The following is a 72,089-nucleotide window of genomic DNA, read 5'->3' as shown; positions in this document are numbered from 1 at the left end:
CGACTTTTCAAGAAAGGCAGCACTGTTTTAGCTTGACAACACTCTATATTTCTCCAATGGCTTTTATACAGTATGCCTATGGGTTATAGAATGATCTCAACCACACCGCTTAACCAAGTTAACAGTAAATGTGTTCCATACATGGCAATACCGAATGGGAAACTTGTGAGTGTGAGTGTGAGTGTGTGTGTGTGTGTGTGTGCGTGTGCGTGCGTGCGTGCGTGTGTGCAATGCTTTCTGCCCAGTTACAGATTTCCCCTCGCCCAAGCAAACCTCTTAACCAAGTTAAGTAGCCTAAATATGTTGTGGCCATATTGCATGGGAAACTTATGAATGGAGAAGTGAGGGTCTCAGTTAAGGGCTGGCGTGCGTGCGTGTGCGCCTGCCGTACATCTTGAAATCATTGCAAGAGCGTACACTCTGGAGCAACAGTTATTTTACCTATTTAACCATTTCTACTGTAACTCTGACTTTCAACCTCTAATCAGTGGTCCCCCTCCTCACTTTGGGTATAGGGACCCCTAGGGGTCCTTGAGGGGCCCCCCAGCAAATTGATGAATTGTTAAACTTCATTATTATTCATTGGCAAGAAAGTTAACACTAGAGAATCAAGAATTACTACTTTTGTCATAGTTGCATAGTCTCTATGCAATTACAGATAGTCATATTCATATATGACTATTCACAGTCATATAACCATATTTGACACACACGAAAACATTCTCATATTGGGTCAAAGACAGAAAATCTCATCAAATGAAAATATGAAATATGAAAAGGTTTGAGAATCCCTGCTCTCTCTCCCTCACGCCGTCACTCAGCATCTCCCATCACGTTGCTCGGCAGCAGCAGCAGCTGTTGGAGAATGCAGCAGCGGCTGAGCAGCTTATTTGGGGCAAAATAAACCGCTCCCCGCTGTGTGCGCAACAATGGTGGTCATTCAGGGCCGGTGTTGACCCGGGACTGAGCTATGCAAAGCCCCCCTTACCTTCTGATAAGCCAGCTGGAGATAGTTGTAGGGGATCCGCCTGTGGAAGTCCTGCACCACATCCTCGCTGACTTTGTGCATGGACTGCGTCCCGAGTTTCTCCTCGATGCATGCGTTCATGCAGGCGGCGCGGCGGAGCACCGCGTCGAAGAAGCGCAGGTCAGAGACAGCCTGCGCCCCAGGCCCGGGCGCATCAAACGGGTGCTGGTCCTGGCAGCGCAGGCGGCAGCGCACTCTGCTGCGCCGGACTTCTGCGTAGCTGCTGAGCGCTCCCTCCATGAAGCGCACCACACCGTCGTAGTCACTGTCGGTAAACGCCTGGACGGCATTGTCATATAGCAGGTCGTAAGGTTGCAGGAAGGCGGCTGAGGAGGACAACAGCACGGTGAGCAGGACTACTGACAAGACACCGGCTGGCGAAGAGTCCATCCTCGACTCGTCCTCGGTCCCGAGCTGTCTTGAGCGACTGGCGGAGAGACCCGACCTATGGTCCCGAGTCCTGACACAGACGCAGACAGAGCGGCTGTCAGTCACAACACAGACAAATGCAGCGTGGTCTATAGTCCATTGAAAAACTCTGAGGCAGAGATGTTCAGGACGGACTGGACTAGGGCGGAAAATGGGTTTCTTCAGTCAGGACACACATTTTGTAATGACCCCTCTCCGGGCTCCGCTAACTCCTCCCCTCCAAGAATGAATGGCCAATAATACAATCACAGCAGCCTATTAGGCGAGAGCAGAGGCTCCCACTTTTGAGGTCCAGGCCCCCCCAGGCCAGGGGTCCCTGAGGGAATTCCAGGAAGGGGGGTGGGGGGGGGGGGGGGGGGGGGTCCCCGAGTAATAGTTTAATTTCACTGTTATTTCACCATTAGCCTATTTTACTCACAGGAAGGTACAATGCAGTGTGTATGTATAAGGACAATAGTTTGGCTATAGGTTTAACTCTCCCCAATGTTGGTATCACTTCACCTAGAAGACAGTTGAGTGATCAGTCATATCTAATAGGGGGGGGGGGGGGGGCGTGTAGTAGTTTCAAGTAAACACCAGTATCACGAATATAATTAGTTTTAGAATGACTAGAATTCATTAATTCCGTCATAAACTGATTTAGATAAACACCACATGAGAATGAACTTGGTAATGAGGATAAATTGTGCGTGGTAGATACATTGTAGCCTAATTCATTGTAAATGTAAGACTGAATCATTTTCTTAAAAATCGAATTATTAGACTTGTTTCAAGAATATAATATTTCAAACAAACTATATGTTTCCCCCAACAAATTAATCTGTGTATGTGATGGCAAGGTTTACGTTCTATGTAGAAATGCCTTTGACTTCAGCCCGGCACGAACTGGTTCAGATTAGAAATTATGTCAATCCAAGATTTGCGCCTTTGAAGCACTTAAATGAACATTTCAACATTTATTTTTTCAATGTATTGCTGAGCCCTCATCACTCCAGGCCAAGCATCTTATCTCTAGATGTGTATGTCTGTTTGACAGCTGCAACACAGCCTCTACTGAGAGGATTAGAGAAGTGTGGCAGGGGGAACTTGGTATTGATTTATCTGACATTATATGGGAAAGGAGTCTGTCGGTGGTACAACTCTGCTCAGTTAATAGCAGACACCAGCTGATCCAATTTAAAGTCGCTCACCGTCTTCACTACTCCAAGCATAAATTGCACACGATCTTCCCTTCTGTCTTGCCACTGTGTGACAGATGTCAGGTGTCAGAGGGCACACTCTCATGCCTTCTGGTTCTGCCCTTCATTAACAGGATTCTGGGCCAAAATATTTGACTGGTGCTCTAAGGCCTACAAAATAACCCTACAGCCGGAGGCAAAACTTGCCATCTTCTGAGTCCTCACTGAACTTCCCTACAGCTGTGCAACAATCTCTGACACTGGGGACAACTGTCGCCAAAAGACTCCTCTTCACCTTATTTTCAGGTGTGGCTGATGGACATGATCTCTGTCATACAGTTGGAGAGACTCAGCTCCCTGAGAACCAACTCACTTAAAAGGTTCTCAACTACCGTATCTGAGACCCGTTTTTGGCCTCCTTTAACAAGGTCAAGAATGACAAGTGACTGAGGCTAGGGGTGACGGATGGCTCGCTCGGCTGGTATCTCATGGACCCCTTACATGGGATGCCATCCCATACCCATGATCTCTTATGAACACATAAGCACCTTATGCAGCTGGTAGCACTGCACATGTATGTTTGTTTGTTTGTTTGTTTGTTTGTTTGTTTGTCTTTTCCTTTCTTGACTGAGCCTGTTTGTCTTGTATATTGTTCTATAAAAATGATTTTGACTTCTCATCTTTTCTAGAAGTTTCTTTACTACTACTAGAGGGTTGTTTGTGTTCCTTCTCCTCTGTGCATGATGGAAGCAAGTCAGCAGCAGTGAGGCAGCTTCCACTTACTGGACAGTGTCTCCCTCTACAGGTTCTCCAGGCTACTTACTGTTCCTCCATGACTCTACTTTAGTGTTGCTTGAGTGACATCACTTATGATGACAGTCTATGATTGCTTGAGTGACATCACTGATGCCATCTCATTGAGTGCTGATGATGTCACAATGGCTCTGTGAGTGTGAAGGCCTAATCGCTGTACTAGAATTTAATGTACTATCGCTGTACTAGAATTTCATGTGCTTGGCACATAAATTTCTAGGGTGGAAACTAAAGAGAATGGGCCAGTGGGCGCACTTCTTTTGGGGTTTGACCAAACTCCAACTCATATGTTTAGTGGCCGTTCACACTATACACCGAAGCAACACCAAAGCCACGCTCAAGCCGCCTCGCAGTTTCATTTCAACATCCTTGTTAACAGGTGAGACCGTTCACACCAGCCCCACGCCATGCCGAAGCAGCGCTGGAGTGATCGTTCAGGATTCAGTCCTATTTTCCAGGCGTGAAGCTTGAAGCTGCAGGCATGAAGTCAATGGGAGTTGTGGGTGGGTTCAATGCGCGCCGAGGAGGCGCTGAGAGGAAAAGAGAAGGCTTCTTGTGTGAACGGTTTGGCGTCAGTTCAGCCTGTGCCTGCCTCAAGCTTGAGTTCTGCTTATGTTCGGCATTCTGTGTGAACAAGGGCTTAGCTTCTCATGCAGTTCTCCTTCTTCTGTGGTGTTTTATGGCAGTTGGCATCATGTTGCATTCCTCCTTCTGGATTTATCCATCCACTGTTTCCCTACATTCTGTCCGTGTGTCACTCCTGCTTTGAACCTTGTCTATGTGAACAATTGTGATGTCATCAGTGATGTCACTTGAGCAATGGTGACGTCATCAGTGATCATGTAACCATCTTTGATTTATGACCTCATCCCTGTCTGTCATAACATCAGTGATTTTATGACATCATTGGTGATATATGACATCACCAGTAGTGACCTGGCCACCAGGCCGAGACATCTAGAACTGTATGACATCATTATCATCAGGCTTTGTCCGAGGGCCGAGGGGAGGCCCGTAGTGTCAGACTTTGAAATCTCCTGGTTTAATAAATAAAAAAAGCATCAAGACAGTCGTATAGGATCATCACCAGTTGGAGAAATCTAGATTACAATTGGACTTGAAATAAGCTACATTTGTGTGATTTTCTAAAACATTTTGGTAAATTTAGGCATTGCCTAAAACAAACTAAAATATACTTGTAAACATTATTTTATCCAGGCAGCAGTTTTTAAAAGCCTCTGAAATCCACCAGTAGAGGGCAGTCAGTGCTGCAATTTTGTTTATGGCATCTTAGGGGGGAATTCATTTGTCACATTATGCAACACAGTTAATATACACAATACACGTCATTAATGCTATTATGGAGCTTAATACAATATATTGGCACCTTCTGAAGTGAAGTGAATATGAATGTGTGTTTTTAAGCATTGCAGCCGCTTCAATAACTGACTTGGTGTCTGTCCATCCATTATGGCATGGACCGTCTGTCTGTATGTCTGTATGTCTGACAGATATGTGGATATGACTGATGTCATACTGTACTTACCGTATAGAGATAAGTCACTCTGTTGGTTGGTTGGTTGGTTGGTTGGTTGGTTGGTTGGTCAGTCCAACAAAAAATGTTGGTCCACAAAATCAATGTCAATGGAGTGGATGACATCACAATGGAGTGGATGACATCACAATGGAGTGGATGACGTCACACTCTGATTCACATCGTATCATATGGTCACACAGCTATTGCAAATCCATGCTCTTTATTCTTGGGCACTTATAACCCTGGCCTATTTGATTAAAGTGACCCACTCCGTGTGTGTGTGTGTGTGTGTGTGTGTGTGTGTGTGTGTGTGTGTGTGTGTGTCTCGCTCTCTCTATCTCGATCTCACTCTCTCTCTCTCTATCTCTCTGTATTTTGAATGCATTCAGTGTGAAATCTTGCTTGCCAGTCGCTCCGAGCATGTCAAAATCTATTATGCCAGACACATCAGAATGGCTTGGCATTCACATAGTGTCCTGCACACTTGGTAAAGAATGTCCTAAATGTAGCCCTGCCCCCTTCTATCATATCATTCTTTCATTCATATCATAGGAGTGGTGGTGCATGGTTTGTGCATGTGAATTACACCCGCACCTGCTTTGAGACCAGAAGCGGTCAATCTGAGTGGTGTAAAAATATAATTGAGACTGCACATTTTTTAGATGTCAGATTGCCTTATGATGAAATGAATGAAAAATTTCGATATGATCCAAATGAATGACCAAAATGTGGAAGTTCTCCATATCAGTGTTTTTAGAGAAAGTCCCAGCTCAGTCACACATTTTGCTCAGTCACTGAGCAAAATGTGTTTTCAGTTCACATGCCACATACCGGTGGTCACTACGTATCCTTTTGCCCATGTTTTGCTTTCCCTTGTGGACTGAGGTTACAGGAATAAGGGTCTGGAGCTGGAGGGAGGTGTGCTGGTCTGGGAAGGGTGCCATGGGAGACATTTGGGTTACCATCCGCTTGACAACAACACTGTTTCCCACCATGGCTGCTGATTGTTGTGTTTCTACACTGAGGTCATACTCCTAACAGTTTGGCATTGTCCAGTTACAGACCGACTGGAGCTCTATAGTTTAGCTTTTACTTTGAAACTCATATTTACCACTACGTCACTGATTTGCTGCAGTGAAAGAAGACGGATGTACGTTTTTTTATGCCTTCCTAAGAAAATTGCTTCCCATCACAACTCAACCCTGTGGAATCTCTCTCCCTCTCTCTCTCTCTCTCTCTCTCTCTCCCTCTCTCTCTCTCGGCAATCAAGTCCATCAAAACACTGATAACATGGGTTTAGGCATTGGGTAGGGGGTCTTAGAGTTAGGCATAGGGGGAGGGTTAGGGTTAGGCATTGGGTAGGGGCTCTTAGGTTAGTGTTTGGATATGGTGGGTTGCTTAGGGTTAGGGGCTCCAGGGGAAGGCTGGGGGTCTCCCCAGGAGTCTCTGACCCTTAGGGGGTGTGCGACCCTTGGAGGGGGAGACCCAAGCCCCAAGAGCAAGCCCCTAACCCAAAACCAGGGAGAGAGAGAGTATTTTCCTCCTTAGGAAGACCAGCTCCAGTCCCACGGAATAACTTGACCTTTGCCTGACCCCAACAGGTGCAGAGTGCTTTTTAACGGTCCGCCCGTGACGCATTCCATAAGGTACCGGGGTGCGTTACCTCCAACGCACAAGGTACCGGGTTGTGTTACCTCCAACGCACAAGGTACCGGGGTGTGTTACCTCCAACGCACAAGGTACCGGGGTGTGTTACCTCCAACGCACAAGGTACCGGGGTGTGTTACCTCCAACGCACAAGGTGTGTGACAAAGCAGGGATATGGTACAAGTTGGGAGTGAGAACGAGTTTGAAGAAGCAACCTGAGGACTGGAGTGAGGAAATGGGTTGTATTACATGGGAACTACATTATTGAATGCATGGTCAGGGACCACCTGCCATGACTTCATGGACCACCAGGGGGCTGCGGACCACCTGTTGAAAACCCCTGCTCTAAAGGATTCAGTCTGGTTTCTAATTGGATAAAATGCCATTTATCTACCAACCTTAGTAGTTTGTTTGATGTTTGATTTTTGTAAGCATTGGTATTGCTTATTTCAAATGGTAGACATTCCGTTCTGGCACAAAAGACTAAAATTGCATGTTCCTTGCAGTGTGATAGATACTCCTAGTTGAAACCGTGAAGTAACTCTCGGGCCCAGAGAAAACACAAGGGGATTTACAGAAATTCTCACTCCCTTTCTGATAAACTCTCCTCTGAGGCCAACCCACCAGCTGCAATAACAGGAGCTACTTGCCAGTGAATATTTAGACTGATATAGATATGATATGAAAGGAAGGAAATGCGTTCATTCTCAGGAAAGTCCTGATTACTGTAGTATTGTAGTTCATACCGTATGTAGGAATGTGATCCGGTTTGCCATGGAAAATGACTATTGTGCACTGTCGTTTCCATGATCAGAGTTTTCATGTCTGCCTTATGAGGGAAGGAGTGGTTTCAGTTTCATTATAAGTCCATCCATAAGTAACACAATGACAGATTATTGTGTGATTATTTTGGTCATCATGGTATCATACACTTTATGTAATAAAACACCTGGGACAAAACCTCATCAAATGGGGGTCTGTGGCCTAATTTGTGTCAGTTTAGAGGGTCCTTGACATGAAAAAGTTTGAGAACCACTGCTTTAGAGACATTAGAGTGAATGTATAATAACTTTCTTCTACAAAAAGACAGAGTGTAAATGGCAGAGAATACAAGGAAATGATGTGTGTGTGTGTGTGTGTGTGTGTGTGTGTGTGTGTGTGTGTGTGTGTGTGTGTGTGTGTGTGTGTGTGTGTGTGTGTGTGTGCGCGGATGTGTTTAAAGGAGGAAATATGGAGCTTGATCTCTCTGAATGCGTTCATGACCAAAAATGGCCATGCTGGTATTGTCCAATCACATGAAGCGTTAGAAGAAATACAAAAAACTACAAGGCACTCTCTTTAAAAAAAGAGGTTAAAATGCCTTTATTTGCATGGCAATGTCATATTGGATTTTAAAAACCAACTTCGACGTGTTTCAGCATCAAGCCTTCGTCAGGGAGTCAAAGAATGTCACATGAAGAGTTTGACATGTCATTCTCATCATCGTCCTAAAACATGACATCAGCAAAAGCATAAACTTGATGTGAAAAAGAAATATATGAACATATTTGGAGGTTGTGTATTATTGAACAGTTAAATCACACAGTCCCCATCCCAAATCAGGTGCTGGGTTGTGTGTAGTCCAATGTGAGAGCAAACATACAGTTGATCCTGTCTATCAATTGATACTTATTTATGTATCAGCCATATCAATAAAGGCTTTTGGTATTTTCTTTCTTTCTTTCTTTCTTTCTTTCTTTCTTTCTTTCTTTCTTTCTTTCTTTCTTTCTTTTTTTCTTTCTTTCTTTCTTTCTTTCTTTCTTTCTTTCTTTCTTTCTTTCTTTCTTTCTTTCTTTCTTTCTTTCACTCTTTATTTCTCTTCAACACACCTTATGTGTTGTTGTTTTTTAATACAAGATGAAGGCAGCTTTTACATGACAGCCCATGTCTGGGCTGTCTGCTTGCCAACTGTATGCAGACTAATTGATTGAAAAGAGATCCAGATCTTTCTTTTGATCAGACAGAGACTGGTGGGCCTGCGGGCTGAGTGGTGTCGGAGTCAGAGCTTCTTTACCTTGACTCTTGTGCAGTATTTCCAGATCACTGAGAAAACACAGAAGTGTGATGTACATGTAAGGTAAATATTTGAGGATAACAGAAGGATTTAACCACAACTGAAGTTATTAACCCTGTATCATGGCGTGGCTTTACAAGATAACAGGCAAGATATCACACCATTCATTTTAGATCCTCAGTCATCCTGATAACAACAGTCCTTCAGTGAGATTTAGGTGACGTGAAGCGCTGAGGTTCTGGCTGCACAACACATCACTGCTCTACAGTGAAAACCTTAAAAGGTTACCGTAATTTGAAATTACCTTTAAAAAGTCAACATGGCAGAACTTTAGAAAAACACATATTTTACAATTGCCAATTATGATTTTTTTTTTTTTTATATATACAGTATATTTATTTTTGGTTTCAGATGGTCATCTGCAGCCCTGACTGATACCACCATAAAACACACTAGAATAAATCTTCAGTACTGGAGTTACAAGACTTCTCCATGTCAGCAATCAGCATGCAGTGATGTTTTCTATTATCCCAAAACAAAGTTTACTTTTCAATCAATCAATTCTTGACTTCGCAGACATTTCCCCTTATGGTTTTTATGACTTGCATTTTTTATTTTACGACAGAAACATCAGTCATACAATTAGACTTGCTATTTTTCTACTTTAGGTTGAGATCAGCTCTTCGGTCATAGACTACAAGGTTCCCTGGGGAACAGACTTAGCTAATGACGCCATAGTGTCTTTGATAGAGAAAGCACCACAAAATAGTCTCTTTCTGTGATCACAGCAGGCTCATATGGCACATCCCTCTGCAAAAATATCTGGGTTTGGGATCTGGGAGAATAATTTGCCCCAGTGTGGAAGGGTCATGGACTGGAATGTTGTATGGGATAATAGTCTTTGGCACATCTAAAAACCAAAATTGTCAGTTAATTCATTATAAAATCTGTCACAGAGCATATTTGACTCCACGTAAAAGACACTTGATGGGTTTGGCTTCCCACCCATACTGTACTTTTTGTGGTCATTGGACTTGGGCACTCTGATGCATGTCTTATGGGAGTGTTCAGATGTGCAAAGGCTCTGAGTTAAGGTCATGAATAAGGTGTCTGAACTTGGTTGGGAAATGCTTCCTTTAGACCAGGGGGTTCCCACCTTTTTTCTTGCTTGTGACCCCACTTTGGCATCACACTCTAGTGACAAGTGCAGAATATTTACAGGTGAGCTTGTATTTACAACCCTGCAAATGAATGCTGAACAAACAATGACTGAAATTAAACAATGATTAATGAAAATTGAAAAAGAGCTAAGTAGGCTACAAATATGACTTATGGTTAAGACAGACCCCACTAATAGGCCTACAGCTCAGTTCGACAATTATGTATATTTACATTTTGTCATTTAGCTGACGTTTTTGTGAAAACATAGGATACGTTCACTTGTTTTAAATTGTGGTGGTGTTTTTATTACAACAATAATTATTTGTATTGATCAATTACTAGAAATTTCAGGCAACCCCATTTGAATTCCATGACCCGATTTGGGGTCTCTACCCCAAGGTTGGTAAAGCCTGCTTTAGACACACACACACACACACACACACACACACACACACACACACACACACACACACACACACACACACACACACACACACACACACACACACACACACACACACACACACACACACACACACACACACACACAGTGTATATATATAGTAGGGCAGGCTATATTAGCTATGTTAAAAAACAAACAAAAATAAACATTTACTAAAAAAAATCTAAAGTCTTCTGAACACGGATGAAACTAAACAAAAATAAATGTATTTTACTTTTCAAAATGTATATACAAAGTATCTTTCAAACTGCCTACAAGGCACTGCAAAAATACATTACAAGCAACTTTATAAATTACAAAACTGAAAATATAAAAAAGTCACGATTAAAACAAACATATGCTGCAACAATTTCTCATTCCAACGGCGTAGTATATCCCCGCACTGTTACGCACATTGTATTGTGCGTTGGAGGTAACACGCCCCGGTACCTTGTGCGTATTATGGAACGCACCACGGGGCAGACCGTTAAACAGGCACTGTGCACCTGTTGGGGTCAGGCAAAGGTCAAGTTATGCCATGGGGTCCCACCGGTTGGTTTTGGCATTGGGGTCTTAGATTCAGGCATAGGGGGGAGGGGGCTAGGGTCAGGCACTGGTAGCCACTTGGTTTGGGTTAGGGTTCGTGGTGGGGGGGGGGGGGTGGGGGGCTTAGGGTTAGGCTCTCCAGATAGGGGGAGGCCACCAAAGCATTTCCTGGGAGACCCTATAACCCATAACCAGGGAGAGAGAGGGTTCTTTTCCTCCTTGGAAGACCAGCTCCAGCTCCACAGCGTAACTTGACCTTTGCTTGACCCCAACAGGTGCCGAGTGCCTGTTTAACGGTCCGCACAAGGTACCAGAGCCCGTTACCTCCAACGCACAAGGTATCTGACAGAGCGGTGATATACAGTACTATGGTGTCGGAGTGAGAACGAGCTGGACATTTTCACATTTTCACGGTCGGTGTGAAAATGTACCTACTTAACATGTAAAGGGAATGCTTTGTAGAGTAAAATACTGTGCACTGTCTAACTTCATGAATACATTGTCAACTGTTAATAAAAAATGGTATCATCACATGTTGAAATGGTTACTATGAGGCCATATTGCATCACACATTAATGTGATTGAGCTCTTTGGAATCACAGTCTCAGCTCTGTAGCCATACCCAAATTATACAATTCCACACAGTGTGCAGAAATATGGAAACAAAAAAGGCAAGAATAACATATTTTCACTGCATGCAGAACAATGCCTTTAGGACCCTGGAGCCCATATACCCTATGTAGCTGACATATGTCAGACATGGCTGTAAAGCTAAGACTCATGTGGTTTTAATGAGCCCAATTTCATTCAGATATCTTGATGTGAGAGGTCAAGGGACCCAATTGAGTAGTCATGCGCATTTACATTTGTCAAAAACTTTGCTGATTTTGGAGCTATGTTACACCCGCTTCCCAGCAAACTAGCATAACATGGCTGGTACCTACGGATTCGTCTGGATGTCTAGTATTTTTTGGGTGGGCTGAGATGATTTTTGAGTGGGCTCAGGCCCCCCCAAAAAGGGTCTAAATCCGCCTATGGCAATTGCAAAGAGTGAGTCACAAAGTCTATTGTCTAGAGTGTGAACTGGACAAGTGCAGGAACTTCTTGGCAGGAACAATCTAATTGCTTAAATTGGTACTGTACTGTTGTGATTGATGGCACCCATAACCCCATAATAAACTTTCCAGTAGCAGACGAACTCCATAAACAAGCTCATAAATAAGATTTAAAGACAGTCCAAGACAGATTTGGCAGGGTCTGTCCTCTCCTAGAAAATTCAGGAATTTTTCATTGTGTAACCTACAATAAATTATACCCATGCTGGTGGCTGTGACTTGATGCCACAGTCCTATGGGAAGTTGTTTTCTTTTTCAGTGTAACACCAACACCACCTCGGTCTAACAGTTCGGCTCTGGAGCACACCTCTCCACCCCCCCATCCCATTAGACGTAGTTGCTCCCATGGTTGGGGGAGGTGTGCATGTTGTGCTGGCTCTTGGATGAGCCGGATTTGGAGCATCTCCGACAGCTCAGGAAACACCCCCCGGCCAGAGTGAGGATGGCCCCCGCCCAGCTCACAAACACTGCACTGCCAAACTCATGCCTGCAAGAGGACACAGCTCAACTTCAGTCCAGGTCAACAGTGACAGTAGGCATCATATCCATTCAAATGTGTGTATGGCTTCTACACCGAGTAATCACTGTACCTGTTCATTTTAGTGGATCCAAAGAAGGACTCAACAATCACTCTGACATACCAGGAGGTTACCGTGAGGGTCAGTAAGCCTTAAGGAAGAAAACATTATATTGTTGAGAATTTAATGTCCAGGATTTTCCAGGACAACACATGAAGCATGAATTCCGAACAGCAGACGACAATTTGTGGGAACAAGTTGAATATTTGAAGAATCACAATTTGGGCATGCCATTTTCACCTGTCACGTGAAAAGATTAGCTAACGTTTAGGCATGACACACCTTTAGTTAAGGTTATACATACACTCCCTTAACCCTAACCTGTCAGGTGAAAATATTAGCTAATGTTTATTAAATGGAAATCATTTGAATGGATCCCCTTTAATAGAATTCTGACTTTTTTCATTTGGAAACAGTCATCAGTTTTACCAAGATGGGCCTATGGAATTATTTGGAATATTGTTTTATCATTTTGGAAATAAATAAATCATCTTTCCAAGTACCCCCTGCAAGCTGCTCAAGTGCCCCTATAGGGGTACATGTACCCCTGGTTGGGAATCACTGGTATATGGCACTGGCACCTGTAAGCAGCCTGGCAGGTTTGCGTTGGACTCACCTGAAATGACGAGCATGACTCCTGCAGCCAAAACCACTGTGCTCTTGCTCTCATTTCCATCCAGGAAGCGGGTGCACTTCATACCCACTGTGGAGACGATCAGAGCCACACTGGACAGGAAGATGGCCACCAGCATCACCGCCCGTGTGGCCTGGATCTCAACTAGAGAGGAAAGGAGAGGGGGGCAGAGGAGAGGAGAGGAGAGGAGAGAGGAGGAGGGGAGAGGAGAGGAGAGGGGAGAGGAGAGGAGAGAGGAGAATGGAGGAGAGAGGAAAGGAGAGAAGAGAGAAGAACAGAGAGGAGAGGAGAGGAGAGCAGAGCAGAGGAGAGGAGAGAGCAGAAGTTAGAACAGACGAGAGGAAAGGAGAGAGGAGAGACTGTTAGCTCATCCTCATTCATACCATTGGATTCATACACAAGCAACATGTTGGCTGTTAAGAGGACTGTTTCTATCTCTAATAATAATAATAATACTTTCCCCCCGAGTATGCTCCTATCTTTTTATCTATTGTATAAAGCACTTTGAATCGCCTGCTCTGTGCGATATACAAATAAACTTTCCTTGCCTTACTAAAAAATAATAGGCTATAGGGAGAATGTTAAAGGCAAGGTGAGCAGCCATATGAGCAGCAAAATACATATCTACTATAGTATTATAACAACAACAACAACAACAACAACAACACCAATAATAATAATAATAATAATAATGGTAATAATAATAATAATAATAATAATAATAATAATAATAATAATAATAATAATGCATCGTTAAAGGAATATTAAAGGAATGACACCATCAGTGGTTAAAAAAGTAAAGTTCAGGTCAACTACTGAACTTTAGGATGTCTCACTGAACTGGGTTATTATAGGGATTTCATTTCAATTAATTAATTCAATGAATTTGCATACTTTGTGCACAAACAAGAAGCCCCTATATGCAGCAGATAGACATGTTGCAGGCCATGGTGAAGCTTACTTGGCAGTTCTAAGAGGGAGTCGTACAGTCGGCAGGTCACTATCCCGCCGCTGCGCTCGCTGCAGCTCATCCACAGCCCGGTGGTAGAGGTCCGGTACTGGTCCTCGCTGGCATCCACTTTCCACTCCACCATGTAGGTAGCTGCTATAGTGGCGGCGAGACCGACCAGTGCGAGCGCAAAGCCGAGAAGCTGCAGTCCAGAGCTCGCCATGGTGTCCAGGTACAACGGGGTGGATCGAAAGAATGAAAATGCCGAGAATATTGGATAAAAAAGGGGAAAAAAGCAGCAACTTGTAGATACAGCAATTAGAGTTCGTTAAAGTCAATATTCGCTGATTTTTAAAACGTTTATCCTCTGTGTAAGCCTACAGTATCTCTTCGCTGTTCGCAGACCATTATCCATTGCGCTCTGATGCGCTCCAGCGCCTATTTAAAGTCAGAAGATGCATGACTCACGGGGGGGTGTGTGTCTCTACTCTCCGCTCGTCCACCTGACGGGGGTTGAGTTGAGTTGTGATCGGAAGCGATTTTCTTAGGAAGGAGCATTAAAAAAGAAGCCTACACCCGTCTTAAAAAAAGGGACAATCCCATTGGCCAAGGGCCAGCGTGCACTCCACTTAACCTTAACTTAACCCGGGCTGAGGTAGTGGTAGTCATACCACCTCCCCGTTAGGGGGAATCGAACCCGGGTCTCAACGTCCTCTGGCCCCACAAACTAAAGTCGAACACGCTAACCAGTCGGCCAATGAGACAATCCCAACCCGTCTTCTCGGCGAATCAGTGACATAGGTAGTAGGCTATATGATTTTTAAATTAAAAGCTGGATAAAATAGGCCTACTGCTCCAGCCAGTGATCATGGCAAACTATAGCAGCCTATTGGGTCTAAACAAAATTGAACTTATTCCCATATTCTTTCGGTGTAGGCTATTTCTTACTGTGTGCTAATGGTTCTGACATCCACAGAGACCCCCAGTGGTGCTTTTGGGGTCTCCAGGAAAATCAGGAAGAGTTCAACTTTGCACTCCAGTAGAAGTTAGATGAAATGATGGTGGATCTAAAATGACAGCTCATTGGGTGTGTGTGTGTGTGTGTGTGTGTGTGTGTGTGTGTGTGTGTGTGTGTGTGTGTGTGTGTGTGTGTGTGTGTGTGTGTGTGTGTGTGTGTGTGTGTGTGTGTGTGTGTCTGGGGGGGGGGGGGGGGCATGTGTGTTTAATAGGTGTCTATTTGGGCCAATCAAGTAACAACAGCCACTGATGGAAACACACAAGCAGGATTTCCTCTCCACGTTGCTAATTTGACCCACTTCCACAACAATGAAGCAATACCATACTGTAATCTATATTACAACAATTGACTGGACAATATCATATTCCCCTTGAAATAATGTTGAAATTTACCACATTATCAGCATCTGAAAAAGATACCATGTCCACTAGAGTTTGTCTATGTTGTTTACAGTAAGCCCCATTTACTGTTACAGCTTGGTAGCTACATGTAGCCCTGTTGTTGCATAGTGGAGGTTAATGGTTAATGCAGAGTGGAAAGAAACAGCAAACAACAACAATGGCAAAAAATAGAGAGAAAAACAAAGATAACGATTGATGAAGTTTTCCTTCCTTCCAAACAAAAGCTAATGTGCTCAATTGTCATTCCATTCCTCAACAATAAACAGTATGAAGCTCTTGTTTATGGGATCAAATTGTCTTCATTTCACGCAGACAATGATCAGATTGTTTGACCATATTTGGTGAAGGGGATGCCAATTTGTAAACACTGTACATCTGCCTGTTCCTCAAATGAGCCTTAATCAAAACATGTTGCTTTGTGAGAGCAGCCATTTTGCATCATTCACCAGTGTCATTCAGGTGGGGACACAGAATCGAGTCATAAGGTGCATTTCATCCCACACAACTATTTGGGTCTTTTTCCCCCTGTCCCATTGCTCAATAGTTGTCTTAAAAGTCTGCCTGAGTCGAATGGTAGTTATAGATAACTCTTTGTGTTTGTTTCAAGCTATTTCAATCCATCCAATTGACAGCTGTGTGGCAAGCCCCCTCCATCTGGTGTCTAACTTGGGTAAAAAGAAACGTCGTATGATATTATTATTTGGCCGAGGGCTGATTGGAAATAGGAGTTTATCACACACTCAATAGCCTGGGTAAACCCAGCCCCCACGTGACCTGCTCTCAGAGTTGAGCAGGGTAAGCCTGAGAGCAGGTGACTGGGGGCTGGGTTTACCCAGGCTACACACTCAATGCCAGAGGAATGTGTACTGTAGCTAAAGCTCAAGAGAAAAACTTCAGCTCCCATTCCGGCAAGCAGTGCAGTTAAAAAGAAAGCCCCCTGTCCTCCCACAAGGAGAGCAGGATGTTTGTAAGTCAGCATAAATCTTGTGGCCTTCTGAAAGTCCACTCCCTCATGTGTAATGACTGATTCATATCTTGTGAAAGTGTGAGCAACAACAGTTATGGTACAAGCCTGCTTCTATGAGAGTGATGATGGTGCTGTTATGATCTGTGATTGTATAACACATACAGTAAGCTATGTGCTGATCAGCACAGGTAACAGGTGCTGGTTTGTTAGAGAAAATGCAGTAACTTAACGACACATTATGTCATTGTATTGTGAACTGGTCGTATCACACAGGCCTTCTACTTAATTACACTATAATTCCACAAAGAATTTCACGATTCAATAATTTATTGCCATTTGGGTTGCTAGGAATCTGTCTTATTGTGCACTGGGCTAGTGATGCACTGGGCTAGTGATTCGCTACACATTCTCACTCCCAACCCATCAAAAACTGAGATTTGGTCAGGACCCCTTGCCCTCACTCTATAACGGGTGGGGTACCCGTTTATAACGGGTGGGGTATCCCTTTATAATGGGTGGGGGGTGGGGTACCCCTTTCTCTTTTTTCACCACCGTGACCACCGAATCTGCCCCGTAGAGAGTTGCAGGAGCCTCGGCCTGGTTCGGTCAGGTAACATGTCACAGGAGCCATGGCTCGACTCGCCGGTTAAGTTTAGGCAAGTAAAACAACTTGGTTGGGTTTAGGCAAGTAAAACAACCTGGTTGGGTTTGGGTCGGGGGTTCACAATGGTTACAACGAGGTTAAAAACTGGACATGTCAGTGCTCGACAGGCAACAGCTCTCTCGTGACGAGAAAGTTGGAAGTGAACGTTACAGGTCGGCCACTCCCTAGGGAAACTTTGACCTCCTTAACTTCAGACTGTTCTTAGGTTCAAGGTCACTGGCGGCCTCCAGCGGTCGCCTCTCCCACAACGTCGATGTCTGACAGGAGGGGGCTACCTTTCTCTTCGGCAACGGTTCCTGACCGAACGTCAGTATTTGACAGGTTGGGAGTGACAACGGGTTGACCTTTTTATATCAAGGATCCCTAATTTAGAACACATGTGAGCATCACGTGTTTTGCAAATTAGCAACCAGGATTAAATTAGACCCTCATACTTCCTCTTTAATTGCCAAAAAGCAATAATGTTTCTCAGTGTCATCAGAAAAGAAAGGTCATTAAAAAAATGGGAAGAGGTCACAGGCAGTGCGATACTGCACAAAGTGTCTAACAGTAAATAGATCAACCTCCATGCTGTGATTCATCCTGACCTGGTTGAAACGTGATGCAGTGTGCGAGCTTTATTTATTTTTCTGAAACGTGGTGATGGTCACAGAGTGTGACAGTTAAGACTGTGGGTGCGTTAGCCAGCTGGACTCTGATTCCTGATCAGTTGATACTCCCACTCCTATTTACAGTCACAGGTCAGTGTCTTACTGCCTGAGATGAAAACAGGACATGTGATTCATCAAGATTCATGTAGGACAGTAAAATATTGTACAAAATTGTCAAATTACCTTTTTGCATCTCATATCCCCCCTGTGAGCTGAAAAATAGGCTTTGTGTGAAAAGAGACGTGAATATAAGCGGGTTACATGAAGAGCTCTGCAAAATGAATGCCAATAAATGTCAGTATTCAGTCGAAAAAAGTCGTATCTTTCTAATATGAATCCTATATACTGTACTGAATTTATATTATTGATGTTCATAAAGAGGAACCTCATTCCTCTTCCCACATACACTTCTGCATGGATAACGCTCATGATGGTAAGATATTAGCCTAGGTAAACCCAGCCCCCACGTGACCTGCTCTCTCAGTTCCCAGTCACTATAGTGACTGAGAACAGGTCTGAGAGCAGGTCACGTGGGGGATGGGTTTACCCAGGCTAGTAAGATATGGCTAAGAAGGGGCCCCTTACACATGCACACACTTCATTAGGCTACAATTTAGCCCTCTTCAGGGTTTAAGTTATGGAGGGGCGTGTGGGGGTTTGGCGTCCATAGAGAGAGTCTGGACCCCCATGGACAAGAACAACTGTGGGGGGTCTCTGTAATATAACCCCCCCCCCCCCCCAATCATGCATTTTTCAATGCAAGAATTAGTATTATTTATGGTAACTAGATAAATAAGCTAAATAACAAATATGTTTTAAATTGTCCAAAAGAACAAACCACCCTATTATCTTGTTGCGAATGACATGGCTGCATTTCACCACCAAGCCACCATGCGTCACAATAACTAGGCCTCCTCTTGAGCACGTGTGTTCTATTTGGGGGAAGAAGAAGCCACCAGGTGCCACCACATGTAAATCAGCCAACTAACAGTAATCTTAGTAGTGTATAGCTACCACGCCACTGAAAAAAAGCAATTTTTATGTCTCACTTGTCCAATTAAATTGTATTTTATCAGATGCAAATAAATAAATGATACCATGGCATTATATATCGGCAGGTGTTGATGTGGAGGTGAGTGCGAAAATGAACAAATATTGATGGTTAAGAGTAAGACTGAATCATAACATCACAAGTCTAATCGTAATGTTAATTTAAACAGATATTCCTCTAAATCTGGCTTCAAACGGCCACAATTTGAGAGAAAAAAATTGCCAATTCAAAGGTCGCCGCCAATTTTGGGGACCCCATAGCTCTCAGGTTATAACTCAAACCCTGGCCCTCTTCATAGAAAATACAGATTATTCTGTATCGCCATTCAGCTTAAAAATACCTATATGATTTTTAATCCACTGGAATCTCGTGCGCGTCCTAGGGTGGAGACTCTGGAGATGATGCGCCATGACTGCAGTTATGGAAATCGCCCACTCCGTGGGCTCCCAAAATCGTGACTGACAGACAGACAGAGAGACACCGCTCACCCACCTAGGCGCCATAGTGCAACTTCGGCTCATACTACATCACAGTTGCTCGACTGACATCACTGATGACATCACAACTGCCTGAGTGACATCGCAGTTGGGCAATCACAGTTGCTCGAGTGACATCAATGATGACATCACTGATGACATCACAATTGTGACAGACACCGCCGCCAACAACAGACACCACCCACTTAGCCAATTTTAACTATCACCCAGCCAAACACTTCCATGGAAAATGGTTTCCTCATCACTGACAGCAAGTGGCAAGGCACAAGCACATTCCCTGCATAGCATACACAGTGAAGGCGCAGACTAGAGCCTTGAAAGGAGATAAGACCCCCTCCCACTCACCCACACCCATACACATGTCTGCCCTCCTGTAGAGTCTGCCTTCTGGGAACTAGAGCACACTCACTTTTGCTTTCAGTTATGTGGTAGGCCTACTGTATTCACCTTATTCAGAAGAGACCGTCTGGCTTGAGAGACTAACAGGAAGTGTAAATACAATCAGAGGTTCTGGTTGTATTTCCACTTCCTGTGACTCATAAACCTAGTCTGACACATAATGTGAGTTAAACTAGGTTTGACCAGGTGAGTCAGACTAGTTTGAGCAGCTAAAACAGCCGGCGTTTTGAACAGGAAGTCGCAATACAATGGCTGCATAAAGTGAATACTGCTATGAACCAGTCAATCTGTTTAAGGTTTATTTTCATCCACCTCCTCTGAGCCATGCTCTCACCTGCCGCTTGATGTAGGATGCAACTTATTTCCTGCTGCATCTCCCTCATCACACAAAAGGAGGAAGCAGATTTTGGGGCGGAGCTACTGTGGAACCACAGTTCTAGGAATAGCATTGAGGCAATGGATTTAATTAGGGCGTTATTTTTTAATTCTGAGAGTTGCTGAGAAGTGAAAGTAGGTCAAATCAAGCTGAATGGCTTGGAAATGTGACAAACTACAATGTTAGTCACATAATAAAATCTACACCAACGTAAGCACAATTTCTCAAGGAAGACTATCACGCCACCCCGGTTGCTTTAAATCTATCCGGGCGGCTCCTTTAAATCCAGGGACAAATTCATGAGTGGTTGCTTTAAATCCAGGGACAAGTCATGATTGGTTGCTTTAAATCCAGGGACAAAGTCATGATTGTTGCTTTAAATCCAGAGACAAATTCATGATTGGTTGGATTTTGTTAATAGCTTGCTGCGTTGGGTCTGACCCATAGGTCTGACCACACCAGGAACAGGAACGGCTATTTCGGTGACACCTGTGTCAGTTGGTGCCCTGCTCAGAGACGCCACCAGATGGCGGCCTCCTCATATAGTTTCCAGTGTGATGCTGCATCTTTGTCTTTACACTCAAGTCTCCTGCAGGCCATGAACCTGTATGGTGGCTGTGCTGAACACACCTCACCTAACAGATTATAATCTGTAGGTTTGCTTGGTCAATATTTGAGATCACTGCAGATGAACAATCATGCCAGGCCGTGACCCTCTTCACAAGGAAAAATGACAACATTGGTAGATTTTCAAGGGGGTAAAAATTACCGATGTTTATGAATGCGACATTTTGCTGTCGTGTGAGTAAGTGCATGCGTGCCGTGCGCAAGAGTTGTAACCAGGAAGTAGCAGCGACCTCTGGCGGTCTTTAACGTAATGACACTCTGATGATATTGAAATAGCTCGCTGACATAAGGTGGAAGGGGAGGGATTGGCAGTCCGGTAACTACCTTGTCACGAGAGATTGATTATACAAATAGCTTTCTGCACATTTTGCACATTCAGTAGCCTACTACATGCATTTTATTATGCTATGACATCTCGTGCGCTACGTGCGCTCGATTCCTAGGCTCGCCCTGCAGCTCACTGAGCAGCCCTGCAGCTCACATTTATGCAGCTTGGCCGCTGCGCGGCCTCGCCCTGGCTGCTCCTTGATGGCATACTTCAGGGATGCTGGATCACCTGTTCTGGAGCAGGCAACATACAGCTGTCCATGACTGAAGACGGGGGTCTGAAGCCAGACTCCCACTTCTTTCAGTGTCTGCCACTGGGACTTGATCTTACTCTTATGACATCATCAGTGGGACTCTTATGACATCACTGATGATGTCACAACTGCTTTTATGACACCACTGATGACATCACAACCTCTTATGACCTCACTGTCACAATACCTCTGACATCACTGATGATGTCACAAATTATGACATCACTGATGACACCATCACTGGGACTTTGTGTGTGTCTGTTTTGTGTGTATGTGTGTGTGTGTGATGTCACAATGCCTCTGACATCACTGATGATGTCATCAGTGGGACAGACAGACAAACAGAGCCCTAGCTTCCTTTTATAGAGATACGGTAGATAGATAGATAGATAGATAGATAGATAGATTTGTTCTGCCTTATTGGTATAATTTTGGTATTTTAGTAACTAATAGCATTTTTGTGCCTAGTTACATGTTCAGTCAGTGTCAGTTTGTCTCTTGTTGGTCGTCTTGACTGTGAACGTAGTTGCATGTGACAAATTAAGTTCTTGCAGTATAAAGTATCTAATCTTTAAATTGTAGCGCCTTTCTTTCGCTAATTACAGTTTACTGAGACAGTAACAGCATATTGATGAATTAAAAGCTGCTGTACAGAAACAAGGTGTTAATAAAGGTGTATAACCATCAAATACAGTTGTAGACTTGTTGGTACAAAGTGAGTCAAATCATGACAGGGTAATTATCATAATGAAAGGTCATTAAATTCCCATCATCACACTGTGGGGCTTATCTGTATGGTATCATTTGAAAATGAATGATGGGATCACTATATGGTACACTTTACTCATGAATTATGGAGCTGTCTAAAAGCATGATCTCATATTACAATCTGGTTTTATGTCACTAGGTGTTTTTATGGTCACTTGCTTTGAACTGTAACAGTGCCGTCATTAAAGAAACGACGTGTACATGTATACTTCAGTAGTCGGTAGTTTGGTCCTTTGGTACAAGCTTAGACGCAGCACCTGAGGATTGCCTTGGCATGCATATCAGGGTGACTCCCTGCACGGATAGGCCTCAAACCAGTCAGATGTCATTCCTGCATCAGGCACAGCACACAGCACAGAGCCCTGGGCCAAACGGCCTAGCTCGCTCACTTTTATTTGACGGCTGATGGGAATGTTTGCCCTTTTCCCTCTCAACCCGCATGTCAGCATTCAGCAGAGGCCTCTACCGCTCAACTCCAACCCCCAAATATGAACACGTACTCCTGACAGGCTGAGAGAGTCTGACAGTGCCATTCTTAACTTGCTTGGGTTCATATCCCACATTATTACCAGCTATGCCTCCCCTTATGTGAAAACCCCATCTTCATATCATTTATATAGGGAGAATGGGAATGGCTGTAACACAGGGTTATGTCAATTTGATACTGTACATGATTGTATATCAACACCTCTTTTTAAAAGTCTTTCATTGTAACTCCACATTTGGTTGAATCTGTATTTCTGATCATGTATACAAAATTAAGAAAAACCAAAAGCTTCCCTGGGAGGAATAGCCTTTATCTATGGCTAATGTGCACCTGTACTCAAACCTCTCCAAGTCGTACTTTGTGAGAGGACAGACAGGCATTCAGATGAGAGACAGGTGATGATTGAAACCAACACCCTACTGTCCTGAGTCCTGAGCACACCCAGTCTCTCTCTCTACTCGATGTATAGTATGAAGCAGACACTAACAAACCGACAGACACAAACCCTGCCCCCTTCTCTTCTGAGTTCAATGAGAAAAGCCAGTATAGTGTTCTCCACAATTACAAGCATACAATCAAAACATTCAGATAATATAGAAAAAACGTTCAGAAGGAGCAAATATTTGTGTCAAACATGTGTGCTTTAACAGACATATTGGCTTGGGTAACATCCCTAGGCAACGTTGCAACAGTGGAACTCTTTGACATTACATCCCAAAAATGAGATTGTGCAGTAGATGTCTAAATTGACATTTGTAGCAAACAAATAGGGGAATCTTGTATCAAAATTGGTCATATCCTGCGCTGAGTAATAGACACTGCAACCACAAGTGTTACAACCGTACTTGGACTATCAATTTAAAGTCTAAATACTTGTGTCAGCCTAAAAAGCTGAACTAATGGAGGAGCTGGTGGATACACTGAGTTTGGTGAGTTATCCACTACTACATCTTTAATAAAACAGAAGCCATTGCTGATCTTGGATCAGACTCGTTTTACTTTGGAAGAATCTCCAGCTGATGCAATCTTGTCAATGTGCATGTGCACCTAGGTGCTGCTCAAACACTTGTGCCCTTTTGGCCTCTGACTGATAAGCGCCCTTTCTGCAAGACATGTGCCGCCAACATGACTGTGTTTCAGAGGATTTAGCAGGCTCATTTTGAAAGCTAGAGTGAAGCTATCCTCCGAAGCAGTTTTTGGCAAAAAACAAAGAAACAAACAAACATGTTTTTTTGGCATGCAGTATAAATGTGTTACATGTATCTTTGCCTATTCTATTGCCTATCCCTAAACAGTCTTGGATTGCATAAATTGGGTATGACTGGAAAGCTGAGACTCTTGTGAATTCAATGAGCCCAATTGTATTCATGTGTGATGAATGATGATGTTAGTCCCGATAGTAGCCATTTCATTGTAGCGAGACCATTTTTCGAAACTTGGCCTCACTGTATGAAATGACCTATTGTGACCTCTAGGTTAATCAAAGCCTCGCGAAACTTTACAAACACAAACTAGAGACCAGGGTATTCAGAGGATGTAGGCTATGGCTTTCTTATAGGTAGATTGACAATAAAGGGACAATTTCCACAGCAGAAGTGCTCGCCACCAATTGCCAAAAAATGGACTAGGTCTAATAGGCTCGTAATTAGTAATTTTCCAATTTTAACTTTTGAGTTTTAATTTGCAGCTTGTTGTAATGATTCCACTACCTAAAAAGGCAGAGCTTGTCTTTTGGCTGCTCGAAGACTTGGGATGAATTTGGACCCTGACAAAATAGTTCTCCTCCTCTGACTCCTTGTACCGGTTTTTCCTGAAGATGCGCCTGAGGCTTTATCAGGCTGAGAGAAACTTGTAAGTGCCTCGGACTAAAGCTGAGCACAGCACGGCACTGGGACTGAGCAGGCTGACAGGACCACAGCAGGTTCGAGTCTGCCTGGAGAGTCTCCCACTTTCTGTCAGGGTGATTTAGAGACTGAAACCTGCCTGGGTCCACAGCAATCTATGGAGAAAGTAATTGGTGCTCTCTCATATCTCTCTCTCTTTAATAAGTAGGCGGGACAGAGTTGTGCTGATAGGCGTGATACTCTCTCCGTGTCTGAACACGGCGTGGAGCTACCAGGTAATAGACAGCCGCCTTTTCACCTGCAAGGTGAGACAAGGAACAATATCCTGCGCGTTAAGTCACTGTAGTGAGTGTGACCACAGCATCCGTTTGACCGTGCTGCAACACTCAGACTGGACTGCATCACAGACAGACAGGTGAGTTAAACCCGTTTCCCGTTCCTGGGTAAATATAGGCTGTTTTTGCATTTACTTATCATATTTCCTAATGCAGCAAAGGCCAACACTCCCTTAACAAGCAGTGTTGCTGGTCAATATACCAGCCTGTAAATTTCAATTTGCAGTAGCATTTAACTGTTCACACCCGACACCTGTTGCGGACTAGCCTCTATCCTGCCTGCTGTGACAAGCTTTGAATCATACTGTAATAACAGACAGATGAATGAAGTTATTAGATCAAACAACTTTTATGGTTGTATCACCTGAGTAAATACTTGCTTGTGATCGTGAGCAGCGGTACTTCTGTCTTGTAAAACACAGCATATATATCCAGCACCACAATGCATGATGAAACATGTGCAGATGACACACACACACACACACACATACACATACACACACCCCCCTCTACCCGCACATAGTTGTAACATTGTTGATATACAATACAGTAACCCTACTTGTCTTCATAGGGTATTTTTCCAGGACTTTTTTGTTACCCACACCGCTGGAAACTTTGCCTGTGAATTTCTGTGCTCAAGAATTTCAGTCATTGTTTCTGGTAGTGTGTGTAACGAGCATCTCAAGGAGGGGAACCGGAGTGGCAGATGGAGTCTGGATGGATTTACGCGGGCAGCACCTCAGAGTTTGACTACAGAGTTTGAATGACTAGTTTTCAGCTGTCATGCAAAAACTCAACCGACTCAGGGAAATGTCATGTGCACATTTACCGTTTCAGCAAGCAGCAACTGACTTTAAAAGTCTGCATCGCCTCGGTCTGTGAAAGACTCTTACTGGCAGCAGTTGACATCCAAGTACTAAGCAGGGTCTTTCTATGTAAAACATTTCAAAATCCACCAGCATCTGAAGGCAGTATGGTGGGTAGTTAGTTGCTTTCCTGCCTGATTTCAATCTACCAACTACCATCTGACAGTTATTTGGAGGTGTAGCTTGGTTGTGAGGGCAGGGGCAGTGGTGTTGCCACATGCAGAGTAGAACACACTATGTCAGGTATGTTGGTGAACCAGATCCACTCTGGTCCTGCTCCAGTCAGTCAGCCAGACTGACTGATGGGTGTAACCTGTACTATCCCTGAGAGTGAGCAGCACAGATGATTAAAAATGCGTACGATATAGGCCAGGCACTGACAGTATGCATTATGTAACAAAATCAAATGATGTACTTCCTACAAGGTAACTATTGCACAACAAATAAACATATGATTAAACTAAACTCATTACCAACATACTGCAGTGCATGTATTGTCGCTTCTATATGACTGCATGTTGTTGGAGGCATTTCTTTTCTTTTGCAAAATCTAGGAAACTCATTGCACAAAAAAAGCAAGCTATACTGTTTTAAATGAACCGTTTCTCCTGACTTAATGATCTTTGAATGCTTGAATAAGTCACAGGTTGTATGCAAACAGCTTGAGGCCGACACATAGTTGAAACAGGTTTCTTCAAACAGGTTTCCTTCTCATGTGGCTTGACAGTGAGGTGCTGAGTTAACATGCAGTGTGAATATTGACCTGCGTCAATAGCTACAGGTGAATGACAATACTTGAAGGGACACTTAGCCGATTTTCAATCAGCTTTGTACCATGACAAAATCAGTAGTACGTATATGCAAATGAGAGCTCCCCATTCATTCACAGAAGCTCCTGGTCCAAATGATTAGTGGTTAGCGCTGCTGCCTCACAGCAAGAAGGTTATGGGTTCGAACCCCGGTCCCGTCCCATGTCCTTTCTGTGTGGAGTTTGCACGTTCTCCCCGTGTTCCTGTGGGTGCTCTGGTTTCTTCCCACCATCAAAGACATGCATGTTAGGGTTAATATAATGTCAGTGTGTGTGAGGCACTGGCAATTCTAACTGGAGTTCCAATAGACAGCAGTTGAAAGTTATCCATCTGGCTAACACTGGTGCATTTACAGTAACGTTCATTGTCCCTCAAATAAATTAAACTGTGATACTCTCCAGGGTCACAGCAGTGAGATTTGCCTAAAACTCAAAAATGTAAACAATAGGCTATCATTCTTACATTTGCCGTGCAGATTGACTCCAGGCCCAAAGCGGCAGTGTCTGTGCACCAAGTTTCAGCAGGTGAAAGCCTGGAAGTAGCTCTTCAACAAGCTGAAGATAAAACATCAAAGTTTCTCTGCTACTGTCATTTCTTCCCCCCTTGTGATGCTGTAAACCTGTTCTACAGGACAACAGGGTGTCATATCTGTGGTTAACTAGCATTCTGCTAATGGGAGCGGTAACTTGTTGAATTCTGTAAAAGTCCTCGCCACTTAGGGGGAGGGTAATTACGGTAGAATAAATGGGGGGAAGGAAGATGTACACTGTTGAATTGGTATTGTAACTGTTATTGATGTATTTGTGCACTTCTCTTCCTCTTATTGGAAAATAAAAAAGAAATAAATTACTGTAAAAATCCCCGAGCCTTCGTCCATATTTTTCAAGGTTAGTTGAGGCTACAACTTTGTCTTATAATGAACAATTTCATGTTTTCACCAAAATGCACTGGGCAGCAGCAGGTGTTTCAAGCGACTGAATGTGATTTCATGAATGAACCAAATTCATAACCATTGGAAATGCTGATAGTTTATTACCGTAGATGCTAAAGGTAATGCAATTCCTGTAATCATTTCATTAAAAAAAAAGTGTTACAGTAAGTGCCAACACATAAATGTGTTGATTGATGATTTGTAGATTGCATACAAGCCCTGGATTAAAGAAAAGTTGAAACTCAACACTCAATTTTCGGTTTGTATTGCACTCAAAGCCAAAATAACGATTCATGTACAACAAAACATCCACAGATACACTCAAATAAACATCCTGATCAGATCACTTTTGTACATGTCCACAAGGTGGTGCTCTCATAAAAGAATAAAATATGAGCACCTCCTCTGCGGGGTGTGGTACTTCTGCTACAACCAGATCAACTTTAAGAGCTGAGATTTCCCTGAACAAAAAACTAATCATACATTATGGCACAAATCCCATTCGGTCAACAGCAATCAGCACATATCAGAGATGTCGAAACATCCGACAAATACTCATGCAACTTTGCCCTCCGCAATACAAACATCACACACTTGGATAAAGACTGAGTCGGAATAAAGACTGAGTCGATTAGCGGGAGAGAAAAATACAGAAGATGAGGAGATAAAAACATTCTCTGAATCAGGAAGGGAATCATGGCAGGAGCTACTTTACAGTTAGTTTGATTTCAACATGAGAACTTGGAAGTGGCTCCGATATACGGTTTGAGTGAAGGTCTGTCTAAAATATCAAGGACTGAATCCTTTTGTGGCTATGATACAGTACAAAAGCTTCAGGCAAGTCATAAAGCTCGATTGTGCTCTCTAATGGCCACCTTATTCAATATGAACAGAAAATAACTGGTCATGGAGCAGTGAAAACACATACTAAAATATGTCCCTTTGAATAGAATTATATTCCACAGAAGTTTCCTCAGGTGATAGTGTGACAATATTCCTCAGAGATGTTTCCCCAGCTGATAGTGTGACTATATTCCTCAGATGTTTCCCCAGCTGATAGTGTGACTATATTCCTCAGAAGCTTCCCCAGCTGATAGTGTGACTATATTCCTCAGAAGATTCCCCAGCTGATAGTGTGACTATATTCCTCAGAAGATTCCCCAGCTGATAGTGTGACTATGTTCCTCAGAAGATTCCCCAGCTGATAGTGTGACTATATTCCTCAGAGATGTTTCCCCAGCTGATAGTGTGACTATATTCCTCAGAAGCTTCCTGACTGAGCTTGACTGACTGGATTTCCAACAGCCAGATGCATTGTGGGAATGTTTGCTTTTACTGCAGCAGGAAGCCATGCTGAGACAAAAGGAGAAGAGGGTGGAAATGACAGCGTAGGGGAAGCTTAGGGAAATGGACTAAGGGAACTAACCGAGTCCAACAAAAATACAGTATAAAAATAAACAATAAGAAAATAAAAAGCTCCCTTTCTGGACAAAATGTCTAAAATACCAACTACCAAGTGTGACACAGGAAGTAGGGGACTGAAGGGAGAATCCTGTTCTTGTCCACAGTGGGAAAATAAAAATGCAGACGTTATTTACACTTAAATAAAGCAACAAGAGCAAATGTTCAATCACACTACGTCCGTGCCGTTAACACAAGCATGGATGAAGCTTTGACACAGACCAGCAATGTACACGCATTCATTTCGTTACCACTCCGTTTTTGACAGGCTTCGCACATCTGACCTATACTACGTTTGCTTTGCAAATGACCAAGCCCATATCAAATACTGGCAGAGAAGTAACATAATTTGCAGCAGTATATCATTTAGCACATATTTTGTTTCATTCACAAAGAGATTATTGGCGTTTCGTGTGGCTATAGCCCTTGTTTACAATGAAGAGGGAGCCAGATAATTTTGAGAAGAGAGCAGAAATGCATGTACAACAGTTGTACACTTTCAGTAAGCATGCACATAGAAACACATCATACGTCATACACAGAACGGTAATCGCCCCTCTGCTTGTGCCACGTTCTCGATATAAGGGCGGTGAGGTTAAAAAATGCCCGTCACAAGCAGGAGAAGACAGCCTACAGCCAGCTATAAGTCCATGGATCATCACAAAGCACCACCTCCACTGGATTGGAAAGTGGTAAACATGTAAGCCAAAACACCCAGCATGTTGATATAGGTTTGTTTGTTGTTTTATGTGAATAAAACCATAGAAACAAAATCCTTCGAAAGGAATAGAGTGCCAAGTCATGCCCGCTTCCGGGTTCGGCATGGGACCTAGGGGATTTCATTCCCCATTAATTTTTCCATAGACTTTACAAAAGATCCTGATAAAAAGAATTTGACTTAGTCAAACCATGATGCCATTCAGCTATATTCACAATCAGGAGAGAACATAGAACATTTCACTAGGACAAAAAACAAACAAAACAAAACAAGCACAAATTTGCAATAGTTGCGAGCAGATATGCGAATTTGTGTGACATCATCCACTCCATTGACATTGATTTTGTGGACCAACATTTTTGGTGGACCAACCAACAGAGTGACTTATAGAGCTGGGACCATGACTGGTCACAGCAAAAAAATAAAAAAAAATAAAGAAAAAGGTGAAAAGGTCTGAGTGAAATGTTCCATTTCTCTCCTGATTCTGAATAAGCTTAATCACTTGGTTTGACCAAGTAAAACTCTTTTTATGAGCATTTTTCAAAACGTCCATGGAAAACTGAATGGGGAATGAAATCCCTTTGGTCCCATGCGGAACCCCCGAAGAGGGCGTGACTTTGGCACTCTGTCATATGCAGTGTGGCACATGGCCGGGCGCCTGGATAGCCTTTGTTGCACAGCGTAAGAAGTGGACAGAGCTGCAGCCCGGGAGCACAAAGCATCTAAGACACTGTAGCAGCCATGTTGGATCAAACACAGGCACATCCCACACAGAGTGCTGAGGAAACAGACTGCAAGGTTATATCCAGCAGGGGGGGCTTAGAAGAGCCCTGGTGACCACAGCAAGAGACTTCAACAGCCAACAACCATGGAGTTCACAAGGCTGCTCTTTTGACTTGTCTTGGTGTTCAGCCAGTTAAAAGAAATAACAAATATATTAATAAAATATAAAATAAAATAAAATACAAATAAAAAGGAGAGGTGAGCGAGGTTCCAGCACTCGTAGACACCCACTTTCTAAACTCCAGGCCTTTGGAGGGTGGAAAAATCCCATTGCCAACTCATTAGCTTGTCCCAACTCTCTTGGTCAACAGAGTGTGAATGGTTCAGGAGAAAAATAGAAAAAGGCGACAAAAAGATAAAAAATAAAAAATAAAGTGTCAAAAGGAGAAGTGACACTGACAGTATGGCTGGGTGACGTAGGGAGCCTGAGTCACTGCCTGTAATAGGCACCTAGAAAAGATGAGAGAGACAGAGAGCTGGTGTCAAGCTTTTTGTTTTGTTTTTTGTTTTATACATGTGGTGACATCTTTGGTGCTAAGCAGTTATTGCTCTGGTGTCCAGGACTGGTGTGGCCTGGACTGTGACATCCTTTTGCTTTGATTGTCTATGGAAGAATTTTGAGTTTCTGTTGCCAACCGCTAGTTTATGGAGGACTTTACACCTACTAAGTGCTAAGTAAGCGTAAGATTTAAGTTGTGACTTTTACAGTATGCCCACTTTGGAACTATTTCAGTTGGTGCTAAATCTCACTACTATAATAAGGTGGAGAAGTTGCGCGCTGCACAACTGCCCAACTGTGCATTTCAATGCAATGAGCGTGCAAATCGCACGATATTTATAGTTTTAGTAATGACTTAATCAGACTTTACACTCAAACTAGGCTACGTTTGAACTCACGCAGAGCTGGTGCAATCCAGTGCAGAACAGCTAATCTACAGTTTCATGAACTGGTTTAATCACTATTTATCAATTGGTGATAGAGAATAGACATTAACATTATTGTTAAATAATGATTTGCTAAGATTGTGTTTTCTGGATTGATAAATTATGGAGGACTGTGTGAGGAGAGGAAATCCATTTGCACCTTCCTATCCTCTGTGGACTTCAAGCTCCAGAAGAATCTAAATCTCTACTTCCTTTCCAGTGCATTTGCATGATATTCAGGATACTCATGACTAATAATACCAGGTGAACGGGATCATATCAAGCCACCAAGAACTACAATGTAACACATTCTAATGTCATCAGGTGGTATATTAGAACTACAATGTAACACATTCTAATGTCATCAGGTGGTACTGTACTGTATGAGGAAGCCTGGAGCTCAGGGGTACATGCCTTTGTAAGCAGCCTCGGGTCTAGAGGGGGCGCGGGGGGTGAAGGGGTTGTCTGAGTAGCCATAGCCGCTGCTGGAGTTCACATTCTCATAGTCGTGTGTGCGGGGCTGAGGAGGCCTGAGAAGGACAGACAGAGATGGAGAGTGAGCACATTAGTCAATGGCGGAGCTTACCACTGGAGTTTCAACTGTTTGGCTTTGTCAAGCTATAGCCTATCATTATCTTTTAGTAAGGAGTCTTGTACCTGGCAGGCTTGTTGTGGTTCTTCTGCCTCTGGTATTCCTGCTCGTCTCGTGATCTGGGTCGGACGACCTCCTCTGCGTTTGGCTGGAAAGCAACAGTGGAAAACAGTTTAACCGCTGGTCTGTTCAGGCTGTCTGTCGCGGCAGCCAAAAAAAAACATGGCTCTTGTGCCGTAGTGGAAATGTGAGTAAAATCACAGATGGACTTTAATGGAAAATAACAAGATAAAATTCATAGGCTCCAGAAATAATTGGCTGCTGACCACAAAGTGAATTTAAAAAAAGCAGTATGGTTGAAGACATTCACCCTGTAGTCTGCCTCCTGCCTCCTCCTGTCCCCTGCCATCCTGTCCATGGCCAGCCTCTCTTTCTCCTTCTCCCGCTCCCTCTCTTTCTCCCTCTCTCGATTCTTCTTGAATTCCTTCTTTTCTTGTTCCATCATCAGCCGGGCGATTTCCTGCCGGAGAAAGACATCAGTCTTCAGCACATCATCTGGAGAACGCACACAACCACAGAAACACCTCCTCCTTCTTCATGCTACTGTGCGGCGAGCAACACGTCAACCGTGCTATTTCTTGTCACTGCATATTTATGGTGTTTTTTCACTGCTGTATGATGGCAACATTTCTACCCAGGGATCAATAAAATATTCTGAAAACATCACTTTTAGCAATGCATCTATTTAAAGTGCCTAACTTTTACATATATTGTAGAAGAACGTCCGTTACATTCAGGCCATTGCCAAATGAGTTCCCACAATGTTGATTACCCCATCACTGCCAGATAACTCTCTGTATTCTACAGTAAGTTAAGTTAAGTTATCCTTTATTTATCCCAATGGGGAAATTCATCCTCTACTAGGAACCTTCCTAGAACTAGGAGCAGTGGGCAGCCGCAGTGCAGCGCCTGGGAACCAACTCCAGTTCTTTTGCCAGTACCTTGGTCAGGGGCACTGACAGGAGTATTTACCCTAACATACATGCCTTTTGGTGGTGGGAGGAACCGGAGCACCCGGAGAAAACCCACACAAACACAGGGAGAACATGCAAACTACACATAGAAAGGACCCGGGACGGACCGGGGTTCGAACCCGGACCTTCTTGCTGTGAGGCAACAGTGCTAACCACTGAGCTTTCAATCTGTTGTTGTCCAGTGACATTCCGGCACCGCTGACCTGGAGCATGCGCACCAGACTTCCACCCAGCCTAGCCGGCTAATTTCTGGTTAGCCTTCTGCTAACTTGAATGGGGTAAATAATTCAGTCATGCCCGGATTGCCCCATTTCCCAAGTTTGGAACTGAGGTCATTCTTCCTCGGTGTGTTCTTCATGAAACAACATGGACGCTACAAAGATGACATGTTGTATTTTATTGCTCAGAGCATTTAAACAACAGGTTGAAGCTGTTTCCAGTTTTTTGTGTGACAACAAAGAGCAAAGTAAACGGTCAGGAACTAATTCAACACCACATGGACGCAGCGCAAGTTCTCTCACTGCTAGAAACTCCAGTAGGGGGAGACAAAGGTTCTGCACTACAAAAGTTACATACTGGTACTTGAGAATGACTGATGGAGAAGGCAAACATTTTTGTGACACTTTACTGTACATAGGCTATGCCACTTCTATTGTATTCTATTTCATTGTATGGAACAGTCCTATGTCTCTTCTAATGTTTGATGTTTATGTTGATATTTTTCCATGCCTGAGTATGAGCAACTGTAGCATGTCCCAATTTCCCCTCAGGGATCAATCAACTTTTTCTGATTCTGAATAACCATTATGGCATAATGACATTTGACATAACCATTATGTCACTTGTACAGCAATAGATTCTACCAATACATTCTTGGAGCAGAACTGTAAAAAAAAAAGAAAAAAAAAGGCATGTGTGTGTGTGTGTGTGTGTGTGCTGAGTCCGGGTTATACGACTATAAAACTAGAAACAAGCTGGTGTGATATAATTGGCTGAGCACAGGAAATGAAAGGATAGAAAGTGGAGGGCAGACAGAATGAGAAGACGAATGACAGAAGGTTTCCAGACTTGGCACCCACTCACCTCATCCTGCGCCATTTGGGCCGCACGCTTGTCTGTCTTACTAGCCTGAAACCAAAAAACAACAATCAGTCATATTTTTTCCTCCGGAAAACTCTGTTCGTGCTCTCATTATGTAACATGGGAGGTGACTGTCTGAGATGGAGCCCTTTCAATACACTTGTGTGACATATATGGCTTCAAAGGCATTTACAACTTAGAAGTTATATCGTTTCATCACATCATGGTACTCCATTGTTTCTGTCCAATCGCCTGCAGCTGTTGAAACTTGGGCCAAAATAACTTACGACAGTCTGTCTCGGTTGAAATGTAACATTAATTTATTTATACAAATAGGCCAAAGGCAATGTGGACTTTGCTGAACCAAACTGACACATCATCTACAGTGGAGATGAGCTTATACCTTCTTTTGAAAAGCAAGTGGTTCTATTTTTCCTTATTCCTATTTTTGTACTATAGCCAACAACTTTGTTCCACAGAAAGCTGAATACTGGTATAATTTTACACTGCAATTAAGAGATAAATAGCATTCCAGCATTAACAGAGAGCTGTGTGCTAGCACTCCGCTCTTGTTCTTTGTAGCTTTCAGCAATACAAAGTACTAGTATTTGAGGCAGGCTTTTGGTTCTTAGCAGATACAGGTGCACCTTTAACATGCACAGTAGCCATGTTCAGATCTCTTTCTTAACACATTCACTGCCAGCCGTTTTTTCAATACTGTAGGTAGGTTCTGCCAAGTTTTTTTTTTGAGGATTCTGGCTCATCTTTCAAGAGCCGAGGATTCTTTTCTGCTAAGATTTTGTGAACACAAATGATCTCAAAAGAACTAATAGAATGTGTGCTTTCTCTGTCTAAAAGAGTTAGTTTGTAGAGTTAGTAGTTATGTAGGCATTAGCAGTAGAATACAGCATGGTTTCAGCGTCTGAAAATTTATTCTGAGATAAATGGCTTTTTGTGAAATTCGATAGAACAGTCACTTTAACCATTTATTTTTGGCGTAAGACGTCAGACATCTAAACAATAGTTTTGAACAGTAATTTCCTCCATAGCAGCAGGAAACCCTCCTCTCCTTCAAACTCCTCCCTCCGTGGGTGTGTCTCTGGTGGCTTTGCAGCGTTTGTCACAAGCGAGGCTCTGCCTGTCTGTGCTGCCTGGCTGCTGGCGGCTGCTCTTTGGGCGAGTCTGCATGAGTCGTTTCGGTTGTGAGCTCAGCTGCAATGAAGCTGCGTGCAATTGTGGGCTTTCTGCGGGTGTTTCAAAGTGTGTTGCACGCATAATCTATTATGCAAATTTGCAATCCCCCACCACCAGCTCCCAGCGCGATAATGCGCGAAAGCGAAAGCGTTTTCGCCAATCCATTTTACAGTATGAGAGAATGGTTTCCTCGCGCGTTCCCCTGCAGTTTTGGCTCGGCTTTTTCTAGTCTGGAGAGCACTGTCGCCACTTAGTGGGTCGGTGGAATGGGTTGTACACGTTCGGTGGCTCCAATATTTTTATAGGAGACGTGGGGGGCGTTGATATTTTGATCTCACACAAATGGGCAGGTTTGATCTTTTATAAGTGCAAAGAAACAACTAAATGCGTTGCTCTCTTTGGTCTCCTTCCGCACCTTGATCTCCTCCTCCTGCATTCTCCTGGCCACCTCCATGTCCTTGAGCTCCTGCTCGCGGAGATCCAGTCTGGTCAGCCCCTGGGTGGCGTCGCTCAGCCCGTACTCACTTCCTGGTGCGACTGTCCCGCTGCCGCCGCCGCCGCCGCGGTGCACAAGGCGACCTGTGGATGGCAACACACTCTATTAAACATACTGTTCTGTGATACCATGATAGTCTGATTAACCCCAAAAGGCACCAAAAGGGCTGCAGTGCGTCTCCACTGGTTTTCATCATTGTGATTTGCATGTGGATTTGTATTTAATGTCTGTGACCGCTTTGGGACGAGAATACGACAATGAGCAGCCCAACAACCCTGAAGCCCTTTACGAATGCTGATGATGGCATGGTGAAATTCATCATGTACATTTGGGCTATTCTATTAGAAAATCACAACACAATTCAATCTCATCAACACACTGTACTCTTACACATCTCCTTCAGTGCAACTAGCCTGGCAATGTTACAAGCAGCAAACCACCCCAGCGAACCACCGCAACAGCAGCACATTCAATACTTTCACAAATCTATTTGAAGCATGAAAATCTGAATCCCAATCAGCAATTACAGTGAAATCATCTTATCATCATCGTGACCAAAACAATTAAAAGAGGAGGAGGATCATCAGTGATTTGTAATGTTAGGGGGGTCCAACCCACCACCTGAAGCCCCCACCAGATTGCCCCGCAGCGGAAAAGCAACCCGGTTACACACCACTGCACACCACACAAGCACACCCGCGGGGCCCGGGGAAGCAGGCTCAGGGCGGTACCTGTCTCTCTGGGGGGGTGAGTGTGACTGCGCTCCCTGCCGGGACCCTCCCCTTGCCGAGGGTCCCTGGGCTCCCCTCTCCCCTCGTCGCCAAACACCTCGTCGGGGCCCGAGTGGACGCGCGGCCTGCCCCCGGCCTTCCTCTCCCTCTCATCATCCTCCTCCTCCCAGGACGCCTTGTCCTCTCTCAGCCGCTCTCTGCTGTGACCCGACATGGGCTCAGAGTCCTCTTCCAGCCCCCTCTCTCTGCTTCTGGTCCTCGCTCGCTGCCTGTCTCTGTCTTTAGGTCTCTGCCTGTCTCTCTCTCTCTGTCTGTCCCCGCTCAATGCTCTCTCCCTGTCATTATCCTGCTCTCTGTCTCTCCTTTGGCCTTTCCCCACATCTCTCTCCCATTCCGGGTTGCTGCCCCTCTCCCGCTCTCGATGTCTGTCCCTCTCTCTGTCTCTGTGTCTGTTCTTGTTTCTCTCCAAATCCCAGACCTTGTCTCTCTCTATGGGGCACTGCGATGGTGGCGGTCTGACTGGTCTCTCCTTCCTCCTCACCACCCTCTCCCCGTCCTCCCCCCTGTGGCCCTTGGTCCTGCCAGTCTCGGTGGGTTGATAGTCTGGGTACCTGTCCCCGTGCTTGCCTCTGGAGGGCAGTAGGTGCTCTGGATATGGATCTGCGTGCCTGCTACGCCCCCCTTCTGCCACTAGGTAGTGCTCCGGGTATTTGGAGCGGCTGTGGGGTGCTGCAGGGTCCTGTCTCGGGTACCTACTCCTTTTGGGTTCTGATGAACTATAATCTGGGGAATAATCGCGATGCGAGCTGCCTGCAGCGGACACGTCGGGTCGGCTTGGGGAGGAAGAGTTGTGGCGGCTGTTTTTGTCCAAGTCGAGAGGCTTTCTCGCAGCTGAGCAGGGAGGAGATGAGGAGGAGATGGCGTGGAGTGATGGTGTTTTGGTTGAGGGAGAGCATGGAGACAGAACAATGACAACACAGACAGGAATGAGATAAGCTAAGCTTAGTGAGGTTAGTAAGGATGTGGTTAGTGTCACAGCACCTGACACACATCATCATGCTACAGAGTTTGAGTAGGTATGAGTGGCACCCATGCTGCCCCCAAAACATCCTTTACACCAGACATGTGGTTAAATACCCTGTGAAGAACAAGTCCAAGTGAGGTCAATGGCATCAAGTGTTTGGAGCCTAAATGAAAGTCAGTATTGTGGACTTTGCCATGGGCCTAATCTGTGACAACAATGGATAGGCTCTGAACACTTGAGACTCTGACATTCAGTAGCAAACACACAATGTGTCCTGTAGCAAACACACAATGTGTCCTGCAGCACCCTTGAGTTAATGAGCTTGATGATGGACATACTGTAGCTGTAAATCATAAAACATAGTACGGTATGTGGAAACCCAGCAAATACACTATTCTGGCCAAGGCACGAACAGACTTAGACAAACATAAAAAAATAAAAATAAAGCTAGCAAACCGGAAACACAATTCAGGTTATTTGAAGCAGAGGTTCTCAAATGTTTTTTAGCCAAGGACCCCTTACAAGATAGAAAATATACCGGGGACCCCCTCATTCTGATTTGTGATTTTGGGCTAAGCTTAATTGTTGCCACGGTAACATGCTTGACTTTTAATTTGATAGGTTTGTTATTAGAATGTAATCCATGAACCATTTTAGGTTTAAAGCATAAACTATTTTCGTTGAACTATGAAGATTTTGCAAAAATAAATAAATATATATATATATATTTATTACATTACATTTACATTACGTCATTTAGCAGACGCTTTTGTTTTGTCCAAAGCGACTTACAATATCACAATTTGTCAACAGTAGGCCTACAGAAAACCACTATGCAACACAATCAATGACAGCCAAGATATTTTGATAGACTAGCACCATGTAGGAAGTAGTTTGAGAAGGAATAAGTAACATGTAGCATTTTATTTTATTTAAAAAAAAAAAAAAAAAATTTACACCTGAAAACTTTTCGCGGACCCCCTGGCAAAGTGCCACGGACCCCTGGGGGTCCGCGGACCCCCATTTGAGAACCACTGATTTGAAGAACAGTTGCATTCCCTGGTAAAGCGTCCTGCTGAGAGTCAGCCAATGACTGGCAAATGTTTGAATGAAAACAAAGGAGTGGAAAAGCGTGTGGAGAAGCACACAGACAGGCACACAGCCAGGCTTCTCTGGGCTTACAGTCAGCCCAATGGAATGCTAGTCAGCCAGTTATCTAACAGGCTGTTAGACGTCGACACAACACAAACAACACTGTTGACTTTTACACTTTCCAAAAGGGAGGCAGGTACAAAGACACCTTGACCAGTACCTGTTCCTGTTCAGGCTGACTGGGCTCCCTCCTGCTGCCTGCTCACTAAGCTTGATCCTAGGGAGCAGAGCAGCTAGGGGTAGGCGATATGGCAAGAATATCATATCACAATTTATTTTTCATGTTGGTCAAAGACTATTTTGCAAGTTACCAAACAGTACAACTAGGGCTGAGTGATATGGAGCCCAAAGTCATATCTGTATTTTTAGGCTGTATGGCAATACATATCTTGGTATTTTGTTCGAAGTGGGCTAAATGTTCAGTTGTAACTCAAAGCCACATGTCAAAGCACTTTTATTCAAACGAGACTGATCCAAATAAAATGTAAAGACAGGGGTTCCTTTCCATCCTGACTATTGGTGCTTTCACTAAATGTTTACAGTGGGATTTGTGCTAAATAATCATCAGTAATGTGGACATAATGACTAAGTGGGTAAAGGCAAATAATAGAAGTATAACAGTCTGGTAAGTTCAGGAAATGACATCACTAATACTGCCATGCAGCCTTTAAGACAACAGACAACACTTCTGCCATATCACCATATTACGATATTCTAAAACCAAGACGATATTAGAGCAGCATGATATTGGAAAAAAACTGGCTATAACTGGATATATATTGCGATATGAAAAAATACAGGAATTTTCACCGAATGACGAATAGCTCATCAAGCCTTGCCTCTTTAAGAAGGTAGTGGGTAACCTGCGTGGGTGACGTAGTAGCAAGTGTTTTTAGCTGCAGCCAGAGTGATTGCTAGTGTGCTAAGTGCTAAGTATCAACCAGCAAAAAAGTTATAGCATGACGTGTTTGAGTTCATTTGCCTTATCACTTGACATTGCACGTTCTGCAATGTGACTATTGCGCAAGCGTACATTGCGATGACGATGCTGAAACGATATATTGTGCAGCCCTAGACGATATCTAGTCTCATATCACGATCCCTATATTGCCCAGCACTAAGAGCAGGCCACATGAGACAGAGCCAAGGAGGCTTGACTGAAAACAGATGGGAATGGTTTCCTCCTTTCTCTCCCATCGCGTTCTTAAACACCCGTCCCTGGGTCTGTCCTGCCTGTGTCTCTCCTCTCCTCCCCTCCCTGTGTCTCTCCTCTCCGTGTCTGTCCTGCCTGTGTCTCTCCTCTCCTCTCCGTGTCTGTCCTGACTGTGTCTCTCCTCTCCGTGTCTGTCCTCCCTGTGTCTCTCCTCTCCGTCTCTGTCCTCTCCGTGTCTCTACTCCCTGTGTCTCTCCTCCCTCAGTCTTTCTCCAGTGGTGTATCTATCTGCTGAGCAGAGACGGGCTCTGCCCCTGAGCTGGTTTGTGTGCGACTGATCGGCTGGATTAAGACAAACACGACAGCCAGCATCCCCTCATTTCCTGTGAGGAGCAGCCAATCACACAGCCTGACCAAATGCTACACCAGCGATAACACAGACGTGTCAATGTGTGCACGTGCACAAGAGGGATACAAAATCTCCAATACGAGGGATCAGCCGAGCAGCATTTTGGTAAACAAACCGCGTCACTGTGTGGCAACGGCAATGGATCCCTATGGAGCCCAAGTGGCTTGAGTGTCTGACTCTAGCCGGCCAACTCTATTTACATTTTAAAAACGGCAACAGTTCACACAACTTTAACACAACATGCATATATTATACATCAAACTCACTCAGAATGTCAAAATATAACCGATGTGATGTATAGTTTTTGAGATATTAACGTTTGTTTGGCACATCTCATACTATTAACTGCCGCGGGGTTCCGCATTTCTGGGTGGCAAGTGACGTCATGCCGATTCGTCCTATACGATAAGAGTAGATTTAAAATAGAATATCCATTTAGAGACAAACAGAAGTGGGCGAGACCGCGTAGAGAGCGAATGCCAAAACCGGACACATGCACTCAAGTGTGCATCGCAACCATCTGGTAAGATCTGTTGGGTTCGTTACCGTGGCGTCTTTCTCCTTCAGCATTAGCAACAGAGTAAATAAAGGAGTTCAATCTCAAGTCTTTGTTCCACCATGGTGTGTAGTGTACACATTCAGGCCACACGGCCATAGTTTTAACGCATGCGCACACGCGCGGGACAATATAGGGGAGTGGCTTATGTAACTCACAGCAAACAGAGAGAGCCTGGCGTTGGCACATTGAGGCAGGTACAGGGAGAGGGGGGGAACATTGGCATAGTCACAGGCAGCAAGGATACTTGGTGGTTGCTCATCTTACCAGGGGTCTGTCTACTGGGACAGGAGGCCAGGCATCCACATATAGACAAGACAGGACAGGTACACTGACAGCTGTAGACATCTCATCCCTGCTTATATCAACAGAGAGGCATGTGTCTGTGTACAGCATTGTGCCTCAAGCCTAGCCCCCATGACAACTACCCTCATCTGCTCTCTGTTGACAATCTACTTTATCTACAATTTTGCATCCTGTATTTTAGGCAGCCGATTTAGCTGATGGCTCTTAGCCAAAGCAATTGCCAATGGCATGACAGTGGAATAAGCTTCACTTCCTGTCATCACCAACATTACAAACAGTAATAATAATCAATAGTCAATAAAAGGATGGGACGGGTCAACGCTACAGCGCCCAGTGTGGAGGTCAAAATGACTGCAATGTCTATAGAATATTTATGTATCATCAATAAGAGAGAAGTGTTAGAGAGAGATAAGAAACAAGCAGGAAAAGCTTTTTTGGCCCGGAGACTGATTCTCTTTGGCAGTCTGAAGCCAATTCACTTCTCTGCTCTACATCTAGTAGTGTTATGAGTGGGTGGTGCTGTGTGCTAAATGTAAGCCTCTGGATAGCCGGAATCCAAGCACAACATGGGCCGGGCCGGGCCGGGCCTCAGGAAGGCTGTGTCAGTCTGTTAGACTAACGCTAGCAGTCTGAGCCAGCTGGAGAGGAAAGAGCTGAGCTTTTATCAGTCAGGACAGAACATTAGAAGCAGGGTCCAAAATTAACTATTTGGCTCATCTGCCAATGGCAGGTAACATGACAAAATTTACCAGCCAAAAACATTTTTTACCGTCACATAAAACCTTTCTTTTTGGTAGTGTAACACTGGGGAATGTGTCGCCACATCTCTAACATGTAACAGCACAGGTGTTTCTACACAGTGTGTAGAAAGCGCAGAATGGTGGTAAGCTGCTGCCAGCATGTGATTTCATGAACGGCTGACGTCACAATAAGTTTGGTGGAAAGAGAGGCTCACATTACTCTAAGAACATAAAAAACTAGGCTGTGATTCCAAATTATTTACTGGCCAGCTGGCGGGTGAGCTCATTTTTTTGTATCCGCCAAACCGAATATTTACGCGCATTTGGCGCTAATCGATTGTGACGAACTAACTTGCTAATTCCATTCATGTCACAGGAACCCCCTGTGACGTGATGGATGGAGATGGAGGTCCGTGCTTTGACAGTAGTGAAAGCTGTAGTAATACACTGTTAATTAGCATTTCTGTCTTATTTGTGTCTCATTAAATCAGTTGTACAAACCGTGTAACTTCTATCTGTGGACAAGGCATGTTGCTACGGTCCTAAAAAAAAAAAAACCCCGTTGCCAGCGGGAATACATCACAAGCTAAGCTAAATAACTGAATTCTATATAGATGGGATGTGCAGTCATCAGCAACTCAGTGGGAAATCCACTTCATCTCTGTGGTTGTATCAGATATCTAATTCTGTTACACATGCAGGCGTTGTTGTACCTTTATAGTAACCTGAGACAGTTCACTTTTATCAACAGCACACACTGTTGTAGTCGAGTCATCTTGGACTCATTTTCAGGACTTGTTGACTTGGACTTGAGCACCGGTGACTCGTACTTGGACTCAAACATTCATGCATTCGGACTCGGAAGTTGGAGACGGGGACTTGGCCTTGTTAATTGAAAAAGACAGTTTTTTTGTTTTTGTTTTTAGTAGTTTTATATAATAGGCCATAATAATTTTGCATAAGATATTGATAGCTATATTCATATGGTCATATTATTAAATTTTGTGCAAGGGCAGACGTGTGTCCCGCCTAGTACATGCTGATTCACCCTCATGTTCAGTAACTCGGACTAATGGGGACTCGACTTGGACTCTTCTTTCGTGACTCGGACTTGAACACTGGGGATTCCAGACTCGATTTGGACTTGAGATATAGTGACTTGACTACAAGACTGACAGCACAAACCTCCATAGTCCATTGACAGCACTGTAAAAGCCATTTACAGACAGTGAGTGCTGTGTGCTCTTGAACGACTGTAAAAGCCATTTACAGAGAGTGCTGTGTGCTCTTGAACGGGAGCAAAATGACAAATGACTGCTCTAGCCAACACATAAGCCTCCCTTCAAGGTCAACTATGTGCTTATGAGAGCATTCCTAAATCTTAGCCTCAAGTCAGCAACAGTCTGCAGCACTGTGCAACATCAAACCCACAGAGCTCAAAACAACCCCTTCCCAGCAAATACACACATCTCTTTTCCCATGTGTCCTTACACACACACACGCACGTGTGCACAGTTTCACAAGCACACGTACACAGACAGACGTACACACACACACAGACAGACGTACACACACGTACACACACGTATACACACACACACACACACACACACACACACACACACACACACACACACACACACACAAAAGCCAGTGGCTCTCTTCCCACCTCCTTGATCCTCAAAGTACTCCTCCTCAAAGTTTGCTTCCAGCTGCTTCTGTCTCTTCCTCTCCTCCTTCATCTCCTTCTCCTGCAGCTTACGAGCTATGGCCTAGAAAGACATGCACGTATTCACGCACACACACACAGACGCACGCACGCGCACACACACACACACACACACGCGCACACACACACACACACACACACGGTCATCATCACTAACAACCACTGAACTGCTCATCTCTGAATCTATGCCGTTCATGAACAATATCATGGGAAAACATTTACCATAAAGATTCCAGTAGGTATTGAGAAAAAATTTTGTGGAATTGGAAATAAGTCAAGTGTGTGCACATTGTGTGGAAGGCATAAGCATTCTCCCCGATGACTTTGAGAGAAAACTAAATATCCAGTCTTTTGTATCCTGATCATGTGAACAAACATGGCCTCCAGTCCAGTCCGCCGCCAGCCATTTACAGAAATTACAAAGTGCACGGGCCAATCAAGAACCTACCTCGTAGCTGACGTAACCGGCCAATCAGGGCCATAAGTGCAGTTATTACAGAAATATACTAAATAACAACAATTAAACAAAAACAAGAGTATGCAACAGCTGCACTCGCCTACCACCGCGGAGAGCAGTGGTACTTCCGGCTTGGTCAGACGTTCCTGCAGACACTATTGGCCGTGTCTGCGGGTGGGAAGCCGGTGGGGTATGTCTCCTGGTCGCTGCACTAGTGCTTCCTCTGATCAATCAGGGCACCTGTTCAGGGGGGAGGGGAACTTTGGAGAATAGCATGATCCTCCCATGCGCTACGTCCTTCCGGTGAAACTCCTCACTGTCAGGTAAAAAGAAGCGGCTGGCGACTGCACATGTATCGGAGGAAGCATTGTGCTAGTCTACAACTCTCCGCAGATCGACAGAGGGGGTGGCGCAACGAGCGGGACAGCAGGGGGAATTGGCCAAGTATAATTGGGGAGAAAATGTGAGGAATAAAAAAACAAACAAACAAAAAAGTATGCATCAGGGGAAAAGACGTTTCAGGACCGTTTTTCGGAGTGGATTTTTTTTTATTGGATTTGGCGACGCTGATTGGCTGAAGGAGTTGTCTGTCAAGGCAAGTACTCCCACCCACTGAAATAACTGTGGATGGATTGGAGTCCAGACTGACACGTAGAGCACAACAGAATGTGAGGTCACGTGATCAGGATGGCGATGTCACTATGGCTCTCATTCATATGTAACAATCGAGACGTCTCAACATGGCCTGCTGCTGACTCAAATGGTATGACCCACCCTTGGCTGTACATCGATACTGATATGTGATAGATGGGTGGATGTAACTGACATCTTGTTTGAATTGGGGCAATAGTGTGTGTGTGTGTGTGAGTGTGTGCGAGTTCCTTACCGCGTCCTTCTCTTCCTGCTGTCTTTGCTGCTCGGCCTGTCGGACCAGTTCTCCCTGAATCTCCTGGGCGATCTCATTGTCTTGACGTTCACTGAAGTGTGGAGGTATCCATCGCATGCGTGTGCATTAGTATGTGAGGAGAACATTACAACATGAGTAACTGAACAGTCTCTAAACTATCAGAAACAAGTTGTAACTAACAGTGGTTAACTCAATCATGTCACAAATCCAACAGGCTCTGGCATATTGATGATCTTTTTTTTTTACCTTTATTTATACAGGGGGAGTCTCACTGAGAGCAATGCTCTCTTTTTCAGGAGTGCCCCGTTCACATTCACACCTGGAAGCTGACCAGTACAACCACATTCTGATCTGCTGGCCACTGAGCAGCTCCACTGGAGCAGTTGGGGTTAAGGGCATTGATCAAGGGCACCTCAGTGGTGGTAATGAGGGAGGGGCAAGTGCTGCCTTTTCACTTTACCCACCCAGATTTATCTGGCCGGTCCCGGAGATTGAACAGACGACCTTCCGGTCACACGCTCGCTTTTCTAACCGTTGGGCCACCACTGCCCCATACCATATTGATAGAATGGATCTCTAAGCAAGTATGTACAGTATAGTGTCTCTTATCATGATCGCTTATCGTGACTAGAGCTGCCACGATTAATCGATTAGTCGATCGACAGAAAATTAATCGACAACTGTTTTGATAATCGTTCAATGATGTTCATCATGTCTTCATTTATAATTAGACGTTTATGTTTTCTTGTGATCAGACATAGGTTTATAGATGTTTTTTATTTACCTTGACAGTTTCGACGAGTCAACTCTCGTCTTCTTCAGAAGCAGTCGCGCTGACAGCTGGGTATGACGTGTCAACCAGTTGCTGTCAGTACGACTGCTTCTGAAGAAGACGAGAGTTGACTCTGTTGGGGACTTTCAGCGGAATTGAAAATACAAACGCTGTAATATCATCAAATTACACAATTATTAATCACGAAAACATAAAATCGGGATAAACCATTATCTATAATTAATTGCCCTAGCAGTAGTGCACCTAAAGCTACACAGTTGGAAATGTGACATACGGTAAGCACGTTACATGAGAGGAACGTTGAGCAGTGAACATTCCAATGACTAGCTTTGAGCGTGTTATTTAGCATCTTATGAGAAATGCTTGTGTGCTCCACGCAGAAATATCGCAGCCTGTAGTCATGTTGACAGACTCTACAGGCTCCACATGCTATTGGCTCCTCCACATCTTTGAGCAATGTGACTTGGACAAAAACACCATCTGACTGGAGGGGTGTGTGTGTGTACACACCCGTACACACATGCACGAGTGTAATGCTTTAATTAGGCGCATAACACCAGCTTAACTATGCTGCCATACACCTGCATTTGACCTGACCAGCTGACAGTTGCTCATCCAAATTAATGTGACTGATAGGGCGGGGCAATATATCGATATTATATCGATATCGTGATATAATACTAGATATCGTAATATTGTGATATTTTTCAACTTGGACCCTATTTATTTTATTTTTTTAATGTATAACGAACTAATTTGCACATATATATTTTTTTAATTGGTGCAGTATTGACCAAGATCGCTTCAGTTGGCAACCGCTTTGCACGCATGCCCCTCCTGCACTAAATGAGCTGGTTTTTGCCGTTGACAGGATCAGATTATTCCATGACATTATTATAGAGATATAGAGTTTTACCTTCTGCTTGATCCAAGTCTCGCGAGAGTCTTGCTGAAATCTCGCGAGAGTTGGGTTGAGGAAGTCAGCGGTGTTGGGGCAAGCCGGGAACTGCCATGTTTTGGTTTGGAGTAACAGAGCGGAACTTAGCTGAATGATTTTGTAACTTATGGTTGAATATTTAGCTGATTTTGAGAATATGGACGAGGCATTTGAATTCGATGGCCGCACGTATTTATTTGAGCCGCGGTAACATGATAGGAATACAAAGCGGGCATGTAATGGAGAGAGAGAGGAGCTTCTATCTCTACCAATGTGATGGACAGCAACAGGCAGAGAGAGTGAACACGCTGCTGCAAGGTCATACAAGCATCCATTCTCTCTCTCTCTCTTTTACAACAACAATTTGAGCATGTCTGTTGCAAAAAACAAGCTTGTTTAGTGCAGTGGTTCTCAAAGTGTGGTCTGGGGATCCGCAAGGGTCGTTGAAGGGGTTCCAGGGGGTCCCCAGCAAAAAGGGGAATGATTTATTTTCACTATAATTCCATCCATAAGTAACACAATGACAGAATGTATGGCTATTTTGGTCATGGGTTTCATACACTTTCTGTAATAAAACATCTAAAAGCAAAACTCTTATGAGATTGGGGACCCTGGGATAAAATCTTATCAGATGGGGGTCTGGGGTTTAATTTGTTTCAGTTTAGGAGTCCTTGACGCAAAAAAGTTCTGCTGAGGCAGAAGTGGCATGCGTGCGATCGTGGTAAAAAGATTCTGCTCAAATTAGTTAAACATAAAAAAAAAAAGAAAATCGAGTCCAGGTTGAAAAATAGACATTTTCCTTTAAGAGAGTCATAGCTACCCGCCGTTTACCCGCGCTTCATTGAATTTCTTCACTTTGACATTCAGAGCACTGGGCAGAAATCACATTGCGTCAACACCCACCTCGGGCCTTCGCGATGCTTTGTTTTAATTAAACTAGCAAAGATAAGGACACAGTTGCATCTTATTATTATTTCATCATTACGTACTAAAGCACCTGTTGAAGTGACGCAGCACCAAGGCTTCGAGTGCGTGTGCGTGTGCATGTGCATATGTGTCAATGTGGGTGTATGTGAGGTGGCTCTGGCAAGGGCAGAGTGGATGGCAGCAGGAGCTCCCAGCATGCCGAGCGGCGTTGGCCTGCCTACAGCCATGGTGGAGCAGCTGGCCTCTCCCTGGGGGGGGGCACTGTCCTGTGTGTGTTTATTAGTTTATGTGCGTAGTTGTTAGCTTGTGTGTGTGTGTGTGTGTGTGTGTGTGTGTGTGTGTGTGTGTGTGTGTGTATATAAGACAGTGTATGCAACTGACTTTTTAAACACTGCTCTCATTGTGCTTTTTTTTGCTTTACAAAACTTGCAGAGTGGAGGGTCTGTACCCATGGCTCGTCTTTGTGGGCTTCTATGACACCCTGGAGAGTGCAACAGGTTGCTGGGCTAATGCCTGGCTGTGTATCTGTGTTGGAGAACTTGACATGCAACAGGATCATTGCACTAATCTAATACAGGTTCCAGAATCAAAGTAATGAGATTCCACACACTTCTGCAATCATTCGGATGAATTGACGATTAAAACACATTTGAGGGGCAACAGGAAAATCGTAAACTGCAAAATTATAAACAGACATAATTTTACACAGCTTTATACCGTATAAAGTTAATAAAATAATGGTTAAGTCTTCTAGAAGACAATAGATCTTGTCTTGGCATCTGGGCCATGCCAGATAACACAGAAACTGAACATAAAATACTTAAACTTAACTTAAACTAATCCAACCTCTTAATAAACAGTATAGATATTAGTTTCTCTCAAGCCCTTATGGTACCTTATGGTGTCACAAAGTTCAGTTCTTTGCTATGGCTGCCAGGAGCACCAACTGAAGATTGCTGCCATCGGATGAAATGACAAATATGCTTAATTTTAGTCAAGTCAAAAGTAACTCTTGCTGATTACAGTCTAAACCAGGCAAATCAGACCTGTGTAATCCTACCTACTGTATGTATTAGATATACAGTGCACATGTTATAGGGTGCCTTCTATACATTTAACAACTAGTCTTTTAACAACTAGTCTGTTTGTGTGGTTGTATTATCTATCTACGGTAGCTCTTTTTGTATTGATCATGTGGACATAAATTAATTGTGTGTGTGTGTGTGTGTGTGTGTGTGTGTGTGTGTGTGTGTGTGTGTGTGTGTGTGTGTGTGTGTGTGTGTGTGTGTGTGTGTGTGTGTGTCACCCACAGGTCACGGTGCTGCTTGTGTTTCTGGTCCTTGGCTCTCAGGTCCTCCTCCTCCTGCATCCTCTTGGCCACGGCCAGGTCCTGCTGCACCAGACGGCTCTTATGGACGTTTGACGCCAGATGGCTCTCGACTAGGGACACACACACGGACACACGGACACACACACAGACACACACACGGACACACACTTATCAATTGGACGGACAGACGGACCCCATCTCTATTAGTCACAGACACACATCAACGCAGAGGCGCTGTGAGATGTGTCTTGTGCGTTTGATCCATTCTGGCTCCTCCTCCATGCTCAGGCCAGGAGCGGTGGGCAGCTGCAGTGAAGCGCCGCCGCCCGGGGACCAACTTCTTCCAAACGCCACTGGTCAGACGACCATCTTCTGCATATTTTTAGTGGGGGGGTCCATATTGATGTTATATGGATGGAGGAAACCCCAGGGGAGCACGGGGAAGAACATGCAAACTGCACTCAGAAAAGCCCTTTCTCATGAAATAACCCACCTGGGCACCAGGCACCGAAGGCATGGGGACATTGGGGAGACATACCCCCAGTGTCATGTCAACAGTGACCCAGGCGGGAATCAAACCCAGGGCCTTCTTGCTGTGAGGCGAGTGTGCGAGTGAGAGCGCTACCAATGCACCACTGTGCCCCTAAACACACACAAACACAGGCACACGTTGCTCTTAACTCTGTGTGTGTACACACTAACCACAGCAGGTCAGCTGGCCAGACCGCAATGCTGCTGGGGAAAGAGATGGATGACAGCAGCACTGAGAGCAGCTTATTTAGAGAGACTAGGGTTGTCACAATACTAGAATTTCTAACTTCGATACCGATACCCAGGAAATATCGATATGCAGAATATTTTCTGTCTCTTACAGATTTCTTTAGCAATGACAGAAAAATGTGAAGGCTGTCATTTTAACACAGGTAATAATTCAAATGACAGAATCTTTACAACCCTCTCTCAAAATGACAGACAAGGAGAAAGTGTGTGTGTGGGGAAGGGGAGTGTGTGGGTGTGTGTGACAAAACATCAAGAGGCGTAAACAAAGATAGACGGATGGACAGACGCACGCTTCTCCATAATCTAGGCCCGATAAAACGTATTAAAAAATGTGCACGTACACAGCAGATTAGCCCTGCTCTACTCATCAGCCTATCAGAACACTTTGAGCTTGTTGAAGCAACAGATACCCACCAATGATAGGGAGGGGGGAATCAGTAGTACGTTTAATTTTTCATTAAAGCAGCTACGAGCAAGATTTTCGATTGTTATTAAACAGTATAATTACAATATTGATGCATCACATCTTACCTATAATAGTAGCTGAGACCAAAGCCGTGTGAATCGGAGATTGCTCTCTTAAGTCTGTGTCTGTCTAAACTCGCGTCAACAGGGGGCTCTCTCTCTCTCTCTCCTTACCGCCGGACCGGCTAAACCCGGAAGTGAAACGCAGCTGCCTGCATTCCCCCGTTCGCGCTGCGTAGCAACATACCATAAACAAGGAGTCATGCATACTCTCGCGAACATCTCTCGTTATATTCTAACAGGTTTTTTGGAAGTTATTTTGTGGTTATGGCCGAAGTGGCTGCTGCAAACCGTTTCATTTCACTTCCTGATCTGCCCTGGCCACAGAGAGACTAATCATCAAGACAACACTGGCCGATTCACTCAGGGTTCAAGCGAGACTACTCTGCGTTGGTCTCGTCTACTATTAGAGGTAAGATGTGATGCATTGATATTAAATTTAGACTGTTTAATAACAATCGAAAATCTTGCTCGTAGCTGCTTTAAGAGAAAGCACTGCTGGTATCGATATGGTTGCAACGGGGGATTGTATCGGTTTACATTTTTTAGCATTGATACTTATCAATACTATCAATACCTGTTACAAATGAGTATTGTACAGTATCTGCTTCAAATTGTTAGTGTCGATACTTATCAAAAGTATCGATACCTGTTGCAAAGTATCATATCAGTTAATTTTTTTTAGTATCGATACTTTTGACAACCTTGACACTGAGAACAGTTTATGTGGAGAGACACACTTTGCTTGATGTTTTGGGATGAGCAGCTGCTGTGTTGTTTAGAAGGTAAAGGTAGACGACACAGAAGACACATCTGTGACGCTCTTGGTGACTGAGATTGTGAGAAATGACTGTTCCAAGGTTGTGACGGCACGTACTGCCGAGCCACAACACATGATAAACGCTGCTCGCTGACGCACTGGCTACGCCTGGACGCATCACTCACTGGCTCAGCTCTGTTTCACCTGGCTATCGATCCGCTCCCGGCTTTCTCACCCTGTCTTGCAATTTACCCTGAGAGAGGCTCCATAAAGTTCCCGCTTCTATCCATCGTTTAAGTTTATGACACCTTGTGAAAAAAAAATCGTATTTGAAGGCAAACGTGACGTCAAAACCTGAGATAAAGAGGCTATCATTCATCCAATGCCAGTGGTTTTTCAACAGGACATTTGATTTGTCTCTCAAGGGAGCAAAAAAACAAGATGGGACATTGTGACACTGTTGATTTTTCAACAAACACAACCTTGGAGAGGTTAGCTTGTCTCCTATCATTCACCTTGGAGAGGTTAGGTTAGGTTGTCTCGTATCATTCAGAAAAAGGGGAGGGAGGATGAGGAAGCCGGTGTGTCCAAAGAATGCTAGCCCTAGACTCATCAGTGGAGAGATATGTGCGAACAAACCTTCTTGTTTGTCTTGGAAAGAAACGCTTTCATCTGCGAGGCAACATGCCAGAGATAAGGACGCTAAGTGATCACACAGCCACAGAGAAAAGATTTGACGCAACATTTTGAGTGCTTCAGTGTTGTGCGTGCTCAGGATTTTTGAATTGGGAAAAAAACGACCCAACTATACTTCCACATTAAATGGAAGCAAATGTGCACAAATGTTTCTACTTTGACTGGCAGTGGTTCTGGCCATCTGTTGATATGAACAAGGGAAAAACAGAGATAATATTAAGGGAAAGAGGCCGGCTGTGTGAAGCAGCATTCTCCTCGGTGACCTGCGGGGGTGAAAGGTGAAACAAACCGGATCAGATCAGTCGGGGTGGCAGCGGAGGGGGGCGGGACTCGCTCATGGATCACTGTGGCCTTAAGAGGGCAACACAAGGACAGGCCAGCCCAAAGCAAATCCATCACAGCCAAAACACAGCCTAATCTGCACTTAGCCAATGCCTGGCTGACATCTGACCCTCTTCCTCATTACATCATTTAGTCTCGTATTGTCATCGGGTTTGTTGTCAGCCTGACATCTTCACGGACACACAGAAAACTAAACTATTGTCCAGTCCAGACTAGAGGAATAACAGTAGCTAGCTATAATATTTCCACCGTCTAGACTCTAGAGTTGTTATTTGCTTTCCCCTGTGAAATAAACAACAAAGAAGGCAGGACAATAGCCCACTAATTCCGCACACAATCCAAAAGCGGCAGCCCCTTTGTGTTGGTTCCTGTGATTTCCATGTGAATGAGTGCAGGTGAGGGACATGAGGAATGACGCTGTGGCCATTACCCATCTGCACATAATCTTTATTTGCGTCACTCTGATGAAAGGAAGGCCTTGTTGTGTCTGGCTCTGAGTTTCTGGCCAGAAAAGTCTCCTTTCCATCAAACTCTGAAGACTACTTTAAGGGAGCGAGCAGCAGCAGTTCCTGAGAGTCACTCTAAATAAGCTCATATGTGGAAAAAAATATGCTTTTGTTTTGATGGAGAACTAAAAATAATCATGGGAGCAGACTCAAAAATGTATCTTAATACACTTAAAGGAGCAGTCCGCCGACTTTCAACCAACTTTGTATCATTACAAAATCAGTAGTATATCCGAAAACTGTAAACCGTTTTGCAGGCATTCATTTAGTTTGGCACCGACAGTTATTGAGAGTTTATTTGAGTGAAGTTGTGGCCCAGTGATGTCATTTGTGCATGAATGACATCACTGATCCACTTGTTTGTTTCACAGTAACCATCTGGGAACTCACTCTGGAAATCGGGCAGGTGCATTCAAAAAATACCTGACAGGTGATTGGATGACCTATCCGTCTATCAAGTCTATCATGGGCACGTTATCGCTGTCGTCAAACCTAAATCCCGCCCGTAGTTGCCTCATAGGACACTGATTGGTGCGAACCACTGCTAGTTCAGATTCAAACAAATAGATTGGCGCATGGCAAGATGGAATGCTGTGTGAAAATCGAGGGGAAATCAAATGAGTAGAGTATAGTCTTACTTACTCTCTTGTTCCTGCAGGTTGTGGGCCAGGCAGTGGTCCTCCAGCACTGCAAAGTCTCGACACACTGTGGAAAGACACGTTGAAATGGTCAGAAATGCTAAAGTAAAGTAGCCTCCCAATATTAAGACCAAAAACAACTAAGTCCAGAAACAACTGTCTTTTTACTCAAAATCTAAGCTGTGTAGCGGATACATGTCAGACTCAAGGAATTTGAGATGTTGGCTGTTTCAGTTTGACTTGCATTGCTTTTTAACACCTGGCACATGCTTGCACATGCTTAACCAAGAACAAAATTACAACAGCAAAAGTAGCCACAGTCAGGGACAAGTAGCCAAGTTTAAGTGATGATAGACTGAAAACAAGAATGCTAGTCTGCCCCTTCACATTACTACAGGAGGAAAGAATCTGTCTGCAATATGATTTGGGAGAAAGATACCCCCCCCCCCCCCCCCTCAAGAATGAATCTTAATAGATGTGGGCACCACAACTCCGTGCAGACTTGCCAAAAATGGCAAAAATGCTAATAAACAGTTTTGTGAAGTGCGTGTTGGACTTTTATTGTGTGTTTTGGACTTTTAAATGCTTATAAAAAGCTTAAATTTGGGAAAATGGAATGCCACTTCCTGCCTATTCCAATGCTGACGCATGTGCAGTTTCAGATCAATCGGTCAACCCGTTGCCGAGATAAATGGATTCAGATGCCGAGACAGAGTTCACTGAGTGATGTCATCAGTGATGATGTCATCAGGAATGCAGGAAAAATGCTCATAACATAACCGCTTAAATTTGGGAAAATGGAAAATGTGGCTTTGTCACTTCTTGCCTATTCCAATGCTGAATGGTCATGTGCAGTTTCAGATCGATCGGACAACTAGTTGCGGTTGCTGAGATAAATGGATTCAGACAGACAGACAGACAGAGTTCAGTGAGTGATGTCATCAGTGATAAATGGATTCAGACAGACAGACAGAGTTCATTGAGTGATGTCATCAGTGAGTGATGTCATCGGGACAAGAATGGAGGAAAAATGCATTAATCTCTGCAACGGGTTGCAACGAGCATTGGAAGAGACAGGAATTGACAAAGCCGGTTTCTCATTTTCCCAAATGTAAGCTGTTTATGAGCATGTTTTGCTGCATTTCCTGCTATCCTGATGACATCATCAGGAAAATTGAAAAAACGGCTTTGTCGCTTCCTGTCGCTTCCTGTCGCTTCCAATGCTCAATGCCCATTTCAGATCGATCGGCTGACCCGTTGCGGAGATAAACAGTTTCCTTCATTCTATAGTAGGAAGATGTTCAATTGTGCTTGATGCGATGAGCTGAGAAGGTTACTTTATAGCTAAATTAATTCTTTCTACTAATTTCTCTTAAAGGATTATGAAAGACTTGAAGCAAGTTTCTGCAAAAATTATTATCTGGGTTGTCTGATACAGGATGTGCTTCCTTTTGAAAAGCAACACTTGATGCCAACACAAGATTAGACCATCAGGCAAACTTGTGGTCCGAGGACTGCCTGGTTGATATTTCCGTCTAAGAAAAGATGAAGTGAAACTGTGGCTGAGCACACTTGATCACACACGCACTTCAATTGGCACGAGGCATACGAGGAGTCTTCACTTTACTGCTGAAGTTTCCACATTTCAGATGCCTCTATTCAGATCTACATTAATGGCAAATAAGACTGAGATGAAATGACAATAGGCCAATGACTAGTCGCAGGAGTGATTAATGGTTTGATGTGTATTTTAATTGTATGTTGCATCCTAAGTGCTGCTGCTGATTGCAATTAAAATGCAATTCATATCATGTTAATCAGCAACAAGGAATCAATCAGATTAATGCCTAAACCAAAACAGTCCAGCATGGGCAATAAGAAGCCGAAGACAAAAAAAGACCGCATCAAGTCTGAATGTTGCTGCTGTGAAGCTTCTGAAAAATCTTGGAAGACCTATTTGTCAGTGAGGCCTAGCTTTTTATGGCAGCAACTTGTCATTTTTAGTATTTTCCTCTCAGCTCTAAGCTCTAAGACTATAGCAACACAATTACAGCTATGATAACGATAATACCAATTATCCAGCTGCAGGGTTTTTGCGTTTGAGTTGAGGACAACACTGACTAAACTCAAAATCAAGGATTTTCAATGTATAATTTAGAGAATTTCAAAGTTAAAGTCCCACGTTTCTACGTTGAAATGATTAAAGTCTCAAAGTTGGGGTGCATGTAAAAACATACTTCTCCTTTTTGGGAAAAACTGAGCATTTGAAGGAAATCTTTACTGCATTATCATGAGCATTTACGGCAGACAATCTAAATGCCATTAAGGTTTCAATCTTACTGATATGCCAATATTCTATATCCTAATTGTTCAATTATTGTGACATTCAATTCACTGTGCAGCCCCGTCTAGGAACAGGGTTTCTTTCATACCCGTCAGCATCACCACACATCCACCTGCCTGCACTGATCTGACGTGAAGCTAGTTGATCTGGGATATTCAGGTTCCATCATCAGTGTACAAGAGTTGACAAATTCCTCAATGGAGGAAGAACTACAGCCTAATGGGCTTCATTCAGTTCAGTCAACATGGATTTTGTTTAGCATAGCTATATGAATTTGGAAACGCTGCAGTAAGAAGCTTTTCTTCGACTGCTAATCTACGGTAGACTGGACATTATCAAGGAGGATAAAGTCAAGCCATGGTTTTGAACATGTAAATAAGCCATTACTCCAGTGAGTCAATTCAATGCGAAATGACCAAATGTAACTTGGTGACAGTATTGCTACCGACTAATGTTGTTCAAGATCCTCTGAGAAATATTGTTTCTGTCAGTCACATGGCTTTGGTGCTACGATTCATCTCATTACTTACTACTCTCTTCCCAGCTTTCATTAAGCATTCAAGCCACACTCCATATTCCATAACCTCAGACAGTGAGGCTCAGCGGCTAGTCCATCATCTGCTCTCACAAAGATGACTTCATCCATATACATAATTAATAACCAGTAGCAGACCACAAGCGTGCAGTTTTTCAAATATGTGTTAGGGAGGATGCATTAGAGATAACTATGAATAAATAAACCATTTGACAATATTCCTGATGGGCAAAAAAAACACCTGGGACTCAAACTGAGTGAAACACATGGCAGTGATGCACAAGGCAATGACAGGCTAGTCCTCCAGCTGAACAGCAGGGCAGAGAGGTTGACTGGGATGAACAGATGCAGGGAAGAGGAGGGTGAGAGCCCAACAACAACAAACCACTCCATCAGACAAAGCAGCATTGGATTTTATTAACATTGACCATATGCTTAATCTCTTTAGCCAAGAAACCTGAGATTTGGTCTACTCTCTGTGTATACATAAGTGCTTTTAACTTGCATAACCTAACAATATGGGTTTGTTTGTGTGATAATTCCATCCAACACTTTAAAGCTTTTAAAGTCAATAGTTGGAATATTTAACATTCTGGTGCACACAGAAAAAAAGTGTTCAGAACAATAAGCGTCAAATGACAGACGGGAATGGCAGCCACAAGCTATGGCATGGATTAAGTTCTCTCACCACCAGAACTGAAAATAGGCCCAACATAAAGCACACAAGACTGGTCAAACAAACTGAAGTGTAAAACTAACCAACAAGGTCTGGATATGAATTCTGCATGTTGTTGCCTTGAGTCATCTTATGCTGTGCAAGCCAAATTCCTCTGTGAGCTACAAGATATCACTGTTTACTATTATTCTCCTGTCACGTGAGAGAGGAAAACTGAAACTGAAAAGTGTCCAACACTTTTCTTAGTCCCTCTGGAGATGAGTGAAGCGGTGGAAAGGCTCGGCTCCTGTCTCTCAGACACCAGAATAACAAGCACTCCCCTGAGCAGCTGCTTCCCACTCACATCAGCACAGCTTCCCATCCAAACTCTGCTTCAATGCAAAACACTCAATGTGGAACAGTCTGCTTCAATGCAAAACACTCAATGTGGAACAGCAGTCTGCTTCAATGCAAAACACTCAATGTGGAACAGCAGTCTGCTTCAATGCAAAACACTCAATGTGGAACAGCAGTCTGCTTCAATGCAAAACACTCAATGTGGAACAGCAGTCTGCTTCAATGCAAAACACTCAATGTGGAACAGCAGTCTGCTTCAATGCAAAACACTCTCAATGTGAAACAACAGTCTGCTTCAATGCAAAACACTCAATGTGAAACAACAGTCTGCTTCAATGCAAAACACTCAATGTGGAACAGTCTGCTTCAATGCAAAACACTCAATGTGGAACAGCAGTCTGCTTCAATGCAAAACACTCAATGTGGAACAGCAGTCTGCTTCAATGCAAAACACTCAATGTGGAACAGCAGTCTGCTTCAATGCAAAACACTCAATGTGGAACAGCAGTCTGCTTCAATGCAAAACACATAATGTGGAACAGCAGTCTGCTTCAATGCAAAACACATAATGTGGAACAGCAGTCTGCTTCAATGCAAAACACTCAATGTGAAACAATAGTCTGCTTCAATGCAAAACACTCAATGTGAAACAACAGTCTGCTTCAATGCAAAACACTCTCAATGTGAAACAACAGTCTGCTTCAATGCAAAACACATAATGTGGAACAGCAGTCTGCTTCAATGCAAAACACTCTCAATGTGGAACAACAGCCTGCTTCAATGCAAAACACTCAATGTGGAACAACAGCCTGCTTCAATGCAAAACACTCAATGTGAAACAACAGCCTGCTTCAATGCAAAACACTCTCAATGTGGAACAACAGCCTGCTTCAATGCAAAACACTCAATGTGAAACAACAGTCTTGGCCAGTGTGGAAGGTGATAGTGAGGGATAAATAGCCTGCTTTACGTTCTTGTTGGTCACAACCCCCATTAGGACTCCTAATTTAGGAGAATGTTACACAAATGCAGCACATTTTGCAGGCATGAATGAATACTGGTCATGTAGCGTAAGCAAGCAAAGTCTAGAGTAAATTCAACGGAAAGAGTGGGTGAATAGGACAAGTAAAATCTCACTGGCTAACTAGTTAGACATCAGTCGTGTCCATGCTGCCTTCTTCTACACATGCATCTCGTCCTCAGAGCTAACGTTAGCACCAACCACCTCAAACTAAACAAACACCTCCATGTGACCAGACTAAAGATGTCACCTGACTCCTGCACACTACAGTATGTAACTAGTTACATCATTGACGGCTATAAGGTGGAGGTAGTCACTGCTGGCTACCTGAATCCAGCCATGACTGCGGTGTTGTTAGCATCCACTAGTAGCAAGCTTAGCTAACAACCATTACGGTGACAGAGAAACACCTGCGCTCACACGGGTATTCTTTCTAACGTGAGCTACTTGGATAAATGTGTGATGCGAGATAGCTAGCTTGTCAGTTTATCCAGCAAACACGTATTACCCTCTTTCACTCCAGGTAGTTTATTCTGGTCGATGCTAAATTCAGCCATGTTGTCAGCGATAAACTGTCAAAAGCGTTGACGTTGAATTACACTTCCGCGTTCCTTCCGAAGGTTAACCGGAGTCTGATTGACGATCGCCTTTACTCATAAAGCCGATTGATGTTTCAGCTGCTGGACGCTTTGATTAGTTTCGGTGTCCACCTCCCTCGATACGCCGCTGGTGTGATCGCCTGGCAGCCAGCGGCTCTGCTGGAGCTAGCATGTCCTCCCCTCCCACTCTGACCCTCCCTCTTCCACCAGATCAGACCGGTAAGTTACACATAATAAACAGAGCATTTCCGGTTACAACCTTCAAAAGAAACCCTCGTTGACGACCATGTCGAGTTGAATGAGTACTATGAATCATGATGTAGGCTGCATGTTTTCAAACTAAATAACTTATCACCTCAGTGTGGTTTGCATGCATGGGCTGTTGGTTGCTGAAAATTGGGAATATTGTTTCAACAGTCATGCAAATAAATAAAGTTATTGAATTTATTTTGAAAGCAAATTACTCCAACTTCTAGTATTATTCTAGCCATGTTTGGCTAGCTTGACGCAGCTCCCTCTTGGCCCTGACTGCAGCCAGCTGCAGCAGCTGGGAGAGTCGTACTCGTCCCTAGGGACCGGAGGGCAGTGTGGCACACGTCTCTCTCCAAATTTGCTGCTCCAAATGAATACCTTCGGTGTAAAGGGGCCAACATCCGCAATGAGGACCGCAATGGAAATAAGCTGTTAGCTTTATTGCGTTTTTATCCTTTTGATAATGGTGGGCCTGTGTATGTATATATGTATATTGTATATACTGTGTATTCATTATCAATAAAGAACTCAATCAAAAAAAAAAACATCTTCAGCCTTCACATTTTTGCTAAAGAGACACTGCGTCAGTTTGAATGGAGAGGATGGAGCATCTCCAGAAGTTTTCAGAAGATTGCATCTCTGTCTGTCTGTCTGTCTGTCTGTCTGTCTGTCTGTCTGTCTGTCTTTTGATCTCGCACACATACAGGCCATACAGGCACAAACAGTCGCACCATGTGACAGGCCATATTCTGATTACGGTATGCTAATATAATTGCTCCCTCTAGTGTCCAGCATTTCAATGTGCAGAGTCTATCGCCTGCAGCCCTGCATCGTCCGCAACCATTGACTGTATATAATATCTCCGCAACTCAGTCTAATCTATTCTAATCATTAGATAGACTGTCTATCTAATGACGAGATAGATTAGACAATTTTATTTTTTAGATTCTAATGGACCTTTTTCACAGCAGCCAGGTTACATTGCATCACATGTGTCTAAAAGGCAGGGCAAGCACAGGTGCAACCAAAACATTAATGAGGGCCCCAGCACTGGAGCACCTAAATGGATCAGAAGTTGGAAACCCTATTGTTTTGGTTGCACCTGTGTTTACCTGCCTTTTATACACAATTTGATGATGTGAAAAGGTCTAATTAGCTTAGCCTACTGTTTTACTCTTCAAATTAATTAGATTGAATTGGTATTAGCAGTCCAGCTACTAGCCAATCAATAACACAATCGCTATATGCCCATAGACTGTGTAGTTACCGGTAATGGTGAATTAGTCTGAGTGCTTATTTTTCAATTGTCCACTATGACCCTGACCTCTTTTGTTATTGATGTAGCCTAGTTGATTGTTCTACTGCAGGGAACAGTTTCAACAGAAACAGGAACAGGATTGATGAAGAGGATGACTCCATGAATCACACATAACTCACATAATGTCAACAAAAACACAAAGACATGAATATTCATCACCGTTTGGTGTCATGGCTGTGACTTTTTATCTTGCTTCATTGCCTGGGTTTTGTATTTCTTTCTGTGTTGTGGTTCCCTGTCTACTCATTCTCGTAATTCTACGTGTAGGCTAGGCTATATGTTTCCTGTCTGCCCCAGCTGTGTCTCATTTGTAATCAACCTGTATATTAAATCCCCAAATGGGGTTTGGAGAGACACCATGATCCTCTTAGTGGCACTGGCAGGTAGTCTCACCTCATGACAGTATGTGGTTTCTCAGTGGTTATTCAGTGGCAGCTGCTAGTGGCACGCAGTGGAAGCCTGTCGAATTTCAATGGCAGCCTGTGGAATTTCAATGGCAGTGGCACACGGTGGAATTTCAGTGGCACACGGTGGAATTTCAGTGGCACACAGTGGCATTTCAGTGGAACACAGTGGAATTTCAGTGGCACATGGTGGAATTTCAGTGGAACACAGTGGAATTTCAGTGGCACACGGTGGAATTTCAATGGCACACAGTGGCATTTCAGTGGAACACAGTGGCATTTCAGTGGCACACGGTGGCATTTCAGTGGAACACGGTGGAATTTCAGTGGAACACGGTGGAATTTCAGTGGCACACAGTGGAATTTCAGTGGAACACAGTGGCATTTCAGTGGAACACAGTGGCATTTCAGTGGAACACAGTGGAATTTCAGTGGCACACAGTGGCATTTCAGTGGAACACAGTGGAATTTCAGTGGCACACGGTGGAATTTCAGTGGCACACGGTGGAATTTCAGTGGAATTTCAGTGGCACAGTGGAATTTCAGTGGAACACAGTGGAATTTCAGTGGCACACAGTGGAATTTCAGTGGAACACAGTGGAATTTCAGTGGCACACGGTGGAATTTCAGTGGAATTTCAGTGGCACAGTGGAATTTCAGTGGAACACAGTGGAATTTCAGTGGCACACAGTGGAATTTCAGTGGAACACAGTGGCATTTCAGTGGCACACGGTGGAATTTCAGTGGCACAGAGTGGCATTTCAGTTGCACACAGTGGAATTTCAGTGGCAGTGGAAGGTAGTGACACTAGCTGCCACTGAAATACCACAGGCTCCACAAACCGTCACGAGGTGACACTACCTGCCAGTGCCACTAGGAGGATCCCGGCCTTACTGAGGGTTTGATCACCGGCTGCCTCGCTGTCATGCATTTGGGTCCTCACTACACCTCCACTGTGACATTTTATCCATCCTGCAGTGTCCTGTAGCAGCATCCAAAATACTGTGCTTGATACAAACAGTGAGACAATGACATACAATCTGCACAAAACATTGCACGCACCCACACAGGTACATTCACACTCAGACAAGGGCTGGCCCCATTTCGTAATCTAATTGAATTGGACGGAGGAGGGTTGGGGCCCTATGGGATCATTTTGTCTAGGGCCCAGGCAAGATAGGTGGCGGCCCCGCCTTTGTTATGTAAAGCACTTTGTGACTAACCTGTTTAGGTTATAGGCACCTTATCAATACATGGACAATGCAGGAACCTATGCCAGGATCCTATTCGTTGACTTCAGCTCGGCGTTTGACACAATCCTCCCAGCCCTGCTACAGGAGAAACTCTCCCAGCTGGGCGTGCCCGACCCCATCTGCAGATGGACCACAGACTTCCTGACTGACAGGAAGCAGCACGTGAGGCTGGGTAAGCACATCACTGACTTTCGGTCCATCAGCTGCCCAGGGTGGTGTCCTCTCTCCCTACTTCTTCGGTCTGTACACCAACAGCTGCACCTCCAGTCACCAGTCCGTCAAGCTCCTGAAGTTCGCAGACGATACCACCCTCATAGGGCTCATCACAGACGGAGATGAGGCGGAATACAGACAGGAAGTTGACCATCTGGTGACTTGGTGCAGTCAAAACAACCTGGTGTTAAATGCTCAAAAACAATGGAGATGATTGTGGATTACAGGAAGCACAAAGCCCCACCTTCCCCCATCACCCTGGGTGACTCCCCAGTCAACACTGTGGAGTCCTTCCGCTTCCTGGGGACCATCATCAGCCAGGACCTAAAATGGGAGCTGAACATCAGAGCTCTCACCAAGAAGGCACAGCAGAGGATGTACTTTGTACGGCAGCTGAAGAAATTCAAAGTGCCAAAGGCCACGATGGTGCACTTCTACTCCTCCAACGTTGAGTCCATCCTCACCTCCTCCCGCCTGGTATGCTGCTGCCACTCAAAAAGACATCAACAGACTTCAGCGCATCATCCGCTGCGCTGAGAGGATAATCGGATGCAACCTGCCATCCCTCCAGGACCTGCACGCAGCCAGGACACTGAAGCGGTCTCGCAAAATCATGGCTGACCCCTCCCACCCTGGCCACAAACTCTTTAAGACACTCCCCCACGGCAAGAGACTGAGGTCTGCCAAGACCAGAACCACCCACCACAAGACCAGCTTCTTCCCAACCGCCATCAGCCTCACCAACAAGGCCCAGAAACCCCTTCAGCCAAGGGCCTCACCAACAACCATCCCCCACACACAAACTCACTACCTCCTCCTAAACTCAACTGAACTCCCCCCTCCCATAAAACTGGAACTCATACTGTATCTAATTTAATGCCTGTCTAACTGGGACTGGTAAATTGATGTAAATTCCCTGGCCTGCACATTAATGCCTATTTAACTTAGCCTGTAAATTTAATGTACATTCAATGTAAACTCTTATCTAACTCTGACTGTAAATTCATGTAAATCCACTGCCTATTTAACGTATATTTAACTCAGTCTGTAAATCTCATGTAAATCCAACGTAAATTCATATTTATCATCCACAGAAAACTTCACCACTCATGTACCTATTGTATATATTGACTCGATTTGATTTGATTTGATTGCACTTGCAACCTTGCGATTGCCATTAGTTATCTTCCTACTTCTTATCCCTGTATATTGTTACGCTGCATACAGACACTAAGACAAATTCTTCATATGTAACTTGCATACTGTGGCAATAAAAGTGATTCTGATTCTGATTCTGATTCTGAATACATTTGATTTGACTTGGACATTGCTAAATAAACCGCCCAGGGCCGGGGCTTCAAACCAGTGTACAATAAATGAATATAAATTAACCACTAGTTTTGTTGATTGAAAAGTGCAGTGCTGCATCAGGTCAATAGGAACACAGTCTGCACTGTGACTCGTAGTTCATCTGTAGTATTAGCCTTTTCACTTCCCACCCAAGTCACCCATTTTGTGTCTAAAAGGCAGGAAGTAACACAGGTGCAAGCAAGACATTAATTAGGGCCCTGGCACTGGAACACCTAATTGGATCGGAAGTTGGAAACCCTCATTAATGTCTTGCTTGCACCTGTGTTACTTCCTGCCTTTTAGACACAAAATGGGTGACTTGGGTGGGAAGTGAAAAAGGCAAATGGATGAGTTGATCCAGTCCTTGAGCTGCTGTGCGTTGGACAGCTGAGTGACAGAGTGATGGACTTGTGAAAGGCTCTTGGATGAGCCGCTCCCGACATCAACAGGCTCCCCCAATGGCTGAACGTAAGAGTGGCAGTCAGTGACTTTTACGAGACCCCAACCAGCCACATTCAATGAGTTGCATTGAATTTAAAATTTTAATTAAATTAAGTATTGAATCATCTCCCTAAAATGCCTTAACACAGAGGCTTTCAAAGTTGGAGGCGGGCCTCCCCAAGGGGCGCTCCAAACAGTTTCAAGGGCTCAGTGAATGGCAGTGAAAAAATATTACATTAGTTATGTATTACATTAGTTATCAGAGATCACATAGAATAGCCTAAATGTATGTGGTTTGGTTGAAGAGATGCTCAGAGATGTTCGGAGATGCAGTAGTTTTGTGGATATTTTTTTCCACACTTTCCCAGAGTCAGAAACTAATAAATGCCTTCAGCTTTTTTCCATGTCTTTGGTGTAGTCTGAAGTATGTCAAACAGCAATATCAGGCTATCTTTTCACAATTGTTGAGTGCCTACGGGATCAAAGAACATACAGTAATCATGACCAGCATGCAGGAATTTAGCAAAACTACACAAATAAGCTAAGTGTGTGTGTGTGTGTGTTGGGGGGGGGGGGGGTCCAAGCTTTGTCTGAGGGGAGGCCCACAGTCTCAGACAGTGGTGGGGGCCCGCGGCCTCAGTGACGGACGTCTCCTCAGCTTCAGATCGGACCCAAAGCCAAGACTGAGCAGCTCATCTGCGGCTCTGGTGCACTTAGGGACAGAATTAATTCACCCCCCCCCCCCTCCCCCCACTTTATTCCCCAGACCAAGATGCTCCTCCTGCACCTATTTAAAGAACTAATTAATGTAAAAGAAAATAAGTTGCAAGTGCCAAGAACATCTGATTCTGGCCTCTCGTAAATAGCGTGCTGATTGATGACTTCCTGGCTCAGTTTGATTTGTTCCTGTCACAGTGATGTAGGGTTTCTGGCCTCGGCTACAATGTCAGATCATCATATTTCACTCACACACTCCTTGGTCCCCTTGAAAAGGTGGCGTATTGACTAGCTATTGATTTAGTGCCGACTGGCCCCTCCTCCCAGCCCCGGGACAGGATAAATATATTGACGTGATGGATCTGAGGCAGTGGAGCGCTCGCCTTGCCTGACGGAGAGTTGGTAGTCAGTCTTTGGTTTGGGACCATACCTCCAGTGTCATGGATAGAGCAACGACTGTGAGCTTCTGCTCAGGGCTCCTGGGCTTGCTGCTGCTGCTGCAGGGGGCGCTAAGTGTGGAGGGGAGGAGCATACTAAACCCTGGTGAGTGTGAGCTACTGGTTTGATGATGGGGCTATAAACTAGGACTATGAAAATGTGTTAAAAGTTATTTAAGATGTTTCATGTTTGACAATGCTGCAGGCAACCACTCTGTCCCTTATTGCCAGTCATGTGCCGTTAGTTAAATATTTGTCAAAATGCAACAGGTTGACACATAATAGCTGTGTACCTAGTTTATGTGCTCTTTTAAATGGTTTATGATGCTTAAAGATGCATTTTTATTTTCTTTGCTTATCCAGGAAACCATGTTTTTATTCCAAAAGAAGACACAGATGCCCAGAGCAAGATTCTAGCACTGCTACTCCACAAAAGCTTAGTACCTGTTGAAAGGGACGATCCTCTAGGTGAGACATGAAGACATTTTTTGAAACTGATACCCTAAATAATTCGAATGTATTGTGAAACTGATACCCTAAATAATTTGAATGTATTTTGTGCCTGGATGACTAGTTTTCTTATCTGCAGGTGTTGAGCTGGCCAGTAAATTAGCTGAGTTAGAGGAGGTAAGGCGATTTTAATTCGCTTCTGTTTTAGGTTCCAAATGTGTAGTGTGAATATACTGAGTGGGAAGGGCTATGGCATGTCTTCATAATTAATCACATCTACAGTCCTTGTTTATTTCATTTTCTACTGATTACCTTGTATACATAAAGTATGCTGCATGCAAATAAAGAAACCTTTGAAGTTCAATCCACTTAAGGCTCACTACGACAGCCATTGAAGAGAATCTATTGAATAGATACTGAGACGATGGCTATCTTACTGTCTTTAACATCTGTGCGTCCAGCTGCAGGCTCTGAGGGACCAAGTGGAGCTGGAGAGGGAGATCACAGCCAATGTGTTGGCAGAAGGCAAATCCATAACCAGGAAGAGGGGGGAACGTAAGTTGCTTTAATTACATCTGCACTTAAAAGCACCATACATCCTCTGACAACAGATTGATTAAGTTTGTGATTGATTGATTGATTGACAGCAGATTGATTAAGTTTGTGATTGATTGATTGATTGATTGGTTGGTTTTCTTTTCTTTTTGTCTCATGCACACAAAGTGCCCAACCCTCGTGGGTTTACAAGATGCCAAATTTACCCTTGCAGTGGTCAAACAATGCAATAGCTTTCAATACAGCTCAATCTTAAACCAAATATTCTGCCTTCTCTCACACGCCTGACAAATAAATTATACAAAGGTTCCCTTTCTGAAACACAACTCAAGTTTCTCCATAGTTGTCCAACTTAAAGAAATCAACATTTTATTAAAAAGTGCATCCCTTACATCCTCATAGGCAGGACAGTAAAACAAAAACATTAACCTCGTTCTCAATTTCACTGAACTCACACAGCTGCCCTCTGGCATTAAACCTGCCGGACGGTCTGTAGGGATAATGGTACAATACCTGAACCTAACTGTGCACACAGAGACCTTTCTCTTTTGTTCCAGTTAAACTTCACATAAGGTTGAACACTGTAGCTATCTTTTATGAGACAGAGTCGGTAATTTTTGTTTATACCTACGTTAACAGACCACTTATCTTTATACATGTACAATAAAATGTTTCAAATTGTTACCATTCTACTTATAAAATGTAGACATGTAATAAATATGTAATGTGTTATTCAATAATTCACTACAAGTGTTTTTCTTGTCCATCTGCAGCTTGTTTCTGGAAGTACTGTGTGTGAGACTGACGCGGGACAAGAAGGAACACGATGAAGTCAAGCTGCAAAATCCAACATAGCCTTAAGACTCACACCACCAGTAACATGGAATACTAGTTGCAACTAATGGGGATCCAGTTAACAAATAAATATAAGCCAACTGTATCTTTTCCAGCAATATAGAGTTGTACCATAACCAATACCGCCCTTCAGTGGTCATTTAAGTGTCACTGCATTGAGGTCTCCTGAGAAGTTTTAGGACTTTTGGCTTAAATAACCCACTACTGACTGGAAATACTTGAGATGTACTACTCCACCTGACTATTGAGACAGCTATTAGGAAATACCTTACCAGGGACATTATCTTATCATTATGTCACCCTCTTGTGGCAGCACTGGGCACAACTCCCCCCCTACCCACAACTGTCACTGCTTGAATAATGCACTGCCCTTTATTTTGTGAACTGAATAAAGTTGTCATGTGAATCTGTAACAGTAATTTCTGGGGTGATTTCTTTTCATCTACATAAGCTGCCCCACCCCAATGTGTTACCAACACTTTCTCTTTTTACATTACATGTATAAGTGTTCAGAAAGAAGACAACTGTTATATCACTATCCCCTACAAAAATAACAAAACTAGAAATATTCAAAATATTACTGAAGAACATTATGTGACACAGTCTGGTGAAACCTAAAATAACCTTGGCTTACTTGTTATGCAAAACACACACACACACACACACACACACACACACACACACACGCGCGCGCGCACACACACACACACACACACACACACACACACACACACACACACACACACACACACACACACACACACACACACACACACACACACACACACACACACACACACACACACACACACACACGTAAATGTTCACATGCACAGGCATGTGTGTATGCAAACACACATCTATGCATATGCTAAACATAATGTGTACAGTATAGTGAAGACTTTACTCTAGTTGTTAAGGAAGTCACATATTTCCATGAGCATGTTTCCAATGTAACTAGACATTTCTGGATTATCTGTAAGAAAACTTGACATACATTTTTTATACACTTCTAAAAAAAAATCTACCCAAATTCTGCCCAAAAGTAATAGTTTTTTAGTTAACTTACTTGTTTAACTTATTTCATTATTGTCCTTTCATATTTTTAAACTCTTGTTGATGACTGGTATCGGTGGGTCTTTCCCTTTTAGCCATTTTTGTGATACATTGAAGAAGTGTTGGCAAATCAAATAGACACCAAATATGGACTGTATAGTCTGCAAAGAGAAGAGACTTATCTATCTAACTACATTGTTTTATTACAGGCATCAGGCCTGCTGCAAAACATCCTAACTGACATGCTACAGCAGTAAGTATTATCAGTTCAGCTCACACAGGAAAGATAAGTCCAGAGGAAATGAACCAGCATCCTCGGTGTCATATATTCATAGCAAAAGACACAACTTGACCATAACATTGAAGGGACCATCATGGATTCTCACTTGAGCGGTGGGTAAAATGTTTTGCTTCTATTCCATTTAATATTAGCTGCAGATCTTGTTTTTTTTTTACACAGAAAAGTCACTTCAGGAGAGAAAACAGCTTGATTTTGAAAATTTAATTCCAGATTTACATGGCAATAAACATGAGTGTTTACTGTATTGTCAGAGTTTGAAGAAAATATGTCAGCCTTTCTCAGATTTTGAACACAATGTGAGACCATACACCATAATCTGGCTGATGCTGTCAAGTACATTCCACATTAGATCACAATGTGTATTTATTTCACTTCGACAGGCACTTTCTGGATGATACTCTTCCTCCTCACGTTGCCACACCTGACCTGCACCACCACCTGCCCCAGCAGCTGCCGGTGTGATTCTAAAGGTGGTGTCCAGTGTGTCGGCTCCAGCATCACAGACATCCCAAAGCAGATGCCTGTCCGCACATACCTCTTGCAGCTCAATGACACAAACATGAATGTCATAAATGAGCACAGCCTGGCAAACCTGGACTTGATGTTGCGTTTTAGCCTAGAGTACAGCCACCTCCACACGATCCATCCCCAGGCCTTCCACGCTGCCCCACAGCTCAAGTCTGTCAAGCTGTCTTTCAATGATCTCTCCAGCCTTCCCAATAGAGTCTTCAGCCCACTGACCAGTCTGGAGCAGCTCTTTTTAGATGGGAACCAATTGGAGACCATAGAGATGTTGGAGGGACTTGCCGGGCTGCTGGTCCTAGACCTCAATCGTAACAAAATCACTAGCCTTGCATCAGATGTTTTCAATGGACTGACCAACTTAACCTTTCTGAACCTTGGCAGGAACTCCATCAAAGTGCTTCCACCTACCATCTTTCACTCCTTGAGTAACCTCCAGCAGCTCCTGCTCTATAACAATGAGATAGAGAAGCTAGAGGCTGGGATCTTTGATGAACTGGCTAATCTCAGGGAACTGAAAATCCACCACAATCAGGTTGCCAGCCTCTCACGTGAAGTGTTCTGGTCTCTGGGCAACCTCGAGAAACTCACCCTGTCCTACAACCAACTTCAGGGCGTTCCAGAGAAAAGCTTCTACAACATGCCCAAGCTAAGCAAGCTCACCCTTTACAATAACCCTCTATTGTCTCTCCCAGATGAGCTGATGGGTTACATGCCTTACATGACAGAGTTTTATCTGCATTACACGACTCTCACCACGGTTCCTGGCAATTTGTTTGCTAACATGTCTGGGCTGCTGAGGCTTAACTTACATTTAAATGAAAAGCTGAGGGAGTTACCTTCAAACCTGTTCTGCTGCCTTCCCAACCTTCAGAAGCTCTCACTGAAGTCCAACGACCTGCAGCACCTACACCCAGACCTGTTCTCCAGGCTGACCACACTGGGCTCGCTTCATCTTAGGGACAATAAGCTGCAGAGCCTACCAGAAAACATCTTTCAAGACCTCGCAGGGCTTTTTCTCATTGACTCGAAGAATAACACTCTCAAGAGTCTTCCAGGGGATATTTTCTCCTCAAATAGAGGTTTGAGGGAACTTACTCTGAGTGGCAACCCTTGGGACTGCACTTGCAGCATTCGAGGCATTGCAAGATGGATACGACTTAACAAAGGTGTGGTTCTTGCAGGAGAAGATGGAATGTGCGATAGTCCAATGTACCAATTACGTCGCACCCTTGGCTCTCTGCGTGACGAGGAGTTTAACTTTTGTGATGGTACAACAGTCCCCACCATCATCAGATCAACGCCAGTTACCACCTCAACAAGCACAGCTGCCACCCCTGCCATCAGATCAACGATGCCAGTCACCACCTCAACAACCACAGCTGCCACCGCTGCCACAGCATCGCCATCCATCCGTACTGTAAGCAGCGCCCTGCCAACAGATGAGCTACTTTCCACTACTGAGACTCCCCCAACTCTTTACCGCTCGCCTCCTTTCTATGGCAAACTGGTGGTTGAGCTGGGCTCTGAGTTTGTCCACCACACCCGTCACCAGGGCTGGGTCTACGTGTGGACTCTTCCTTCGGATGCAGCCTATGCCGGGTTCCTCATGTCGATTCACATCCTTCTGGTGGCCATAGGTGTGTTCCTTATCCTTGCCGCCATGTACGGCATGTATCGCCTGAACAAAGCCATGGTTCAGATAGCCACACTTGAGGGTGACGAAACATGATATCAGGCCGGATGAGGACGGAGAGTCAAGAGAAACAGGAAGTGAACTCTGGGCTGACTCTGCCTCTGCTTTCCCCCAGGCTGCAGTTTATACACAGTGACTGATACTGTACATGTGGATTTTCTTTATGTTGTCTTTAGTTGTAGGCTTATTTGCTTGAAGTACTAATATAACATACAATACAAATGATTTGTTTGTTTGTTTATTTGTTTCTTTCTTTCTTTCTTTCTTCAGAATCAGAATCAGCTAAAGCGAACAAACAAGTACAGCGATCATATATAAAGCAAGTTAGCGGCTATTTACATTATATACAATGAGTGTGATGTAGAGCTATAAATATGTAAGGAATAAAGGAAGGAATAAAATAAAATAAATAATTGTAAACCTATGTACAGTCTATGTAGCCTATATGTAAGCCAGACTGGATTGTAAACAAGGCTATAAGTCAGATATTGCACCATTGTTTATCGTTCTATATAAGTAAAGCTATGGGACAGAAATTGCAGTTATTGAGACACAGCTTTATTACACAGTTAACACGTTTCACCTTAGAGAAGTGTGTGTGTGCATGTGTGTGTGTGTGTGTGTGTGTGTGTGTGTGTGTGTGTGTGTGTGTGTGTGTGTGTGTGTGACGTGTGTGTGTGTGTGTGTCAGGGGGATTATGTGCAACAGGTAAAGTGATTCAAGTGCACAGTGAAGTGTTCGAATGAAGTGATCAAGTAACTGGTGTAAGTGTTCAGATTTTTCTTTCTTTTCTAAAAGTTGTTGCTTTAGTATTTTATGACAGTTAAACTAAAGATATGCGATGTTAAAGCAGAGCCAAGCTGATGTAGCCCTTATAATAAATAGTTTGTTGATATTTGTTTCCATCTAGTGGTGTAAGCTTCAAACTACATGAAGAGACGAAAGGGACAGATTCAAATCAACATCCTCTAATTTTTGAGTGCAACATTCTGAAAATAATCCAATTGAGTTAAAATTGTTCTTTCTTCCTTTCTTTGCCGCCAAAAATGAGGGGGGAGAAACCTTGTGAGGGCCGATCCAAATAGGGACCTCAAATAGGGAGTGCTTATGGGTGTGGATATGACCTCATCTGCTGCCCGGCCCCAGAACCCTATCTGCCATTGTTTTCTATGACATAATTATTTTCTGTTGACCACCATCCATCTAAAGTCAGTGAGGATGAAACAGACCAGAGCCCTTAGAGATAGACATGTTTACGTTTGGTAAACGGGCCACGTTACACACTTTGTCTGATATGAAGCCAAAGCATCCTTGCTTTCTACGGGACACCAACGTGTTGGACATGTTTTTCCCAATTAAAATGGTGAGTCCACCCAACTGACCTGGCATTAAGCACCTGATCGGATTACAACAGAATGCTTTTTCCAACCCAAACACAAAACTGTGGACACAGACACTACTGAAACAAAACACAATGGGCCTGAAAGACCTACTTTCCAACAATGTTGCTCACATATCTATGCCAACCCCAGGCGATGGCACCAAGAGGTCATGATGGCCATGGCTAATGTGATCTGTTACTGAGGACGCTGAGGCAACTGCAAATATTATAAACAGTTTGCTGAGATATCATGTGCTCTGCCAGTACTCTACCATCCAGCTACCATCCCTTCAAACCCCTCTCCTCACCAGCTGCCC

At 43.9% G+C, this 72,089-nt stretch overlaps 4 protein-coding genes across 4 annotated transcripts in view; 1 reads left to right on the top strand and 3 right to left on the bottom strand.

The window, feature by feature from the left end:
• Nucleotides 1-1,590, bottom strand: part of p3h2 (prolyl 3-hydroxylase 2) — a 93,835-nt gene extending 92,245 nt beyond the window's left edge. Inside the window, exon 1 of the mRNA XM_083647972.1 lies at nucleotides 989-1,590. Within this exon, the coding sequence (XP_083504098.1) occupies nucleotides 989-1,417 (429 nt within the window). The 5' untranslated portion in view covers nucleotides 1,418-1,590. The remainder of the gene's footprint in view (nucleotides 1-988) is intronic.
• Nucleotides 1,591-12,275: 10,685 nt separating this feature from the next.
• LOC310786130 (claudin-19-like) lies at nucleotides 12,276-14,332 on the bottom strand (the record flags this gene model as incomplete). The annotated part of the gene is made up of 4 exons (XM_083647305.1): nucleotides 12,276-12,435; nucleotides 12,539-12,617; nucleotides 13,143-13,304; nucleotides 14,122-14,332. The coding sequence occupies 4 exons, from the start codon at nucleotides 14,330-14,332 to the stop codon at nucleotides 12,276-12,278; spliced, it is 612 nt and encodes a 203-aa protein (XP_083503431.1).
• Nucleotides 14,333-27,629: 13,297 nt separating this feature from the next.
• Nucleotides 27,630-58,695, bottom strand: ccdc50a (coiled-coil domain containing 50a). Its single transcript, XM_083647840.1, has 11 exons — nucleotides 58,481-58,695; nucleotides 53,065-53,127; nucleotides 48,794-48,923; nucleotides 44,806-44,896; nucleotides 43,403-43,505; nucleotides 35,582-35,745; nucleotides 33,976-34,020; nucleotides 32,229-32,378; nucleotides 31,924-32,006; nucleotides 31,681-31,796; nucleotides 27,630-30,792 (listed from the first exon to the last, which is right to left on the bottom strand). The coding sequence occupies exons 1-11, from the start codon at nucleotides 58,527-58,529 to the stop codon at nucleotides 30,773-30,775; spliced, it is 1,014 nt and encodes a 337-aa protein (XP_083503966.1). The 5' UTR covers nucleotides 58,530-58,695; the 3' UTR covers nucleotides 27,630-30,772.
• A 9,869-nt stretch (nucleotides 58,696-68,564) lies between these two features.
• Nucleotides 68,565-70,431, top strand: LOC310786129 (uncharacterized protein; the record flags this gene model as incomplete). The annotated part of the gene is made up of 1 exon (XM_083647304.1): nucleotides 68,565-70,431. The coding sequence occupies one exon, from the start codon at nucleotides 68,565-68,567 to the stop codon at nucleotides 70,425-70,427; it is 1,863 nt and encodes a 620-aa protein (XP_083503430.1). The 3' UTR covers nucleotides 70,428-70,431.
• Nucleotides 70,432-72,089: the final 1,658 nt, after the last annotated feature.

This window comes from Poromitra crassiceps, assembly GCF_964638095.1.
Source record: "Poromitra crassiceps genome assembly, chromosome: 12".
Taxonomy (NCBI): Eukaryota; Metazoa; Chordata; class Actinopteri; order Beryciformes; family Melamphaidae; genus Poromitra; species Poromitra crassiceps.
The sequence above is the reverse complement of the archived record's forward strand: the minus strand, read 5'-3'. Positions and strand labels throughout refer to the sequence as shown.

Excerpts from the sequence above, each read along its gene's own strand:
- ccdc50a (XM_083647840.1), bottom strand. The coding sequence starts at position 58,529 with ATGGCTGAATTTAGCATCGACCAGAATAAACTACCTGGAGTGAAAGAG. Across the intron at positions 48,924-53,064 it reads CAACCTGCAGGAACAAGAGA|TCGAGAGCCATCTGGCGTCA; the intron begins GTAAGTAAGACT and ends GTGTGTCCCTAG. Across the intron at positions 35,746-43,402 it reads GTACTTTGAGGATCAAGGAG|GTCGCCTTGTGCACCGCGGC; the intron begins GTGGGAAGAGAG and ends TGCCATCCACAG.